This window comes from Phocoena phocoena, chromosome 16 (genome assembly GCF_963924675.1).
Source record: "Phocoena phocoena chromosome 16, mPhoPho1.1, whole genome shotgun sequence".
NCBI lineage: Eukaryota > Metazoa > Chordata > Mammalia > Artiodactyla > Phocoenidae > Phocoena > Phocoena phocoena.
Window position 1 is genome coordinate 30,049,854 of NC_089234.1, and position 52,472 is coordinate 30,102,325.

General features: G+C 50.9%; 3 protein-coding genes across 23 annotated transcripts; 1 reads left to right on the top strand and 2 right to left on the bottom strand.

Moving 5' to 3' along the window:
• The first annotated feature begins 4,946 nt into the window (after nucleotides 1-4,946).
• On the top strand, nucleotides 4,947-10,383 carry SFRP5 (secreted frizzled related protein 5). The gene is made up of 3 exons (XM_065894265.1): nucleotides 4,947-5,542; nucleotides 7,698-7,775; nucleotides 9,325-10,383. The coding sequence occupies exons 1-3, from the start codon at nucleotides 5,020-5,022 to the stop codon at nucleotides 9,669-9,671; spliced, it is 948 nt and encodes a 315-aa protein (XP_065750337.1). The 5' UTR covers nucleotides 4,947-5,019; the 3' UTR covers nucleotides 9,672-10,383.
• A 7,712-nt stretch (nucleotides 10,384-18,095) lies between these two features.
• On the bottom strand, nucleotides 18,096-34,196 carry ZFYVE27 (zinc finger FYVE-type containing 27). Of its 21 annotated transcripts, none has more exons than XM_065894947.1 (12): nucleotides 34,000-34,196; nucleotides 30,422-30,492; nucleotides 28,661-28,811; nucleotides 26,102-26,197; nucleotides 24,519-24,631; nucleotides 23,638-23,783; nucleotides 22,310-22,396; nucleotides 20,461-20,481; nucleotides 20,160-20,304; nucleotides 19,623-19,669; nucleotides 19,205-19,286; nucleotides 18,096-18,160 (listed from the first exon to the last, which is right to left on the bottom strand). In XM_065894947.1, the coding sequence occupies exons 1-12, from the start codon at nucleotides 34,194-34,196 to the stop codon at nucleotides 18,096-18,098; spliced, it is 1,221 nt and encodes a 406-aa protein (XP_065751019.1). The 21 variants fall into 21 exon arrangements, with proteins under 21 accessions (XP_065751019.1, XP_065751016.1, XP_065751014.1 ...); XM_065894944.1 differs by having other exon boundaries at nucleotides 20,160-20,301; nucleotides 22,310-22,381; nucleotides 28,661-28,847; XM_065894942.1 differs by having other exon boundaries at nucleotides 22,310-22,381; nucleotides 28,661-28,847.
• Nucleotides 34,197-48,695: 14,499 nt separating this feature from the next.
• On the bottom strand, nucleotides 48,696-49,217 carry MARVELD1 (MARVEL domain containing 1). Its single transcript, XM_065894902.1, has one exon. It carries the CDS (start codon nucleotides 49,215-49,217, stop codon nucleotides 48,696-48,698), a length of 522 nt encoding a protein of 173 aa, XP_065750974.1.
• Nucleotides 49,218-52,472: the final 3,255 nt, after the last annotated feature.

Genomic DNA, 52,472 nt, shown 5'->3' on the forward strand with positions numbered 1-52,472 from the left:
CTGCCAGGTGCTTCTCTCATCCTTTATCTAGTAAATCTTCACTACCACCTAGTAAATAAACGTTACTAACCACATTTTACAAATGAATAAACGCAGGTCTAAAGTTCAATAGACATGTGTCCAAAGACACACAACTAGGATGTGGTCAGAATTCACCACCAGTCAGGCTGACTCAAAGCCCTGGCTCCTCCCACTACACTTCACTGCCTTTGTGTGTCTGCGTCCTCCACATGGGCTGGGACTGAGACTCTTACTCGTGTATGCCTGGCCCATAGCAGGCATTAGCTAAATGTTAGTTCATGGAATTATTTTTCCCAAGACTAAAGATTAAAAGGAACAAAGAAGGCTATTTCATACAGATAAAAATTACAATCCAAACAGAACATACAATAATCACAAAACTTTATGCTCCAGGGACTTCCCTGGTGGCGCAGTGGTTAAGAATCCGCCTGCCAATGCAGGGGACACGGGTTTGATCTCTGGTCCAAGAAGATCCCACATGCTGCGGAGCAACTAAGTCCGTGCGCCACAACTACTGAAGCCCACACACCTAGAGCCTGTGCTCTGCAACAAGAGAAGCCACCGCAGTGAGAAGCCTGCGCACTGCAACAAAGCGTAGCCAAGTAGCCCCCGCTCACGGCAACTAGAGAAAGCCCGCAAGCAGCAGCGAAGACCCAACGCAGCCAAAAATAAATAAATATTTTTTTTAAAAAAAAAGAAACTTTATGCTCCTAACAACACAGCTTCAAAGTATATAAAGCAAAATTGAATCAAAAGAAAAAAAAAAGAAAAGGAAAAATTAGCAAACCCCACAAAGGTGTATAGATTTTATACACCTCTATCAGAAATGAACAGAGGAAGTAAGCCAGTGGTTCTTAAACTTTTTGGTCTCAGGACCTCTTTACACTCTTAAAAATTATTGAGGTTTTAGATTAAATCAAAGAACTTTTGTTTATATAGATATCTACCATTTATATCAACATCTACAATGGTTAAAATGAAAACAGAAAAAATTTATATATTAATTCATTTCAAATAACCGTAATAATCCCATTATATGTCAACATAAATAAATTTTTGTGAAAAGTAATTACATTTTACAAAACAAAAAAATTTAGTGAGAAGAGTAGCACTGTTTCACTTTTTTTTTTGGCTGCGTTGGATCTTCGTTGCTGGGCAGGCCTTCTCTAGTTGCGGTGCGCGGGCTTCTCACTGCGGTGGCTTCTCTTGTTGTGGAGCACAGGCTCTAGGCGCGTGGGCTTCAGTAGTTGTGGCACACGGGCTCAGTAGTTGTGGCTCACAGGCTCTAGAGTGCAGGCTCAGTAGTTGTGGCGCATGGGCTTAGTTGCTCCGCAGCATGTGGGATCTTCCCGGAGCAGGGCTCGAACCCGTGTCCCCTGCACTGGCAGGTGGATTCTTAACCACTGTGCCACCAGGGAAGCCCTGTCTTACACTTTTGCAATCTCTTTCATGTCTAGTTTAATAGAAGACAGTCAGATTCTTATATCTCCTGCATTCAATCTGTTGTTACATGTTGTTTTGGTTGACATATATGGAGAAAAGTTGGCTTTACAGAGAAATGTAATTGGAAAAGAGTATTTTAATAGCCTTTTTAGATATTATGCCTATCAAATTGATACTACAAAAAAATTGACAGGTGACAATTCCTTAAATGTTGGTTGTAATGTAGAATCTGAATCCACATCAATAAACTTTTCTTACTCAACAGAGTAAAATCCTTAAAATCCATTGGTCTATCTTGCACCTTGAGTGGATCTTCAAATTACGTACAATTTTGACCTTGCGGACTCCCTGAAAGGCACTTGGGGGCCCTCAAGGGAACCCTGACCACAAGGAGAACCACTGAAGTAGGCACTAAAAAAGTAGAAGAATGTAGGATTTGATAACATAATTAGCAATTTTTTCTTTGGCCGCACTGCATGGCTTGCGGGATCTTAGCACGCAGTCCTAACCACTGGACTGCCAGGGAATTCCCCATAAGTAGCAAGTTTAATCTAAGAGTTCTCTATGTAGAACTTTGCTCACAACAAACCATGAATACACATTTTGAACAAGTGGTTCCCTCCATCAGCTGGGGGAAACGTGTGCCTGGACAGACAGCACACGCTCCAAGATGGACAGATGCCCAGCATGCCAGGTGTCCCACCCAGCTGCCTAGGCCCTGGGACAGCCTCATCAGAAAGGGATACGACATCAGAGCGCAGCCTCTTCCTTTCTCTGGCCACAGGGGGAGAGCGTCCTTGAACAGCTACCCCAGGGTGTAGCCCCCCACCTGGGTTCTTTTCCTGTGAAGGGCTTCCCTCCTCAATCTCATCATGGGCCCCATGTCAGGGCGCCTCAGGGGTCCACAAGGCAAAGTTGCCGGGTAAAGCCTACCCATCCTCCTCTTCCAGGAAGTTTCTAGCCTGGCCCCTCTGCTCTTCGGAGCCCCTGGAACTGCCAGGTACAGACTCCCCTGGCTCTCAGACCATGTGTAGTTCTTACATAAGCAGCAGCAGGAACAATGCCTCACTCTGTCCAGACCAGGCACTGGGATGCCAAGAACAGCACAGGAGACCAGCTACACAGGGAGCCAGCACCTTGTACAACCATCTGGGAACTCCAACACCCCCTGCCAGGGACTGAAACCACAGCTCCCCTGGAGTGCAGAAGCCCTGCCAAGCCCAGAGCGGGTGGTGAGGGGTAAGCTGGAGTACAAGGAACAGAACTGCCACTGAGAGTCCCAAACCAGAGCCAGGGCCAAGGTGTCCGAGGGAGCTTTCAGAACACACACATTTCTACCCTAAAGTCACACATCCCTTGGCAATCTAACATTCCTAGGTATCTACTATGTGCTGGCATTGTGCAGGAGGCTTTCTTTCCATGCACCATCTTGTATGCCCCTCACAATAACTGCTGAGGTGGTTCTATTTTACAAACAAAGAAGTGAAGGGTTAGAATGGCTAAGTATTTGCCCAAGGTCACTCAGAGAGCATACACTTGGATTTGAACCTGGCTCTTTCCGTCTGCAGAGTCCAGGCTCTTGCACCATTACTACACTGTCTGGCCCTGCAGACAGTGGTCCTTCACCTTCTAAGTGGTCATCCCCAGAACCTCTTCACGCTGGGGTTGGGAGAGGGAGAAGGGGCAGGAAAGCTTGTTCTCCCCAGACCCAACTAGGTCATCCTGGACATCAAAAGAACATCCTGTCCCACCCTAGGGCTCTGTCTGCTTAATTTTCTTCTGCCTCCTCTGCCCTGCCTTGGGTCTTTTTCTCACAACTGGATCAGATGAAGCAGGGTCTATGCCTTTTGTATTTCTGTAGCCCCATCTGTAGAATACACACCTCGAGCCTTGCACACAGCATGTGTCTGCTGAATATTAAGAGAAGTGATCCTTCACCCCTCTCCACTACCATTGCAAGGATAGATCCATGGGAAGATGGGAGCCTGGAAACATTCAGGAGGATGGGTATGGGGAGGATGTTAGGGCAAGAGTGGAGGCGGCAAGTGCCCCAGAACTCCTGCCCCCACATAGCACCCCAAACCCTCCTACAAGACATCTCCCCAGAGTACCTCCCCACCAAAGGCTAGGGAGTCAGTTCCCCAGCTAGGTTCTCAGGAAGGAGCCCCCCACCACCCCCTCCAAGCATCTTGTCCAAAGCTCCTCCCACAGGAAAGCCAATGGAAGGCAGGGTCCAGACAAGGAAAAGACCCCAGACATGGGGTTCCTGAAAGCTGCCTCCTCTCTGATACCTCCCTGGAGGTATCTCCTCTTCATTTCCTTCCTTCTCTAGGCTCCCAGAGGAGGTACAGTCTCCTCCCTCAGCGTTTCCTACCCTAGGCTGGAATTTATCTTAGGGCAGAGTAGTTAAACCCTGGCCTTTGGAACCCAACACCTGGACTCAAATGATGGCTCCTTCATCTATTAGCAATGTGACCAAGGGCCAGTTACTTCACCTCTCTGAGCACCTCCCACTGCAGTCATTAAGCCTACAGACTCAGAATCCAGACCTCCTGGTCATATCTGGGCTCTGACTCTGGAATCAGACTTCCTGGGTTCAAGTCCTGGCACCAATCTTTACTTAACCTTTTTGTCTCAGTGCCTTTATCTGTAAAGTGAGGATAGTAATAGTATCTGCCCACCTAATAGCATTATTATAAGAACTAAATGAGGTAGTTTATGCAATATGCTCAGAACAGACTTGACACATAGGAAGCACCCAATAAGTGTTAGCTATCATTGGAAATGGTTGATAAGGTTGTGAAGTGCTGTGCAGTGTCTGAAGCACTTAATAAGCGCTCACTAAGTAGTAGGCATGATTATCTTTGCCCCCACTAAGCTGTGATGTCCCGGACGTGGGTTCTGGATCATATCCCTCTCTGATTCCCCAGCACCTCGAGCCTTGCACACAGTCAGCACGCTGCCTGGCACCAAGCAGGAGCTCAATAAATGCGTGAGGACTGGGAGTGAAGAACTTGCCTGCCTGGACCAGGAGGGTGTGGGCAGCCAGGAGCCTCCTGCCGAGAGAAGGGAAAACCGAGGTGTCAGGGAAGAGAAAACAGAGCAGAGTGGTAAGGGCCGAGACGGAGAGATAACCAAGTGAAGTGAGTGAGAAAAGGAACAGGAGAGGCTGTGGCGGAGAGAGATAAGGAGGAAGGATGGAGAAGGCGAGGGGCGAGGAAAAAGCCTAGGGAATTGAGGGATCCCCGGGGAGTGGCGCAAGGCGAGGCTGGGTCAGTGGCAGGGGAGTGGGCGAGCGGGAGAAGGGCGCAGGAGCCGGCGCTGAGCGGGACGCGCAGGCCCCGGGGTCAGGAGGCGCAGGGGGGCGCCACCCTGCCTCCCCGCCTCGGGGCGGGGGCCCGGCGGCCGGAGATTGGCTGGGGCGCGCGGTGAGGCCGGGGCTGGAGCTTCAAGGTGGGAGGCGCCAGGATCACTCTGTGCGCGCGAGCGTGGAACGAGGCTGCCACCCACTTGGGCGACCTCAGCGGCAGGGGAGTATCGGGGGCCTGTGCAGCCATGCGGGCGGCGGCGGGGGGCGCGCGGGCGGCCGCGCTGGCGCTGCTGCTGGGGGCGCTGCACGGGGCGCCGGGGCGCGGCGAAGAGTACGACTACTACGGCTGGCAGACCGAGCCGCTGCACGGGCGCTCGTACTCCAAACCGCCCCAGTGCCTCGACATCCCCGCCGACCTGCCACTCTGCCACACCGTGGGCTACAAGCGCATGCGGCTGCCCAACCTGCTGGAGCACGAGAGCCTGGCCGAGGTGAAGCAGCAGGCGAGCAGCTGGCTGCCGCTGCTGGCCAAGCGCTGCCACTCGGACACGCAGGTCTTCCTCTGCTCGCTCTTCGCGCCCGTCTGCCTCGACCGGCCCATCTACCCTTGCCGCTCGCTGTGCGAGGCCGTGCGCGCCGGCTGCGCGCCGCTCATGGAGGCCTATGGCTTTCCCTGGCCGGAGATGCTGCACTGCCACAAGTTCCCCCTGGACAACGACCTCTGCATCGCTGTGCAGTTCGGGCACTTGCCCGCCACCGCGCCTCCAGGTAGCGCTGCCGCCGCCGCCACCTCCCTACCCCCAGCCCCCAGCGCCCCGCGCTCTCCGACGCGATAGATGCCGCTCCCCCAACCCCTTAGCACAGCTCTTCAAGCCCCCAGAGGTGCCACACACACACACGTCTTTGCTCAGCCCTGCATGTCGCCCGAAGCCTACCAGCCTTCCCACCTGCGGCTGTGGACATTCCCACTGGTTCTCCCCCATTCCAACTCCGTTCCTGAAACCTCCCCCACTTCCCTCACAGCTCCCACCTTCCCAAGCTTCTGGAGTCCCTGGGGGAGCCCAATGCTGTCACTCCATCCTGAGGCCTCCAATAAATGCCTTATCACCTCTCTCAGCCCACAAATGCCCAGGATTGCTAAGCACACTCTGGGCTATGAATTCCACCCTGTCCCCATTTTCTGCACGTGGGAACCCTATATTTTCCCACTCTTTCCCCAGCGCCCCAGGTTGGGAGACCTTTGGGTAAGGCTCAGTGCAGAAGAGTGAGCAGATTGCCAGGCTTGGCCCCTGACAAGGAGCCCTTGGGCAAGTTGCTCAACTTTGAGCCTTAGTTTCCTCAAGGAAGCAATCCCAGGTTCCCAAAATTTATGAGATCCTAAGTGCCACCTCCCACCCACCCACCCCCCAATCCCATTACCCCTAATTCCTCTCTGGTCTCAGCCCCCCCTTCACTGTGCACCCCCTCTGCCAGACTCCTTCCAGGCAGAGTAAGCCCAGGCTGGGCACCAGACAGGAGGATAAACAGTGGCACCAAGTAGGGCATCTTTGCCAGGGTGGCTAATACCCAGAATCTAGGGAGCTCCTGGCTCTGGGACTCTCCCAAGGGGCAGCACCACTCCCCCATTTTCCATTTGACCCGGCCCCCCAGAAACAACTGGACTCCACCACACCCCACCCACCCCTCAAAGCTAACCTCACCCATGCAGTCCCCAGTCCTACACACCCACACAGGATCTGAGAGTTGCAGCTGGGTGGGGGTCCTGTGACCAAAGAGTGTTGAGAGAAGAGAAACCCCCTATTCTCAGGTTAGTAATGGGACCAGGAAGCAGGGGAGAAAGACGCAGTTCAAGCAGAGACAGCATAGTCCCCAGCAGGGATCCTAGGCATGGCTCCTTTATTCTGGTTTTCTTGGAGCCCAAACATTAACATCCTGGAAAGCAGGGAAATCCCAGGCTTGGATTCCCGCCTGGCTTTGCCCTCCCACTCTCACCCGCTTTGGGCCCCTCTCTCCCCCATGTTGGGGCACCCACCAGAAGGCAGAGACACAGAGCGAGGGCAGATGCTGTGTGGTAGGACCAGAGGCAGCCCAAGGTGTCTGTGTGGCCAACAGACAAAACTGAGAATATTTCATACAAAAAGAGTTTTGGCTTCCCTTGAAAAATCGGAAGTTCTGGTAATGCTAAAGTGGGTGCTCCTCAGTTTACCACAGTCCCTGCCCTGCCGGCGTCACTCATTTACCCACCTGTCTGGAGCCTGGGTTCCTAGAAAGACCCCGCAAACATCCCCACCCTAGCACCAGTCTAGGAGTCACAAATCCTGAGTTCTAAGCTCAATTCTCACTAGCTTTGCACACTTGGGTAGCCACTCTGGACCTCGGTTTCCTTTTCTTTAAAAGAGGAATAATGGGGCTTCCCTGGTGGCGCAGTGGTTGAGAGTCTGCCTGCCGATGCAGGGGACATGGGTTCGTACCCCGCTCTGGGAAGATCCCACATGCCACGGAGCAGCTAGGCCCGTGAGCCATGGCCGCTGAGCCTGCGCGTCCGGAGCCTGTGCTCCGCAGTGAGAGAGGCCACAACGGTGAGAGGCCCACGTACCGCAAAAAAAAAAAGAAAAAAGAGGAATAACGATACCTACTTCATAGGCTGAGGACTAAATGAGACAAAATTTAGAAAAAGACAGAGCACATCATGGTCCCAGCTGCCAGGGTCATGGGGCAATCATGCCCACCTGGTCAGTTTTGTCCCTTCACGACCTCTTGAACTTCACAACCACTCAGTGAGCATTATCATTATCATCATCCTGTTTCCTGATGAGGAAGTGGAGGCTTGGCAGGGGGAGGTGGCTGGTCAGTGGGGGAGCCTGAACCCTAAGTGGCTCTATGGACTTTGATCCCCTCTCCCCACCCCTGCTTCTCTCTTCAGTGACCAAGATCTGCGCCCAGTGTGAGATGGAGCACAGCGCTGATGGCCTCATGGAGCAGATGTGTTCCAGCGACTTCGGTGAGTGTAGAGCCCACGTGGCCACTGCCCTCTCCCCAGAGAAATGTACCTCTTTTTTGCATGTCATCCCAGGGACTTCAAAAGCCCCTCGAGGCCATGGTCCATCCCTGGCCAGGGCTCCGGCAGCCCTCCCTTGACACTCTCTACAGAGGGGCCTCCAGGGCTGGATTCTCTTTAGGGGAAGGAGGCTTGGCCCAGAGATGGATGGAGGTAGCAGAGGGGAGAGATGGGCTCCAGGATGGAAGTGCAGCCCCCTCGTCCCTGGGCACCTCTGCCTAGTACCTGATGCACCTCTGGCCAAGGGAGCTGTGGTCACCCGTCCCACAGCTTCATCCTGGAGCCTCCCCATTCCTGGGGCAGTCAGGACTTGGCTCCTGTGCGGACCACGCAGCCCAGCATGTGGTCTTGGCCAGGTCAGCTCCCCTTTTGTGTCTTAGCCTCCTCTATGAAAAAGAGAAAGCAATGAAACCCTTCCTGCAACAGGTCTTTGATGTCGCTAGTCTGTTTGGAAAGAGGACACTACTACTGCAAGGTGTGTGCGTGGCCGAGAGAGAAAGAGGGTGTGGGGGAGAAGGAAAGACATTTTATAACACTGTCCTTTCCTGGGTGGCCAAAGTTATTCTCGGGCTTCTCTCTGGCTGCTCCCAGAGATGGGGACCCAGAGGCCCGCAGAAGGAGGACCCTGGCCTAAGTGATCGCCGCTAACTCCATTAGGCTCTCTGGCCTTCAACCACCTCCTCCACTACCCCACACACTCACACTCCTACACACACCGCAGACATTCTCTCACACACAAAAACACACAGCACCACACTCCACACTCCCACCCACACTACACAGTCGCACACAAATTACAGCAGTGGGTTCGCCCAGCAAGAGCTGGTTGTATGCGGTGCTTCCCAACCCTGCGCTCCGTGACTCAGTGGGTCACGGTGGGAGCACTTACCCATGGAAATCAGCACATGCGACAGAGAAGGGCCCCCCCACCCCCCGCCAGAGCTGGCTGTCTAGCATTTAGAGCCACCACTGCTCCAAACACCACCCCCTACAACACACACACACACACACACGCAGCCAGAAATCCATTTGGAAGCATCCCCAGAGATCATGAAATCCAGCCTTCCTCCATCACAAGGACGCCCCTTCCACCAAACCCTCCCTCCAACTGGTCAGCTCCACCCCCAATATTTCCCTTCCCCAGGGAGCCCACACCCAGCTCCACTCCCCACGGAGAGCTCTCCACCCTGCACCTGGTGTCATGGAGAGGCACAGGCCAGACCTCAGTTCAACCCAGGCTCTAGAATTCAGGCACATCACCACCTCTCCAAACCTCATTTCCCCACCACGCCTCAAGGATGAAACATGATAATGCCCGTGCGAGTCCAGCACATGGTGCGAGCTTCATAAATGTCAGCGTGTACACGCAGAAGCTCCATCTCCCCAAGCCCCAGGCCTGGAGCTTCAGGCAGAGCACCAAGCATGGGGCCACCCGCGTCCTGAGCAAACATGATGGTTCTCAGGCCATCCCTCTGTCCACCCTGACACACAGTGGTCAAAATGCGCATCAGAGAGATCAAGATAGAGAACGCGGACCGGAAGCTGATTGGAGCCCAGAAAAAGAAGAAACTGCTCAAGCCAGGCCCCCTGAAGCGCAAGGACACCAAGAGGCTGGTGCTGCACATGAAGAACGGCGCTGGCTGCCCCTGCCCGCAGCTGGAGAGCCTGGCCGGCAGCTTCCTGGTCATGGGCCGCAAAGTGGACGGACAGCTGCTGCTTACGGCTGTCTACCGCTGGGACAAGAAGAACAAGGAGATGAAGTTCGCGGTCAAGTTCATGTTCTCCTACCCCTGCTCCCTCTACTATCCCTTCTTCTATGGGGCCGCAGAGCCCCACTGAAGGGCACTCCTCCCTGCCCCACCCAGCCAGCTGTGCCTTGTCTCTGTCTCCACCCCTGGGGCGCACTCTCTCCTCCTGCCCACCTGGCCTCCCCCTACTCCCAGGCTGACCCAGCCCCTGCCGGAGGGTGGTTCGTGCAGAGCTGCTACCAGCACAGGCACTAAGGGATGGACATGGAGCCAGGCTGTCCTTGACCGAGGGGTTCTGGGGTCCTTGAAGGTTTCCTCCCATAGGAGCAGAGGTTTCTCAGTTGGGAGAAAGTAGGCAGAGAGAAAAGAGAGCTCTAAGCAGCCTGAGGAGGTGGTTTCCAGGATAGCCGGTGGTGTCAGCTCCCCTCTGTTGGTGGTGGGGCCTCGCCTGGGAGAGGGAAGTCCTGGTATTAGGCTGAGCTACTTGAGAGACAGTTCTTGGCCCCCAGGGCCCCTTCACGTGTCCTCGTTGTAGCCCCCCCCAAAAGGAAAGGGTCACAGTGCCCTCCAGCCACACCTCCCCTCCTTCCCCGTCTCTGCCCGTTTCCCTTCCCGCTGGACCGGAGAGAAGCCCAGCCCGGGCCCGCTCCCAGATGCGCACTCCTCAGCCTCCACATGTCCCTTTTATCCTGATGACCAGTAAATTACTGCTACTGCTGTGAGGCCATAGATACTAGACTGATGCAGGTAGGGTTTGGTTTTCTATTTTTTTTTAAGTTTTTAATTAAATCAAAGAAAACAAACTGGTTTTAACCAGGTGATTTCTTTATCAGCTGGTTCCTCGGTGGGGTGTTCAGAAACGACTTCGCGAAAGAGGCCTTTTTGTAACCCACGGCCTGTCCACACAGACATACTTGGAATGCCTAAAAAGAGTAATTCCCATGTTTTCGCAGGATCCCCCGAGAACACATAGAGAGGGTCACCCTTCTCATCCTCACAACGAGACTAACTGAGTGATGGAGATGACTGTCCTTTTGTCTCAGAGGAAGGACAGAGATGCCAAGTTCCCCAGCCTTCTCCCACCATCAGAAGGCTCCCACAGTCCTGCAGCATCTCCCTGACACGGGCAGTGCCTGCTCTGAGAAGCCCCCAAAAGGCTGGGCCACAGGGAACTACTCTGAAGACCCAGAGGCCTAAACGTGTCACTCCTACCCCTAGAGCTCAAACACCCCTGGGCACTGGACGTGTAGGAGATGATGGTGTGGACAGGTGCTACTCCAAGCTGGTCCCTGGACCACAGCATCAGTATCACCTCAGAGCTGGTGAGAACCACAGAAGCTCAGGCCCCACCCCACACCTGCATTTTAATACATAAACCTTCGTATCATCTAGGGAGCTTTTACAAATTACTGGGCTCTACTCTAAATCAATTAAATCTGAACCTCTGGAGGGTGGTCCAAAATCAGCATTTCTAGATGCCCATTGGGGCGGTGTGCAGCCAGGGCTGAGAACCTCCATCCGGATAAGCCGACAGCTAAGGCAGGAGGGCGAGGGGCTGAGGCTACCTCAGGCTGGAAGGGTCCTGGTCCTGCACGCGGGGAGCGGACCAGCTATAATGCCTCAGGGGGCTTCTTCAGCGAGCTCAGTGCAGATGGAGGCTGCTACCTTGAGCTGGATGGGACAGCGAGGGGAGAAGGCTTGAAACGGAGGTGACAGGCTGCTGTCAGTAACGCATCCAGTACTTGGGAGGGGTGGTGCCCGGAAAGAGTCCTGAGGTGACCGCCAGCAGATGCTGAGGGACAGGGCAGATGTACCCAGAGCAGGGGGCTGGGGACACCCCCAGAAGGCTTTCCTCACCAGCTGGGGTACAGCTGGGATGCCAAGTCCAGCCAAGGCCTGCTGATCCTCCAAAACAATGGAGCCACGTTCTCTTGAGGTGAGGAAAACCCTGGCTTGCTTCCGCAGCTCTCAGAGGAGCGCGCTGCCACAGAGGAACAAGGGGCCAGTGCGGGCTAACAGGTGGTCTGACAGCCTGCCCATAAATCACCTCCCTGGCAGTCAGGTGCCCCACACAGGTCAGGGGCGGCCGCGGCCTGCGTGTTTCTCCTCACCTCTGAGGAAGCCGCTGCCTCCCACCCTCGCCCAAAGCCTGCCCAGCCCACCTGGCTCCCTGAAACCGCCCCTTGTCTTCCAGCCTCCTACCCCGACCAAATATTTACGGGCCCTTCTAGGGTCAACCAGGACCAGGGATTCTTTTTTCACTGAGCACACAGGACTCAGGCTGCTTCTGGCCGGAGCACAATACTGACCTCTGTCAGGTGCTGGCAGCCCATGAGAGGGAGCGGGTGGGGAGGGGCTCCCTTAGCCCATCCTGCGAGGCCCCAGCAAGGCGTTCCTCACCCACCGCCACAAAGGGGTCAGGCCCTGCTCTGCACCTTGGCTCTGTCCCCGGCACCTGCCGTCAGAGCCCCCGGCAGTCTCTTCCCTGGGACCAAAGACCAAGGAGGCCCTGCAAGGCCTGAGCGCTCCCTGCATTCAGTTCAGCCACAGAACACTCCCTCCTGGCCAGCCTGAGACAGGCAGCTGGTGGTGCCCAGCGAGCATCTGCGCGGCGCACCGGTGAATGATGGCATCTGACCGCGTGGAGCAGAACCCTCCAGAAACAGCGGGGCTTCCCCACTCAAGAGATCCGGAGGTGGGAGGTCCGTGTCCCAGGCTCATTCTGCCTTCCTGCTCTGCCAGTGGGTGGTGCCTCCTCCCAACTTCTCAGCCACATTCCAGGGAGCAAGGCGGGAAAGGGCTAAGAGCAGAAGCGGCGCGTCAGCTGCCTCTGGCCCTTTTGATCAGGAAAACAGTAATTTCCCAACAAGTCCCACCTGGTAGATTTCCACTTCTCGCTCACCAGCCAAAACTAAGCTCACCAGCCAAAACTAAGTCACATGGCCAGTCCAAGTTGCAAGGGAGCAGAGGAAGTGTTTCAGCTGGGTGCAAAATGAGAGTTCTGATAGAGAACAGAAGGGTTTTGGGGTAGGCCCATGACACTCAGGATCAGGCGAGAAGAGGCCAGTTCTGGTTTCCAGTGCTGTGACTTAATGACCATGTGACATTGGGGACATTTCCCAGCTGGAAAACGAAGTGATCCTGGCTACTTCACAGGGCGGCTGAGTGTTAAGCAGGGAAATGTATGAAAAATACCTGGCAACAATGCCCAGCATTTAGAAGATGCTCATTAAACGGTAATTAGTATTTTTATTAACCAAAGGCCTTGACCTAGCACAGTGCCTGCACAAAATAAGTGCTTATTAATTCCTAATTGATTTGTTAATCAACTAAGAAATGCTACTGGCAGGAAGGCAAGGAAAAGACAGGAACATCTTATCTAAAGGCCAGAACTGTTACTTCCAGAAGGGGGAGAGAATTCACATTTGTGGTTTTGCATCAGAAAATACATCCCCAGGTAGTATGTAGGGCAATAGAGAAAAGAAGACGTATAATACTATAGTAGCATTCAGTATATATCAAGCCCATTAATATATAAATATTCAAGCACTTGGGCATTTTAATTTAAGCCTCCTGAGGTAGGTACTATTATTATCCCCATTTTAATGGTGAGGAGACTGAGGTTCAGAAAGGTTAATGAACTCATTGAAGGACACACAGCTGTACTTAGTGGTGTGGTTAGGATTTGACCCCATGCTCTTAACCCCTGTACTACTGCCTGCAGGGGGCAAAGCTGAGGACAGGTGGGCAGGATCAGAGTACAAGCAGCCATGCGTCTGTTACCCTGCCTCACAGGAAGATTTCTGGGGACCCTGCTCAGATCTCACTCCAAGCACCCTGAGAGCAGCAGAAGAGCCATCCTTGAACCATGGCTTTTCTCCCGAATCCCAGGGCAGCCCACCCCTTCGCCCCTCCTCCTCTCTCAGCCCCATCAGCATCCAGCCTCTCGGGTCCCACAAAGGAAGCTCACATCCCACAACTGTTTAGTCGACTGTAATCCTGGCTAAAGTTCACTCCTTGGGAAATCCAACGTGGGGGGTGGTTGCTGCTGGAATGTGTGTGGCTGGGACCCAGTGTCCCAGCCCAGACAGCAGGCTCTGCTGGGGCCAGGGGAATCCAGAACCTCCAGCCCCCAGCTGTTCCAGAGAATGGAATGTGCTACTCTAGGGTGGTGCAACAGACCCAGCCAAGGAGATGGGGCAGTGCTGGGAGCTGGGGGAGCTCCTGCCACAAGGCTGCCTCTGTTCCCCTGGAGGCTGAGCCCACTTCACTAGGGCTGGTGGTGGGCAGGCCCTCCTGTTAACTCAATGGCTCAGAACCTCCTGGAGCTAGTGGGAACAAGGCAGAACAGAAGGGAGGTGACAGCCAGGACTGCTATGGTGACCAGTTTCTCTGAGGCATCCACAAGCACCTGTGGCACAGTTCACATTGCGGCTCCATGGCTTACTAGCTGTGTGACCTGGGGCAGGTTACTTAACCTCCCTAGGCCTCCACTTACTCATCGGGGAAATGGAGTTAATGGTAGAACTTAGCTTTGGGGACAGTCACGAGGTTTAAATGAGATGACACACTCAGCATACTGCCCAGTACAAGTGCTCAATAAACGTAGGTATTATGATCTTAGAGCCACCAGCTGCAGGATAGATGCTGGAGCCAGGGCCTCGAAGGTTCCATGGAGACAAAGGGATGAAAATGGCACTTCGTTTGGCTTCAGCTCTGAGAGCCAGGTGACCAGCGACCTCAAATCCCAAAGACCCCACAAACCACGGCCAGTTCAAGGTCTGCCAAGGCTCACTGGAGGCTGCTCCCCACCACTAGCAACCCATGAAAAGATGGCCAAAACCCTCAACCTATGCCAGGCCGTGGGAGCTGGCCATCCATCCAAGTCTGCCCAGCAGGTTCCAGGGCTGTCGCAGACCTGGCTACTGTCCCCTCACTTGGTCCCTGAGAACAAACTGGGAAGCATCTTTTAAACCAGGCATCCAATTCTACAACGGACAATCTGCTTTCCAGGCCATCCCACCTTTGGTCCTCTCCATGCTGTGGACCCCAGGCAGCGGGAAGGCACAATCCACTGCTAGTAAAACCCTCCATGGCTCCATTTTCCCAGTGGCACCTGCACTTTGAAGATGTCCATCACTGGCCTGCTCTGAGGCCCTCACACACACCTCAAGGGGACAAGGAGGTGGCTTTCCTTCTATGAGGCCACTGACCCCAAATGATGAAAACCATGTTTCTCACACTCTGAATCCCATGTCCTGAAAGCTACTTGTGCTATAGTCTGTATTTCACCATTAGACATTGTTTTCATTTTCCCAGCACAAAATATTGACTCTGCTTTTTCAAACTATACTCTGGCCTCATTCTTTCCTGAAAATAATCTATGATTATTCTCTAGTTTAAAAAAAAATTGCTGTTCTAAGCCATGCAGGGTAGAGTTGTTTTGATATTCCTAAAGATGGCCAGAATGAGAGAAATGAGTTAGTGTTTATTGAGCATTTACTATGTGCCAGGCACCTCGCTTCCCACCTGGAGTGGACTATCTCATTTAATCCTCACAGCAGCCACACAAGATAGAGATCACTATCTACCCACTTTACAGATGAGGAAAGCAGCACAAAAAGGCTTGGGGGCAAGGCCCCTGCAGCAACTCCAGTGTGGCTGCAGCCAATGGTAGAACAGGGCCAAGTGTGGAGCCGGTCCATCGCAGCACCCGCCTCTACTGTCACCGGGATGCTCTCTAGCTAGTGCAGGCTGTTCCTGCTCTAAGGGAAGTCCCTTCTGGTTCCATCCTCCAATGCTGCGGGGAACCCGCATCTTCAAATGGGTATGGTGTGGCTTCCACAGTGAGGGGCTGGACTGGATTATCTCTGAGCATCCCTCCAACTGACCTACTGTGACACACGCCCTCCATGAGAAAAACTGCCTTCCTGGGCCTGTGCTACCACTGCTGTCCCCTTTTGCTCAAAAGCCCTACTTTCCACTCCTCCAGCATCTTTACTGTTCCTCTGGACTACCAGGCTACTGAGGTCGCTTTGGTACTTTTTTTTGCCACTTTGGTACTTTTTAAAGTGAACATGCTCTTCTGTAAAAACTGCTAGGACAAGGTTCTGGCTGCTTCCCTGTCTCTTGGGGCCCCCTGCTGGGGCTCCCCCGTACTAGGGGAAGTTCCCAGACCGAGGCCTCAGTGTGCTGCGAGGACCCCTCAGGCACCGCAGTCTGAGTTGTACGTGCATGGGGTCATGAGGATGTGACTGCAACCTGACCTCGACTCCAAGGCAGAGTCTCTCCACCCCCCTTTACTGCCTCAGGCCGAAGGTCTTGAAGACACTGCTTATATCCAGCTGTGGTCTGCAAAGTGCCATGCCAAGCCTCTTGCAGCCACTGCTTAACCTCCCTGGGCCTCAATTTCCTCCCCTGTAAAATGGGAAGAAAAAGTGCCTACCTCTTAGGGCCGTCTTGAGGATTAAATGAAATAATGTGTGTAAAGCACGTATCACAGCGCCTGGCACCCAGTAAACACCCCCAAACCCTAGCTCCCAGGGAACTGCTTCTACTTCCCACCTCACAGCCAATCCTCTTTCCGGCTGGTTCTCAGCCTCCCCCAGGGCTGATCCTTTTCTGCTTTCTCAGAGGGATTAGCTACAATCTTTCCATGCTAAAGCCTGCACTGCTTAGTAGTTACCAAGTTCTGGTCCCCAGCCCAACCCCCAGCCCTCACAATGTGGTCACAAGTCAATCCAACAGGCATCTCGCCGAGGCCCTCCTGCGCAAGGCACAGCTTTCCTCCCCCAACCCCAGCTCACACCCCAACTTCAGCCTCCGCAGCCCCTCCGCCCCGTCTTGCAGACACAGCCCAGGCCTGCAAACTCGGCCAGTGCTGGGGGGGACCTGGCTCTCCAGCCTCAGGGAGAGGGGGCATTCAAGGACCAGGACGAAAACATAGGAAGCTTGAGGCCTTTTTATTGACAATTCTCCATATACACAGACATCCTTTTAGTTCCTCTCCAGTGTAAAAAAAGCACAAGCACTTAACTCTCATATCTCCACAGGAGCCCAAGGAAAGGGGGACCCTTAACTCTCATATCTCCACAGGAGCCCAAGGAAGGCGGTCTACCAAAGCCCACCTGGCTCCCCAGGGACTTGCCCCACTTGGCCTGGAGAAGTCCCCTGGCTCCTAGACTGGCTGGCCTGGAGGGAAAGCTGGCCTAGGATGATCCTTGTCTCCCCAACCTGCCACCTTGTGTCCCTGCTTAGGGTATAGAAACGTCTCCGCCTCCCAGGGTTCTGAGTCCCAGGCAGCCCATGAGTTCAGGGAAGCATCCTAGGGTAGGAGAAGCCCCCGTCCTCTTTATCCCATTCCTTGTGCCACATGTTCCCCGGAACCATGCAATAAATAAATAAATACTTCAAAAAGGCAGGGAAGCTCCTGGGGAAGGAAGGGGTGCCTGAGCCTGCTCATGGCTTAGGGAGAGACACTGTGCCCCTAGAAGCCCAGAGTGAACGTGAAATTGTTGGAGAGGGGACAGGGACCCCAAGTGGCCTTATCCCATAACTGCTGTCCTGCTGGAGAACAGCCCTGGAATCTGAGACCCAGCCCAGCGAGATCCTACACTTCTCAGGCCCCCAAAGGTTGAGGGCTTCAGGACCTCTGCTCTGCTTCCTGGTCTCACACTCCATGGGACAAGGGGCCAGGGAGGGGAATTGTAGCTCTAGGCCAGAGAAGGGGTGCCCAAGGCTCTGAACACAGGAAGCAGGAGTGATCTGAGTGCCCAGCATCTACCGGGCAGAGCTGAAAAGACCAGAATAACATGTGGGCTGAGATTCTGTAAGTCAAGGTCCCTGCAAGGTGGGGCTGAGGCCCTCTGAGCTGCCAGGGTGCCCGTTTTGCTCTGTTTAACACTGAAGGATTCTGCCAGGCCCTCCTAGACACGTCCTCCTCTGGCGGAATTTGGGAACTTCAACCCTGTTTCTAGAAGTACTTTTGGTCTTGATAGCCCTCACCACACCCTCTGGTGGGGAAATGATGAGGTCCTGATGCCTGAAGGGACATTTGAACAGAACTGGGACACGTGCAAGCCCTTCTGCAGGCTCTCAAAGGGCAGGGGCTTGGCCCAATACCCAGCAGGGGAAGAATCTCTTTTCCCAATCTCTGACCTCCAGTCTTCTAGAATTCCCAGGCCTGCAGGGACACCCTGATCCCAGGTGAGACCAGGCCTGGCTCACTGCTGCCCTCTAACTTACATTCCCTGCCCAACCCTGAGTCCACTAACAGCCCAGAGCAGAGCAGGGCAAACACTCCAGTCCTTGTTTGAGAGCAACCACTACTGGCCATCCGTAGGAGTGGAGAACAGCTCCAGAACCCGGCTGGAGTCAGCGAGGGCAGGAAGGGGAAGCCTACCTAGCACTCAGGCCACATTTGCCCAGCACATGCCACATGGGGCTAAGGGTGGGGAGAGCGGGGTCTACTGCTGGCCCCAGGGATAGGCGCCCGCTTGGACCCTGGGCCCTCTTCTCACTTGCTCAAAGTCTGGTTACACGAGGCACACACAAACACAGTCTCTCTCTGGGCTTCAGGGGCTGAAAAGGAGGAAGAACTTGGTGAGATGCTTCCTCGTGCCCTCTGGCTCATGACCCCAAACACCAGAACCTCCTCCCCACTCCCCGAAGCCCCACACAGACCACCCATCGTCCAGCCTACAAGCTCGCTGTCCCAGCTCACCAGCCTGCCCTCAGAGAATTCTCTTTCCACAGGAACTGGGGACTTTGGGGGTGACCATACCAACAGCAGGCCTCACCCAGATGTTCTATGCATTAGAAATTATTTTAGCACCAAAAGAATACCTTTAAAAATGTTTTTTAAATAAAATACCAGAAGAAAATTTTCCAGAATGTTTTAACAGTGGTTATTATCTCTGGGTGGTAAGATTACAAGATTATTTTTCTCTTCCTTCTTCTTCTGTAATTCCCAAATCTTCTAGAATAAGAGTATGTTACTAGCATGACCAGAAGAATGAAAAAAGGACACTCCATTTAACATTGTAACATAGTGCAAAGCAGTATGTAATACATGCTCCCATTTTTTTTTAGAACATGCATATGTATTTATCCCGTGTGTGACGGCATTAATGACCGGGAAGGGTCCACGCCTAACAGTTCTCTCTGGGAGAGATTAGGAATGTTTTCCTTTCTTTGGCTTTTTGTTTTGTTTACAATGAGTAGGTATAGCTTTTATAGAAGGAAAAGAAATTTTTTTTTTTAGTTAAAAGCATTACCAAGGCCATGAGAAAGAATGAAATTCAGGAGGTGGTCTGCCTGGAGGAGGCGGGCCTGGCGCTGGGAGCCTTGGTGGTGCTGCTTGTGCTCTACTTTCTAACTTTACTGAGCGGTGGGAGGTAGTCCTTACTGCGCTTCACGATTCAGGTGCGTTTTATATATATATATACTCCTGTCCGCGCATCAAATGTTTTCGTTTTTCCTTCGTTAAAGGGAGATGGAGGAGATCCCGAGTTCCCTGGACCTCTCACTGACCCCTGGCTCCCTGCCCACACACAGCAGCCCCCAGAGGAGGCGGGAGGCAGGCGCGCCCTCCCGCTGCCCGGACCCCCAGCCTGCACCACTCACCTGTGGCCCCCATGGAGGACCTGGGAACCTTGAAGGAGCAGCACCGAGAGCAGAAGCTGTTTCCACAGTTACTGCAGTTCCGCTGCAGACAAGAGCCAGGGTCAGTCTTGGATCGCCTGCCCCCGGGCACCTGGAGCTCCTTTCCACCAGCTGGCCCCAGCCAGAGAACCTGGGACAACTATGGGAGTGGGGAGGTGCCCGAGCAGGGCAGGACTGAGACCAGATGGGACATCCCAAGAGAAGGCTGGTGAAGGCATGGGCACAGGGCAGGGCTCCGGAGACCCACTCATTTGAGCAAACCTCAGACCAGACCTCAGGCCCAATGTGGCCCAAGCAGTCAGACTTCATCTGTGACCTCGAGCTACTCCCCTACATCTCGTCCCAAGTCCCCAGCAAACACACCCTCGAGAAGACTTACCCTCTTCTTCAGCACTGAGAAGGTGGCCGAGCAGCCCGTACAGCTCCCTGAGAAACAGAGGCAGCAGCTCAGCTTTGACCCAGCCCAGGCCTTGCAACTCTCGTCTTCTCCTGACTCTTCTAAATGGGGACACTCAGGGCACCAGCCCAGCCCAGACTCCTTGGCTGGGAGCAGAGTGCAAAGTCCAGATCCAGAGCCAGAAGGAGGGATTCAAACTAAGAAGGAAAAACCGACTCCACACTCAGTTCCCTGCCATTATGCTCCACTGCCCACCACAGCTCTGCCTGCCTCAAGGACCACACCTCTCTGCAGTCCCAGAGTGGCGCTTCTGGAACTGAATTCCTCATCTTCCCTCAAGATTTAATAAGGACAGAGACACAAGAAGGAACCCACGTTCCCTCCCTCTCAGTCCCTCTGTGCATGTGCTACCTCCCCAGGGTCCTATGGACACAGCTTTACTCCTTGCTCTCCTCGTAACCCAGCACCTCTGGCCCCACGGCCGGGGCGCCCCCCAGCCAGCCCTCCCCTGGGCCGTACCGAAGTTGTTGGTCGGGTACCGCTTGCGGAGCCTCTCCGTGAGCCTCGACACCTTGTTGCGCAGCACCTCGTTCTTGCTCAGGAACCCGTTGTCCTGCAGGGCCAGCTCATCCTCTGCCGGGCACGGGGCCCCCTCGTCATCCTCCTGTGGGAAAAGCTGCTTCCAGTTCTGCCCACCTTGTGGCAGGGCTCCGGGATCTGTGTGCATGGCGGACCCCGAAAGGCGTGGCAACCACCGGCTCGGCCACCCTTCCCCCGCATCCCGCCAGCCCCTGCCCACCTCACCAAGGCAGCTACTTACCAGCACCACCAAGTGGGTCTCCTGCCTCCCAAGGTGCAGGGGAGAAGGAGAGAAAACAGAGAGAAGATAGCAAGAAGGAAGCTGCTGGGAGGGGGGCCCCCAAAGGAAAGGAAGCATGTAAGTGCTATGCTGAGTCTGTCTGAGCACGTCCCAAAGGGTGACGTTAACAGAGGCCCCTGTAAAAGGACCCCAACATCAAATAAGCTTGGGGGAAGCTGTGTATTACTGTTTTTCAAACTGGGTGAAATTAATTTGGTCGTTATCTTAATAGAACAGAATTGAACAGGAAAGAAAATATCCCTTACAATGTATTTTTCAGGAAACTCGTTTTATTTAAGTTTTTCATATTTCACAGACATAAGTGTGAACTGGGTCAAGATGTAAAATGTGTTCCTTACTCTAGGTCATGAACAAACCTGCTTGAAAGCCCCTGCTATATATATTCCCTACCACCACCACCAAGACTCAGAGTCCACAGCCGCTTCAAGTCTTAGAGAAATCTTAGCAGTTGAAAATGTAAATGCCCACATGGACGAGGCTAATATAATAGTTAAGCGGGCTGGGTGTAAATCATAGGCCTGGTGAAAACTCACAAAACCTCCATTTCTTGTATCCCCCACTTTACAAAGAGACATAAAGAGAAGTGATTTCCTACTATAAGAAAAGCCATAGGGCTTCCCTGGTGTCACAGTGGTTGGGAGTCCGCCTGCCAACGCAGGGGACACGGGTTCGAGCCCTGGTCTGGGAGGATCCCACGTGCCGCGGAGCAACTGAGCCCGTGCACCACAACTACTGAGCCTGCGCTCTGGAACCCATGAGACACAACTACTGAGCCCACGTGCCGCAACTGCTGGGGGCCGTGCACCTAGAGGCCATGCTCCGCAACGGGAGAGGCCACCACAGTGAGAGGTCCGTGCACCGCAGTGAGAGGTCCATGCACCGCGGTGAGGAACGGTCCCCACTTGCCTCGGCTGGAGAGGGCCCACGCACAGCGGCGAGGACCCAATACAACCAAAAAAAAAAAAAAAAAGAATAAATAAAATAAAATTTAAAAATATATATTTAAAAAAAAAGAAACGCCATAGTGCAAACGTGACAATAAATGGCAACTGCCACTAGGACTCGGTGACCGGGGACAACAGGAAGTGGTGAGGACTATGTGACTTCTCTAAAGGAGACAGTCACTCCTCGGCTACATTGACTGCTACAGACTCAGGGCTCCCAGAGCTTCTGAAATTTTAGAAAAACTGAAAACCTAGAGTTTCCACCGCCATCTCTCCATTTTTAAATATTGGCTCAAAAAATTATTTTAAAGCTTCTCATGCCAAATAAAACACTTCTGCAAACTATGAGTGTGAACCACTGTCCTAAAACCAGGAAGACTGTCTAACTCTCTGACTTAGCACTTGGCCATGCAACTGCTTTCTCCAATGTCCCATCCTCACCCGTCAAAGGGACATCTTACAGACCTCATCCTTCAGAAGAGCAGGCAGAGACCCCAGCAGTGCCCTCCTCCACATCTGCCTTCCCCACATCTAAGGCACCAAGCCCACAGTCTCCAGCCAAGGCAGTAAATGACCCACCTCCCCCAGCAGTGCATTTTCCAGAGTCTTCCAGAGCCATCCCTGCCCTGGGCACCCAGGACAGATGCCTAGGTCAGCAAAAGGATGGGTGGAGGTTCAGTGGCACCCTTTGAACCAGTGAGTTTTAGCTCAGAGCAAGTTTCAGCTTCTCACTTGGACATAAGAAAACTTTAAAGACCCAGACTTGGAATGTGAGAAGCTACATGGCTCCAGGACCACCCAACTTCTGACCTGGTCAGCTGAGGGTGCCGGGGAAGGCCACCCACCTCAATTGCATCTTTAAACTCCTCGTCAGGCTCGGCCTCCTCAGCCTCCTCCACACTGCCTGGCGTGAGGTCCTGGGGAGAGAGACTCTATTACAGTCAGAGAGATGGCAGCCCTGCCCCAAAGGTAGAGGCCACCTCCCCGGAGCCAGCATCCAGATTTCTCAAAACAATGGTTCAAGGGACTCCCCTGATGGCATACTGGTTAAGAATCCACCTGCCAATGCAGGGCTGCAACTACTGAGCCTGCGCTCTAGAGCCCGCGAGCCACAACTACTGAGCCTGCGCGCCTAGAGCCCATGCTCTGCAACGAGAAGCTACCGCAATGAGAAGCCTGCGCCCCGCAACGAAGAGTAGCCCCCGCTCACCGCAAGTAGAGAAAGCCTGCGCACAGCAACGAAGACCCAACACAGCCAAAAATTTAAAAATAAAAAAAATTATTTAAAAAAAAAAAAAGAAGGACTTCCCTGGTGGGACAGTGGTTAGGAATCCGCCTGCCAATTCAGGGAACACGGGTTCAAGCCCTGGTCCGGGAAGATCCCACATGCCGCAGAGCAACTGAGCCCATGTGCCACAACTGCTGAGCCTGCACTCTAGAGCCCATGCACCATAACTACTGAGCCTGCGTGCCACAACTCCTGCAGCCCGCATGCCTGGAGCCTGTGCTTTGCAAGAAAGAGAAGCCACCGCAATGAGAAGCCCGCGCACCACAACAGAGAGTTGCTCGCCACAACTAGAGAAAGCCTGCGCACAGCAACGAAGACCCAACACAACCAAAAAATTAATTAATTTTTTAAAAAAAGAAAAGAAAAACAACGGTTCACGCCTCAGAGGAAATGGCACAACTGCCAGAAAGGAAGAAGTCAGGGGAAAGAGAGCAGTCTGTAACCTAGCAGGACAGGGAGATGGGACCAAGGCCACAAAAGGACGCACAGTGGCTGGAGAGCACTGTGGTTGAGAGCACAGGCTCTAGAACCACAGGGCATGGATCTGAGACGTGGGCCCACTGCCCCTGGACAACCACTCTGTGCCTCAGCCTTCTCTTCTACAAAGGAGAATAATCTCATTCTCAGAAATAACCTACACCTCCTGGGGTTAACGTCTATAAAGTACTTGGAACAGCAGAGTAAACACTCGATAAAGCACAGCGTAGCTCTTGTTACTAGTTAACTATAGTCATTACCATTAAGCACTTCAGAGGAGATGGGCCTGGGAGGGAGCAGGAACTACAGAGGCCAGCCCAGGAGTTATTTGGTATGAACAAGCTGGTAATAGAGAGGCTGGGCAGCCCGGCCGCAGCAGGCTCTGCCCGGGTGGTTAGGGGCACTCACCTCTGTGGGCGTGGGCGCAGGTGCAGGTGTGCAGTCCGGCAGAGCGCCCTTCCCCCCGGCATCCGACGGTGGCGGGCTCTCAAAGGCACTCTCTTCCTGCTTGGGGTTCATCCGCCGCTGCAGAGATGCCCTATACTCAGACACCACTACCCAGAGCAAGGAGAACAGGGTGGGAGGCAGAATCAGGATGGAATGAGCAGTGCTCTGGGGGTACCCACTACTGCAGCCAGCTGGCCGCCTCCTCCAGCACCCCCTCTCGGCAGCAGGAAACAGTCGCCCTCCTAACTCTGAACAAGTCACCTAACCCAAGCCTCACAAACAAGACAGATGTACCAATACCTACCCCATGAGATTGTTAAAGAGAGATTAAATGTAGTAAGTGCCTGATAAATCATGGCTTCTATAATTAATTTCCAACCACAGGGAGGAAAACAAGTATAGCAATCACCCCAATACATGTACAGGCCCAGGCTTCTACGGCTCAAGGCCTCTCCAGACTGTTTCGGTGCTTTAGAAGCCAGACGGCAGACAGGTACTCTGGGATCACAGAGATGAGGCAGCAATTCCTGGGGGGGCTGCATCCTGGGAGGTGGATGGCAACACTGGGAAAACATCCCTCCCTCATCTCCCAGAAGCCACCATATCATGTGAGCAGTGATTCATCTGTCTGGGGAAGGGAAAGGGACCCCTAGTAGCAGCCTCCCCTGTATCCCACTGAACATCTGAGAGGCAGAGCCCACCACTCTCCAAGGGAGGACCCTAGTGTGGTGCTGCCCCCTTGTGGAAGGCACAGCAAACAGATGATCAGCCGTAGAGATAAAGGGGAATCTAACCAGCCCTCAGAGCCGGGTCCCATCTCTGTCAGGCTCTCCAGGGCTTACCTCGGAAGAACTCCACATTTCCCAGAAAGAGTGTGCTGTTTAAAAGGGCAAGGACCCAGCACAGCGGCAGCAGATACAGTATGCAAACCGTGCCCAGAAGAGCCCCATAGAACCTGGATCAACAGAGAGGAACCACAGGATCAGAAATTCGTAAGATCAGAAGGAAACTGGTTTAGGGCACACCCACATGGGGGTCTGGGCAACAAACAGCTATGGGAACAGTTAATAAGCTGACAAGATCTGCTAAGCAAACAACTGGAAAGTAAAGGGAGGAGGAAGGATTTACAACCACCAACAGGTCACAACTGACACGGGCGGGGCCGCCTAAACTGGTCCAACACACCTCTCTCCTCAGGATCTAGACTCTGAAGTCTAGAATAAGACAGACGTGGATCTGAATCCCGCTCTGCCACTTCTTGCTGTGTGACCTTATGCAAGTCCCTTGGCTCTCTGAGTGTTACTTCCTTCACATGTAAAATGAGGACTAAGTCTTCCCTGGCGGTCCAGTGGTTGAGAATACGTGCTTCAAACGCAGGAGGCGTGGGTTCGATTTCTGGTTGGGAAACTAAGATCCCCCACGTGCAGTGGTGCGGCCCAAAAAAATGAGGACTGAAATAGCACCTTCCTCATAGGGCTACTACCAAGAGTGAGACAGTACCATGGAAAGCCCTGAGCACAGTGCCTGGCACCAGGGGAAGGCTAAACAAGTATTAGTTGTCATTATTATTCATATACAAAGAGCCTTAAAAACATTCATTTCGGGCTTCCCTGGTGGCGCAGTGGTTGGGAGTCCGCCTGCCGATGCAGGGGACACGGGTTCATGCCCCGGTCTGGGAAGATCCCACATGCCGCAGAGCGGCTGGGCCCGTGAGCCATGGCCACTGGGCCTGCGCGTCCAGAGCCTGTGTTCCACCACGGGAGAGGCCACAACAGTGAGAGGCCCGCATACCGCAAAAAAAAAAAAAAAAAAAAAAAAAAAAAAAACAAAAAAACAAAAACATTCATTTCATTTGATTCAATAGTTCCATCCTAGTATTCCAAGAAAAAAAAAATTTCGAAAGATTAAAGCTATACCCATAAAAATGTGCACTACAGGGTTAGTAATAAAAAGTAGAAACTGACTAAACATATCACAGAATGGTTCCATAAATTACAGTATAATCACCATCTATATTAATGTTGTATTACAAGTAATTCCAAAAGCTATGTAGCAACATGGAAAACCAGTTATACGATAACAATAAGTGAAAAAAAAAGGGTTCTCACATACACTATGAGCTATAGAGAGCATTTGCATGTGACAAACTCTACAAGGCAATCCAAACATGAGACTGGCCGCTATATCAGGGTGGGAGATTCCATGGTGAGTTATTTTTCTATTATTAAAATATTATGACCACACCTAAAAGAAGGTGTCTGAACAAAAGCAGCGCATTCAAGCCCACAAGCCTACGTACAGGTCTGCACACAAGAGCCTAGTGGGCTCTTCTCCCCTGAGCTAGGGCAACAGGAGCCCTCTCGAGGCAGCTGGCTTTGCCTGGGGTCCCCAGGGCAGCGGTGGTGGGAGCGGGACGGGCACTCACTGTGAGGACACGGTGGGGTTCTCCCAGTGCAGCACGCGGTAGACGGCTTCACAAGTGTAGCACAGGCGGCTCAGGAAGGCCTCCAGCTGGATCAAGCTGCAGACACCACATAGGGGGCTTGTGCAAGCTATACGCCCTGCCTCACCCAGAGGGATCAGAGAGTGTGGGGAAACTTCGTACACTTCAGCCCCCTTTTTTGAACCCTTGCCAAGGTTCCTGCTTTGGTCTCTTCCTAGATGTTGATGTTGGGCTGGCTACTTAACTTTTCCAAGGATGCAGTTTTCCTCTATAATAGGAGGAGCAGGGTACCCACCTCCCAGATGCACTGGAGCTGTGAGGATAAATGGCAGGATGTAGAGCAATGTGTCTCCACCTGGGAGGTAAGGTAGACTGACATGAAGAGTTTTTTTAAATGGATGCCCCCCAAAAGCAAAGAGCACATGCTTGTGAAATGAGAACCCAGATCTTGGTTTCTGAAGCGCTCTTCGGAGAAATGGCTGATTCTAGAACAGGGCAGGGAATGTGCAAGAGGAATGTGAACATTCTGTTGTACCACAGAATAAGGAAGCACTCAAAAATGATGGGGACACATTGAAAGAACACAGGGGCCAGTTCAAAAGAGCTCCATTGACAAATCTAGGACTGAGATCAAAATTAACAATGACAATAATAAATTATAACCCATTGAATAAAATTTAAAATTCCTACGTTCATATTGATAATAAGGAAAAGCTCTTTCTTATAGAATGTCAGGTAATAATGACAATTAGAAAATCACCTTTGCAACCATTATAGTAATAAATTGATGAAAGTAAGACCTATCAATGGATTTCGATGTAGTGGGTGTATATTTGATGAGGAACAAGATATTTACAAAGTCTCAAAGTATCCCCCCTCAGATTACTAACTCCAGAGGGTAAAATGAATGGTCACTTTACAGTGGAGAAACCTGCACCAAGGTGACCAAAGTTAGTATCTCCCATAACAGACAGCGACATCATGTACCTCTTGATATGATACAATGACAATGTCGCTTGTCACATTCCTGCCAAAAATGCAGAACCTGAATCTAATCATGAGGAACCAAACTACCACAAATGCAGAGAAATTCTACAAAATAATAAACATGTTCTATTTTAAAATGTCAAGTCATGAGAAACAAAGACCAAGGAACTATTCCAGTTCATAGGAGACTAAAGAGACATAAAAACTAAATGTCATGCACGAGTCTGGACTGGAGCCTAGATCAGGAGAAATTTATATAAAAGACCTTATTAATACAAATGGCAAAATTTGATCATGAACAATTATTAGATAATAGTACTAATGCTACTGTTATCAATGTTAAGTTTCCTAATTTTGATTACAGGACTTTGGAAATAGAAGAGAATATCCTTGTTCTTAGAAAATGCATGCTGAAGTATTTGGGGTAAATAGGCAAGATGTTTGTAACTTACTTTCAAATCGTTCAGAAAGAAAAAAAATAATGTCTTAGTGTAGAGAGACAGATGAAGCCAACGTGGCAAAATGTTAATAATTGTTCTATCCGGGTAAAGGGCATGTGGGAGTTCTTTGTACTATTCTTGGAAATCTTCTGTAAGTTTAAAATCATTTCAAAGTGAAAAGGTTTTCTGAAAAACTGCAGATACCCAGGCCCCACTCCAGATAACTGACTCAGGATTTCTGGGGTGGGGCCCAGCCCTCCACTGGTTTATAAGTTTCCTTTGGAGCTCCACAGAGGCCCTTGCTGCCCAGGGAGGGATGAGAACCCCCGCTGTATTTGAAGAGAGCCACTGAAGTTGTTACGGTTAATGTTATCCAACAGTCTTAAGGTGCTTCCTCAGAAGTACCAGCTCTGTCACATTTAGAGAAGTTCCTCCACAGCACAGTGATGATGACTTCCTGGGCACCAGACACTCATTCAATTGTCACAACCGCCTATGAGGTAAGCCTATAATTATCCCATTTAACAGATGAGGAACGTGAGTAACTTGCCCAATGTCACAGCGATTAAATGGCAGAACTGAGATTTGAACCCAGGCAGTGGCTCGTGTGTGTGTGTGTGCGTGTGTGTGTGTGTGTGTGCGCGCGCGCGTTCAGTCAAGACCCTAAACTGTGAAATCAGCTAGATCTGGATTCCCATCCCAGCTTGGTCAATTGCCTTTTTCCTCATCCATAAATGGAGGACAATCATAGTAGCTACCTCCCAGAACTGTTAAAAAGATGAAAGGAGGGGCTTCCCTGGTGGCGCAGTGGTTGAGAGTCCGCCTGCCAATGCAGGGGACACAGGTGCATGCCCCAGTCCAGGAGGATCCCACATGCCACGGAGCTGCTAGGCCCGTGAGCCATGGCGGCTGAGCCTGTGTGTCTGGAGCCTGTGCTCCACAACGGGAGAGGCCACAACAGTGAGAGGCCCATGTGCCGCAAAAAAAAAAAAAAAAAAGATGAAATAACATCCACGGTTTGCCCACTACAATGTCTGGTGCCCAGCAAGCACTCAGTGTGGTGGCAGCTGGTACTGTCACGGCCCCTCACCTCCCTGGCCCCTTCCATACTCACAAGCTCTTCACCTCAGCTACGGCCTCAGGGCGAGACAGGCGAACTCTCTGAAGGTCCTCCTGCCTCACGCTATGATACTTCCTCCGCATCAGCTCAGACTCGGGCAGCCGTGCCCGGCAGACTTCCTGAAGGTAGCCCAGCAGGGCGGGCACTGAAATCATCAGGGCACCCACTGAGTACCATGCACCTATGGGAGCAAAAACACTGCAGATAAGCAGAGAGCAGGACCAGGAGCCTCCGCCCACCCACATGTCCAAGTGCTCGCTCCCTCACCTGCTCCAGGTCTCTGCCCAAAAGACCTCCCCCAACCACCCAGTATGAAACAGAACCCCCGCCCCCCCCACGGCCTCCAGCCCCTTAACCCAGCTTTAGTTTTCCTCATAGAACTTATCACCGCATGGCAGATTACACATACAGTCGTTGGCTCCTCTGTGAATGTAGGCTCCTAAGAGCTGGGACTTTCCCCCATCTGGTCACTGCTGTAGCCCCAGACCCTTTTTTTAAAATATTAAAAATCACTACACTAGCACACAGCACACAGCAGGTGGCTCGTGCCTGGAGTCTGGCCGCTGGGAGCTCCCGATGACTGACAGTCTGATCTTTGGGCCACTAGGGCAGATTGGAAGCCTTCCTTTGGAGTTTAGGATACCACAGACCACTGTGGATCGAGCAATGGTGAGGCTAAAAGAAAATCCAAAGAAGGAACTTCTTCCATGTTAACATGGTACCCTCCAAAGCAAGCTAACAGAGCACTGGGCACTGAGTAAATGCTTGTTAAACATCTGTCATCTGAACTGATTTACTTTGGAAATATATTTAGAAAAATCTAACAGCCTGGGAAGGATATCTGAGTTTCAATCAGACAAAGAAGAGTCCTACTAAGACATAGAAGATGAGGTTTTATGTGAAACGGGTTTATTTTCAACCCATTGAAACCACAGGAGGCAAAGGAGACACTAGAGAAATGTGAATTCAATAGAACAAACGCATGAAGAAAGGACTCAGCTCCTCAGAACGTTCTGCCCCAGGCCCTTCACTCATTTCCCTTGAGGGGTTTGGCTTTTTCTGCAGCCATCTGCCAGTTCCGAATAAAAGGGCTGGGTCCCAGCATACCTTGTCATAAAAGGTCCCCAGGAGACAGCACTATCCAGGACCCCACCAGCTACCCACCCGTCCACACATCAACCTCAAAGGCTTCATGCCACAGACCCCTCACCACTGGTGACTGCCCAGCAGCCCCGGCCAGGCTCACTTGCTGAGCCAGAGAAAATCAACAGATGTGGCAAAAATCCCTGATCAGCTCACCTTCCTAGTACCTTCACCCCATGTCATGTCCCCAAATGACCCCAGAAACCAAAATGGGAAAAGGTTAATACATCAGCATTCAGTCCAGAAGGAAATAATAATAACAGCTATAATGTACTGACTGCTTATTCTGTGTCAGGAACTGTGTTAAGTGTTATACATAGATTACCTCATTCCTCACAACGACCCTCTGAGGAAAGCACTGTTACTATCCTCCCTTCAGAGATGAGGAAAATTAGGCCTTAATGGACAGGTTAAAGAACTTCCAAGGTCACACCAGTGGCCCGGCCAGGATTCTAGCCCAGGGTGGGTCTCTCAGGAGCCTGTGTTCTGATATTGAGCAGACACAGAGGGAGGCCAACTCCATGGCGACACAGGCGGCTCCCTCACATGGGCCGCTTCTCAGAATTCCTCCCCACATTCATTCACAAAAAACCCCTGGCCCCTGGTTCTTACCCTCATTCAAGGTGAGGAACAAGATGTTGAGGCCCAGGCAGGTCAGCAAGGAACACAATGGTGTCTGCCACCTACAACACAGAGAGTCCTGGTCACTGAAGACAGCTGCCCCTCCAGCCAGGAAGGGGAGACGGGCACACAGGCGGGTCTTCAAAACCAGGAGGAAGAGGAGGCCCTGGAGCTCGGAGGATCAGGGAGAAATGAAAAGTGGGTCTCTCACTTGGACAGGCGACCGGGAGAGGAGCTGAGGCCACACCTTAGGCCCTGGGGTGAGAAAGGGCATCCTCTCAGAACCAGAAGACCTGTAGAACCTTTTCCCAGGAGGAGGAAGCATTTATGAAATTATCTGTTAATGTTATAACCCTGTTTAACCTGTGTTTTGTAAGGCTCTATTCTCTTTAAGAGGTTCCGATGACATTCTTCTTTAAGAGTTTTCCTTTATTCTTTGTATTTACTGAGAGCTGATATGTAACGTATTCTTTTTTTTACAGTTTTGTAAGAACACATGCTTCCTGCACAAGACTCATCTAATGTGGAAACTGAGAGAACAAAATGTAAAGGATTTCTTTGACCTTATTTGCGACGTTCTCTTATTTCTGTGATTTTGAGAGTTTGTTTTAAACATACATTAATTCCAAAGGAAAGAAAATAATAAAGGTTTCATTTCAACATATAAAAAATGAAGACAAAACCAGGGTTGGCATTCCCTCAGCAAACACACCCAAAGTGAACTGGAACTTTTAGAAGCAAACACAGACCCAGCTCCCACCACCACCAAATGCCAAGCAGAAGCCCCCAAAGACGGAGGAAAGAAAATCAGAGACAGGTTGCTGAGGACGAGCAACGGTGCTGGCTTAGTCCTTGATAAAGGACATTTAACAGGGTAAAGGGAGCACAGACGTAATCACGAAGCCACTGACACCTATATTCTAAAGAGCAGTGTCAGTGGATATAAGGTGGGCCCTCAGAGGAGAGAGTCAAATAGAAAAATCAACAGGTAAGTTGCAATGTATTCAGAACTTCAATGCATTTTCTTTTGCTCTAACTGGGATATTTCACAGTTACTAAATGAGGTTAACTAATTTATGGGGTGCTTTTTTTTTAAACAAGAGTTATGAGTAAGGGAGTGAAATGACCTCTCTCTGCCTTTGTCTTAAAATTCCATACACTCCAACTACACCACCCTAATTAGGCCTCAGACCCATCTAGTGGCTGCTACCAGGGTAAGCAAATTAAGTCAGGTGTAAGGCCAATCCCATCTCAGAAATAAAAATAGCACACAGCCACTGAGATAGCTTTCATTTTAAAGCGCCTCTCTCTCTCTCTTTTTTTTTAAAGATCTGTTTGTTTATTTTTTGGCCATGCCACGTGGCATGTGGGATCTTAGTTCCCCAACCAGGGATCGAACCTGTGCCTCCTACAGTAGAAGTGCAGAGTCCTAACCACTGGACCGCGAGGGAATTCCCAGCCTCTCCCATTCTATCTGTCTTTACTGACACTTTGGTCATGGAGACCCACCTACCGGAGTAGCTGATCCCAGAAGAGAGAAGTCTTTTAAAAATCTACTGTAGCTCCAGGCTTCAGACCTCATAGAAGCTCAAGATTAGATCCCTCTGCAAAGTCAAATCCTCTTTACTAAGAAAAGAACAACCAAACACACAAACTAATCTGACAGCCACTTTCACAGACCAGCGCTCCATCTCCCAGCGGCTCGGAGACCATAAGCTCCTGGGGGCTTCTGAGTCCCGAGGCTCCTCCTCCATCCAGCTTAGTCAATCCCACCACATCCTCAGATTTCTAATTTCATTAAATGAAAAAATCCTAATACATTAGCGCCAAGAAGCACTAAGAGACCAGTGCTGGAAAAGGAGAAGGGCAGGATATATTTAACTTTTGTGCTTTGCCACGAAAAGGCAAAACACACATACATACATACACACGTATATACATACACACATGTTTGCATGCACAGGTGCATGCGCGCGCGTGTACACACACACACAGTAGAAAACGCCAGAGAGCACAGCCCCGTGCTTTCCAGAGCCCACACACTCCCCTAAGGAAGACCACAATTCATTTCAGCTAGTTGGTCATGGTGGGATTACAAAGCGAGCCCCTCCTTACACCATCTCCCTACTCCTTACACCAACAGTATAGTCATCTAAAAGTAGAGAACATTGCTCTGGAACACTGACCAGCTCATCTCTAGGGATAATGCCATAAATTAAAGGGGTTCTGGGGTGAACAAGAAAAACTCAGGGCATTGGTCAGAGTTAAAAATAAACCTCCCAAAAAATAAAAAAAAAATAAAAATAAACCTCCCACTATTTCCAGAATGAGGTAAGAAAAAATACTCCAGAGCACCCTGAGAGGTTAACCCAACCCGACCCGCCCTTGTCTCCTACCTGCGTCTCTCAGGCATCTGAGACGGTTGAAGGCCTTTAAAAGAATCTGACAAAAACTAGAAGCTTCTCCCTAGAAATACACACATGTGTGCCCACACAACTTTACATGCAGGTTCAGGAGATTCACTGACCCCGAGAGCCCCACCCACAGGCTGTAGATGAAGAACATCTGCTCTTTAGGACAAGCTGGTTTTATGTGACTTCCATTACAATGCAGTATTAGGAACACATAACCTTTGCACAAAAAATAAACAAAAAAATTTTTTTTTTACTCAAATCTAATCCAACCTTTAAATTTAACTTCCAGTCTGCACCAGGAAGAAGCGGCAACCAGACAAAACTAGGTAGGAAATTCTCCAGCAAGTCAGTGTCGTGAAAGAGACCATTTAGTGAAAGAGACCATTTAATTCAGAAAGACCTAAGAGACATAACCACACAGAATGCGTGGTGCTGGATCGGAGCCTGATTTGACCAAAACAATGGTAAATGACATTCTTGGCACAACTGAGAAAATCTGAATATGAACTGGGTATAGGGTGACATCAAGGAATCATTGTTAATTGTGTTAGGTATGATGTTACCTTATTTTTTTAACAAGAGTCATTATTATTTAGAGACAAACTAAATAATGTGTTTAGGGAGCAGAGTGGTATGTATCTATAATTTTAAATACTTTAGCATAAGAAATAAAGTGAGCTGAAAGGAGAAAAAAGAAAATTACCAAGGATGAAAATCAAAGCAGAACAGGAACAAAAACTTTTGAGAGCCATAATCCTAAAGGATTAGTGAAAATAGTGTCTGTTTATTCATAGTTATTTGCATCCTAGTTTTAATATGAATTATGCTAATGTTGGGAGAGAAGGGGAAAAAAGCCTGCTCTGGATATAAAAGGCCCAATGGTCAAGGCTAGCTAGCAGTCCTGAGGTATGAGCTTATTCAGCCACAAAGAAGAAACCCTGGTGAAAGGCCAGATGGTTCCCAGTGCCTGCCTCTCCTGGGTTGGGCCTGAGACACAGGGTCTAGAATAAGCCCAGAGGCCCAAAGGACCTCCCAGAACTGCTCCTCACCAGCGCAGAAAGGATAACCCAGCCACTGCCTGAGTGGCCAGCGCAACTACAAAGCAGGAAGGCAGAAGGCCCAGCAGGTTAGAGCAACCCTAAATAAAATCTGTACCTGAGCAAATACCGGACACCATCACCTGCATCCTTCAGAGGTTCCAGGTAGATCTCCAGCCTCTTGTAGGACAGAACCAAGTTGAAAAGATCAAACGCCGGGGACTTGGCAGGAGCAGTTGGAGACTCCAGGGGAGCCTCGGGGACCATGCTGGGGCTCACCTCTGGCCCACACCCCTCTCGCTCTGAGGTCTGCATCCTGTAACCATAAGAATTCCTGACATTTGCATTGCACTTCCAATGCCCAACACACTTTTACTTGCATTATTTCATGTGGTGCCATAATAAACCTATGAGGTAGGCAGGGCTACAGGTGGAAAGCCTATTTCACAGAGGAAGACACATTCAGCAAGGTGAAGTGAATGACCCAGACAGAGCTGACCCTTGAACAACATGGGTTTGAACTTCACGGTTCCACTTATATGCAGATTTTTTCCAACAGTAAATACTACAGTTCTACACCATCTGCAGTCGGTTGAATCCTCGGATGCCCAACGGCGGATACGGAGGAACCGCGTGGAGGGAGGGCATACTGTAAGTCATACTCCAATGTTTGACTTCACAGAGGGTCAGCGCTCCTAACCCCTGCGTTGTTCAAGGGTCAACTGTATAAAATCCTGCTCTTCTGACTCTCCATCTAATGTTCTTTTCCCCACAGACCCATCAAGAGTATAAACCATAAAGACCAAGCACACATGGTTGCTGGTGAGAGGCAGCCTGGGGTCTCAAGTGAAACGATGTCCTGAAATATTTTTCTCCCACTCTTTACTTACTTAATTTCTACTCATCAGTCAGGTATCGGCTTAAACACCACTCCCTTGCTCTGAGAAGTCTTTGCCAACAACTCCAGTCTGGACTGGGAGATCCTCCCCAATGCTCCCAAAGGATCATGTACTCAGTACCCTAACAGCATTTATCACACCAAAGCAAAACTCCCTTCTTTCTTGCCAGTCTGCCCCTCTTAACTTTGAGTTCCAGCAGGTCAAAGACTACGTCTTCCTTTCACCACTGTTTCCGCACACAATGGCAATGTAATAAATGCTCGCTGAGTGAGTGAATTAATTGCCCACCCTCCAGGACCCCAGAGCTTTCTTCCGCCCTGCTGCATGCTCTAAGCTTTCCCTCTCCCTTCCGTTCCCAACAATCTCCTGAACCATCTCTGCCCATTACCCGCCCCTTTTTCCCCTTGAACCCTACGGGGCAGTCATCACCTTCCATAAAACCCCATTCCCTTTTCTCTTCTCTGATGGGGATAGCCACAGAACTCTCACCGTCTCTCCTAATTTCAAAGTCCGACCCAAACGCTAAGCAGTAAACAAGGAGGTAGACCCTTGGCCCACAGCAACAAAAGCCAGTTCCAGGCAAGGGGCTGCGATCTGGGACGACGGGGGGAGGAGGGTGTTTGAAGGGGAGGGTAACAAAGGGGCCACCAGGAACCCGAGACCCCCTCAGGAGGAGCTAGGACGAAAGGACCCAAGGCGGGCGCGAGGTAAGAGCCCAGGAAAGGGTGAAGCAGGTCTGCGCCGGCAGAGGCCGGTCCATCACCCCTGCAGCCCAGGGAGCCGGACGGGGCCCTGAGACCCAAAGCACATAAGACCACACCCAAGGTCGCTGGGCCAGCAGGTGGCGGCCCCCGCGGCGTTCTGGCGCCCAACTCCGCACAGTCGGCGGACACACCAGAGTGGGGTGGGGGTGGCACCTCACCTAAGCGGTCGCTGCGACGGTGGGGAAGATGCGGGGACGGCCAGGAGGCACTGATAGGGCCACTGGACCCTAGCGTGTTTCCTCAGGCCCGCCCCACCACGACGCGCCTCTTCCCAAGGCCTCTCTGAAGTCGCAGTACTGAGAACCTCCGCCGCCTCCCCCGCCGCCGCTTCCGGGACGCGATAGCTCGGCGTCGGCGTGCCCTTGACGTCATCGCTCCCGCCCCGCCTCCCGCCCGACTCCCGGGTTTAGCTCCGCCCGCTCTAGGACAGGTGAGCGCCCTCGTCCGCACTACGCCTGCGCGCCTTTTCTTCCTCAGCCAGGATCCTGGGCTCAGCTGTAGTCCTACCCGACGGCGGTTCGCTAAACCCTGGGAGTTTAGGGAACCCCACCCCTCGCTGTCCCCGCGTCGTTTTGGATTCCGGCAGGGAACAGTTGGAGAGAAGCTAATCTGAAGAATTTACGTCTGCATCCTCCCCCCACCAAATTTGGCACTTACCTCACCCCCTGGGGACCGTGAGCTTACAAAAGGCAGAAACCATATCCCTGCTTGCCCGATGCCTAGCAGAGAATGCAATTCCGTTCAGCGTTTCCTGAGTAGCTACTGTGTACAGGGTCCTGGGCAAGCTCTTCCCAATTCAACCCACTTCTCACTGTGTTGCCCGGTTAATCGCCCTTAAAGCAGGCATCGGATGCCTTTGCATTAATAATAATAACACTAACATTTATTTACGGAGGGCTTACCAGGCGCCAGGCACTGGACTAAGCTCTCTGTAGGCATTATCTTAGCTAGTCCTCCTCCAACAACGCTATTAGGGTTATCGCCATTTCAACAGATGAGGAATCTGAGATTTGTCAAGGAACTTCGGTGTCTCTCAGCTAGTATGCAACTGTGAGCTGGGATTTTAACCTCTGTGTCATCTGACCCTGGTTCCCCCAACCATACCATCACCACCTTAGTCTGCATTTACTGGCCTCATCCCCTGCTACTTCCCTACAGGAGCCTCTTAACTTCAGCCAACTGAACTCCTCCATTGTTACCTTCAAGTGCCCCTTGCATTCTGGTCTCCTTACACATTGCTTGTGCTGTGAGCTCCGGGAGGAATGCCCTTCTCCCACTTGTGCTTGGGTCCAAATCCAACCCATTCATCTGGGCAGGAGTCAAATGTCTACACTCCTTCCCTGATTGCCCCAGCCAGAAGTAATCACTTCCCCCTCCAAACAGCCAGATGGTAGACAGATACAAATCAGCCACTCACCACTAAACTATATTCAGAAATCCCCTTGCTTTTTAGAGGAATGGGCCTGGCTTTTTGGCTGGGCCAGGCTTGTCTGATGGACTCTGCCTCTCCTTTAAGATGAGGCTAGGAGAAGCAGAGAAAGAAGAATGTTTTTTCTTCATTATAATTACCTGTAATTCCACCTTCAGTAATTTACTCCAAAGGTAGATTTCACTTTCTTTGAAATCCCTCCTTCTTAGGTCTGCCTGGACCATTGGCCTCAGGCTGACTGTAGCTAGTAGTTTTATTGGTTCTCTCTCCTGGCAGCTATAGAATTGAGAGATATTATTCCAGAACTCCTAGACATTATTTGAGGAAAACACTGGAGAATACAAAAAGGCTCTAAAGACCAGAAAAGGACAACAGTCATGGCCCATCAATGAACAAAGACTTCCCCTGGTAACTAGAGACTGGTCAACTGGAGTCTGCTTTCTGGGAACTGACTCTGATTTTTCATAATCAAGTTCTCCTGGTTCCTTCTTTCCCTTCTCCAGCATTCTGAGTCTTCACTTCTTGCCTCAAATCCTGGTGCCACTGATGTTTTCCCCTGGATAGCTGATAGGTGGGAGAGACTAAAGGAGAAAATAAAATAGAAAAAGAGGATAATTAATACCTTAACATGACATTTTTCAGAGGTTAGTCTTTGAATCTATAAGCAAGGGTGTATATGGTCCATATAATTGAATTTCACTGGGGCTCTTGGAGAAATATTAGCAAGAAATGTTAGGTAGAACAAGCTGGAAAAATATGAGCAGGAAGAGAAGGGAATGTCTAAGCACAGCTTTCTCCACCAGATGGCGCTCTCACCCACTCTTACACAGACTTGTTCAGAAGCCTCTCTAAACTTGGGGTTTCTGGCGATGGTCTCTCATGCCACCGTTTCTTGCATACACCAGATCTTCTCATGCTTCTAGCTGCATTAGTTACCTCTTGCTGTGTAACAATTATTTCAAAACTTACTGGCTTATCAAAACCGCAAAAAACCAAAAAACTAAGTGGCTTAAAACAATAATAAATATGTATTATTTGGCTTTTGGGTGGGTTTTGCAGGAAACTGCAAGCAGCTTGGTGGGTGGTTTTGGCCCAGGGGCTTTTGTGAGGTTGTACTCAGATGCTGGCCAGGGCTGCTGTCATCTGAAGGCTTGATGGGGCTGGAGGATTGGCTTCCTCACATAGCAGACCGGTTGGTGCTGGCTCTTGTGCTGACAGGCTGGCAAGGGGTTTCAGTTCCTCTCCACCTGGGACTCTTCAGAAGGCATCACGAGTGTCCTCGTGACATGGAGGCTGACTTCCCCCAGAGCAGGAGATCCAAGAGGGAGCAAAGCAGGAAGCTACAAGGTCTTCTATGCCATATCCTCAAAAGTCACACACTGTCACTTTCACAGTATCCTGTTGGTTTTACGGGTGCGAACTAGTCAACATTCCAATGCATAGTGGGAAGATTATACAACAGCATAACTACCAGGAGGTGAGAATTATCGGGGCCATCCTGGAGGCCATCTTGGAGGCTGGCTGCTATGTGCTGCTCTGTCGGCTTAGATTACCTTTCCTTCCACCTCATCTCCCCCTGCTCACCTTTTAACATCCAGCTTGAATATCAGGTTCTTTGTAAAGACTTCCCCAAATAATTCCTCACTTCCTCCTCTGTGTTTACACAGAACTCTTTCATCTCTATTAAGCACCTATCACCTTGCATTTCTTTTTTCTTTCTTTCTTTCTTTTTTTTGGCCGTGCAGCATGCAGGATCTTAGTTCCCCGACCAGGCGTCAAACCTACGCCCCCCTGCAGTGGACACTCGGAGTCTTAACCACTGGACCGCCAGGGAAGTCCCTCACCTTGCATTTCAATCTTTCTCTTGAACGTGACTATTTCCCTCATTGTGTCCTGAATTCCTGAGAGCAGGGGGACTGTGACTTAACATCTTGCCAGTCCCAGTTTCTGCCAAGTATATAGCACAGCCCTGGGATAGTAGGTGCTCAATGAATGCTTGTTTTAAAATAAATGAGTAAAACAAAAAATAACAAGTGTTGGTGAGGATGTGGAGAAACAAGAACCTTGTGTGCTGTTGGTGGGAACGTAAATGGTGCAGACTCTATGGAAAACAATATGGCAGTTCCTAAAAAAGTTAAACAGAATCACCATATGATCCAGCAATGCCACTTCTGGGCATATACCCAAAAGAACTGAAAGCAGAGTCTCGAAGAGATATTTGTATACCCATGTTCACAGCAGTTTTAATCACAAAAGGTGGAAGCAACCCAAGTGTCCATTAATGGATGAATGGATAAACAAAATGTGGTGTATACATACACAATGGGCTATTTTTACTTAAAAAATAAGGAAATTCTGACACATGCTACAACATGAATGAACCTTGAGGACATTGATGCTGAATGAAGAGCTCAGCCAGTCACAAAGAGACAAATACTGTATGATTACACTTATATGAGGTATCTAGAGCAGTGAAATTCATAGAGACAGAAAGTATTGAATAGTGGTTGTCAGGGGCTAGAGGGAGGGGGAATGGAGATTTATTATTTAATGAGTACAGACTTTCAGTTTTGCAAGATGAGAAGAGTTCTGAAGATGGTTGCCCAACAGCGTGAACATATTTAATACCAATGAACTGTCCATTTAAAAAATGGTTAAGGGGGCTTCTCTGGTGGCGCAGTGGTTGAGAATCTGCCTGCTAATGCAGGGGACACGGGTTCGAGCCCTGGTCTGGGAAGATCCCACATGCCACGGAGCAACTAGGCCCATGAGCCACAACTACTGAGCCTGCGCGTCTGGAGCCTGTGCTCCACAACAAGAGAGACCGCGATAGTGAGAGGCCCGCGCACCGCGATGAAGAGTGGCCCCCGCTTGCCACAACTAGAGAAAGCCCACGCACAGAAACGAAGACCCAACACAGCCAAAAATAAATAAATAAAAACAAATGTGGGGTTTAAAAAAAAAAAGAGGTTAAGATGGGGACTTCCCTGGTGGTGCAGTGGTTAAGAATCTGCCTGCCAATGCAGGGGACACAGGTTTGATCCCTGGTCCAGGAAGATTCCACATGCCGTGGAACAATGAAGCCCATGCGCCACAACTACTGAGCCTGCGCTCTAGAGCCTGCAAGCCACAGCTACTGAGCCCACGAGCCACAACTACCGAAGCCCATGCACCTAGAGCCCGTGCTCCACAAGAGAAGCCACTGCAATGAGAAGCCAGTGCACCGCAACGGAGAGTAGCCTCTGCTCGCCGCAACTAGAGAAAGCCTGTGTGCAGCAACAAAGACCCAACGCAGCCTAAATAAATAAACTTATTTTTTTTTAATGGTTAAGATGGTAAATTTTATGTTATGTGTATTTTGCCACAATTTTTAAAAATTTTAAACGGAGGAATGATGGATAAAGAAAGTGTGATATATTCATTCAGTGGAATATTAATATTTATCATTAAAAGGAATGAAGTATTGATACATGCTACAACATAGATGAACCTTGAAAACATTATGCTATGTAGACACAAAAGACCACATATTGTATGATTCCACTTACACTAAATGTCCAGAGCAGGCGAGTCCATACAGACAGAAAGTAGATTGATTAGTGGCTGCCAAGGACTGGCGGGAAGAAGGAATTGGGAGTGACTAATAGGTACAGCGTTTCTTTTTCGGGCGATGGAAATGTTCTGGAATTGGATAGTGGCGATAGTTGCACAACTTTGTGAATATACTAATTCACTAATTAGAGTGAATTGTACACTTTAAAACGGAGAATTTCTGCGTGAAATTTTATCTTACAGGAACTGTTTCAATTTTTTTAAATGAATGAATAAATGAAAGAAACATTTGACTGATATGTATTTTTAGATTCTCTTTAATATTTGGGTTTACTCTAGTATTTAAACTTAATATCTGGGTATATTTTTGGATTAATAACTCACTGCCATTGCTCTGAAAAGTGTTCAATAAATAACATCTTTATGTTCTTGTACCTGGGAAAGAAGCCCTCATGAGTAATGAGTTTTCCAGCTGTGACACAGTGAGTTGTTGGACAAACACAGCACGGAAATGAATGTCTGCTGTTATACTCTTACTCAACAGCTCTTGGCAGCCATGAAAACAACCATTCATCAAACACAGGGGCAAAAAAAGTCTCGAAGAGCAAGGCAATGAAAACCTCAGCAATAAAACCTGTGGCCTCCCAGCAAAGAAGCAGTTAACTGTCCACCCAAAAGTCCTTTTCCCTCTTCCAGGGTATAGAGTTGCATAGCCGGGCAGCTGTTGCCCCACCATGGACTACACCTTCCAGCCTCCTTGCATATAGGTTATTCGGTCATGTGACTCCCCAAAAGAAGTGAGTGATGAGAGTCACTTCTAGTCCAAGGCATTTAAATGTCGGAAATCTACTCCTCCCGCTTTTCTCCCAAATGCCAGCTCAAAGCAGAGGGGATGGCGGAGCCACAAAGTGGGAGGAGCCTAAGTCCCTGAATCATCACATCCTGGAAACCTCCCACTGACCTGGAATATCCACAATGGACAACTATGTGAGGCAGAAATAGATTTGTATGTGAACAACAAATAGACTTTTGTTACATTAAGCCACTGAAATGTTGAGGTGTGTTTGTTACAGCAGCTAAACACCAATATTCATTCATTCCACCAAATAACTACTTATTATGTGCCTTTCATGGGAATATAGAGAAGAATAGCCTGGAATTCTTCCCTCAAAAAGTTCTCATTCTAAATTGGAGAATTAGATGAGAGAATTAATGGGAGAGACAACTTGAATAAAAATGCCACGAATGGAAAGGCAGTAGGTGAGCCACAAAAAACCCTGCATAGACCAATTACCATCAACGAAACTGAGAGAATTAACCAAAAAACTTCCTAAAAGGGAGTTCCCTTGTGGCCTAGTGGTTAGGACTCCAGGCTTTCACTTCCATGGCCCCAGTTCAATCCCTCATCGGGGAACTGAGATCCCACAAGCCGCACAGCTTGGCTAAAAACAAATAAATAAAACAAAAAAAGCTTCCTAAAAGGCATCAGGACCAGGTTATTTTGTAGACAATTTTATTAAACCCATCAGTAAAATGATATGGTTAAATTATTCCAGAGAACAGAACAAGATGGAAAACTTCCCAATTTATTCTGCGTCCGGAATTACCATCCATGATACAAATGTCAGGCAAGAGCACACACACAAATAAACAAGCTTCATCTGGAGCATAGGTAATAAAAATAGCAAAAGAGGGCTTCCCTGGTGGCACAGTGCTTGAGAGTCCGCCTGCCGATGCAGGGGACACGGGTTCATGCCCCGGTCCGGGAAGATCCCACATGCCGTGGAGCGGCTGGGCCCGTGAGCCATGGCCGCTGAGCCTGTGCTCCGCAACGGGAGGGGTCACAACAGTGAGAGGCCCCGCTTACCGCAAAAAAAAAAAAAAAAAAAAAAAGAATCCACCTGCCAATGCAGGGGACAAGGGTTCGATCCCTGGTCCGGGAAGATCCCACATGCCGTGGAGAAACTAAGCCCGTGCGCCACAACTAACAACTACTGAAGCCCACATGCCTAAAGCCTGTGCTCAAACAAGAGAACAAGAGAAGCCACCGCAGTGAGAAGCTCGTGCACCGCAACGAAGAGAAGAGTAGTACCTGCTCTCTGCAACTAGAGAAAGCCCACGAGCAGCAGCAAAGACCCAACGCAGCCAAAAATAAATAAATTACATAAATTTTAAAAAAAGAATAAAATAAAATAAAAATTCCCACTGTGGTAGTGGAACTCTTTCTCCAAAAAAATAATAATTAAATTAAAAGGACTAGAGCTATATTATTATATTATAGAACATTAGAAAGTGTTTAGAACTATATTATTGCTAAATTTTAAAAGCAAGTTGTAGAAAAGCCTGAATGTATATGTGTGTATTTGGGTGAGCATCCAGATATTTCGTTAGTTATAAAAATTAAGGAAGAAGGCTTAATAGTGAACAATGGCTTATTGCTCAGGTGTGAGGTTAGGATGATCGAATGACTTCTCTTTTTACTTTGTACACTTCTGTACAGGTAAAAAAATTTAATGGGTATATATTATTATTTTATTCTACAAATAACAATTGTAACAAACAATAAAAATATAAATAGTGCTAACGAGACCTTTCTCCCATATCCCTGCCCTTTCCTTTCTATGCCTGAAATGGAATTCTTAATTCTCCTTCCTCACCATTGACCATCCCACTCCCATCCCTAGAAAAGCAGGAAAAGTAATAGATAGAAATGAACAAACCCCTCGGATTCCCCAGACCCAAATGGGCTCAGTTATGTCCCCAAGGAGCAGTGTCTTATTTCAAAGTGCCCCCAGCATTAAACAGGAAATGTCAGATTAGACCATTCCTGAACACCTGGTCTCTAGGAGGGAAAACCAAACTCCACCTCTACCTCAGAGCCTGCCCAGAGGCCCACAGGGCTTAGCAACTGGCTGCTGAGGATAGTAAGAGAACATCTTCTTTCCAGGCCCAGTCCTGCCACTTGCCAGCTATGTGACCATAGATAAGGCCTTCTCCTCTCTGGGGCTCTATTTCTTCTATTGAATGGGGGTGACAATGCCAACCTCTAAGATGGGTGACAAGATCAAATAAGGTAATGCAACATTTTCAATTGCAAATATTCCACCGAGCTAAAGTAGAGCAGGTGGCTTACCAGCCTTTGCATAAAGGCCACTTTTTATTTCGTGTGATATTCACTAATTGACACAGAGGGAAGAGGAGAGAAAGGGAGGATCTTGGGCAGCTGGTGGCATTCTCCTCCAACCTGGAAATGCAAACCATGAAGAGGAGGATGAGAGAGAGAGAGAGAGAGTTTGTGCTGTATTTTGTTTGTTTGTTTGTTTTTGGGTTTTTTTGCAGTACGCGGGCCTCTCACTGTTGTGGTCTCTCCCGTTGCGGAGCACAGGCTCCGGACGTGCAGGCTCAGCGGCCATGGCTCACGGGCCCAGCCGCTCTGCGGCACGTGGGATCTTCCTGGACTGGGGCACGAACCCGTGTCCCCTGCATCGGCAGGAGGACTCTTAACCACTGAGCCACCAGGGAAGCCCTGTGCTGTATTTTGAGGAGGGTGCTTTGAAGAGAGTGGGTGTGGAGCACACACAGCATCAGATCCCTGCCTGGAGCTGTTCTAGGTGTGCTTTGAGATCTGCCAGCAGAACTCTATGTCCCGGCTGTGGACATCAGGCCCAGGTCACAGGAGGGAGGAGCCGACAAGAAGCCTGTTAACTGCCCTCCAGCCCTTTCCAGGGAACCTCAGTCAGCAGGCTGAGGCTGGAAGGCAGAGAGAGGGGACCAGATTGGGTGTGTCTAGAAGGCAACACCAGAACGATAATCTGCAGGAAAGAACCAGAACCTGGGCTCCAGGAGACCCCACTCTGGCCCCAGTCAGCTCTGTGACATTAAGCAAGTTGCCACTCCACCCTGGGGTTCATCTCCCCTTCTGTAATATGATGGGCTTGGACCAGAACAGGACCCTCTGGTTCCGTGACCATAGTCATTCTGTGCCTGCCTATCAGGCAGTGGAACTTCCCAAACAGAGGGCCCATTGAGAGCAGGGGTGGGAGCTTCTGGAATTCCCTTCAGCCTCAGTCAGGGATAGACACAGGGAGTTTTCTTCCTGATTCCTGTGCCCTGCCTTAACTGTACTGGAAATCTATGACCTCATTTTTCTTTCCCTCCCAGAAAGAAGGCGAAGCCAGGGAGGCAGACAAATGTGGCAAAATGAGAAGATGGAGGGAGGCTAGGGGACCTGACACAGAGGGTTACTGCAGGGGGCAGGAGAGAAGACACATACACCCAGATCAGACAAACAAACTTTATTCAGAAAAGCACATTAGTAAGCACCACTAAACTACTGAATGAAGCACATCGGTCCCCTCTTCTCCCTACCCTCCCTCACCCTCCCACGCACACCCTCTCTTTGGCCTTTGTAGAATACTGGAGAAAGCCTCTCCTGGGCCCACAAGTGGTCCCAGACTTTTGGGCTGGGGGCAGCCCACAGCAGTGTCAGGTTGGATCGAGTCCTGGAGTCCAAAGAGGGAGGCCAAGGAGACTGCCTCCAGTATCCAAAAGTTCCGGGCCGGCTCAGGTAGTCATTCCCATGGCACAGGGCCCCGAGGGGAAGGAGAGGATGGGTGTGGGAGCTGTCTTCATGTCCTTCTCACATCTGGAGAAGCCGCGGGAGGCCAAGTGGGAAGGCACATCTAGACGAGCCAGTGAGCTCCGGAATGTTTCAGGCACACGTGGCTGTATAAGGTACCATGAAGGCCAAGGAGACGTCTGCTCCTGAGTAAGGTCAGCTAACCACAGACAAAGCACTATGGGCTGCGGGCTACGAAGAGGTCCTCAGAGGGCTGGATCTGAGCTGAGGGGGCAGCTTATGTGATGATCTAAAAAAGAGAAAAGAACACATGCTGGAGCTCAAAAGCCATTGTTTAGGGTTCAGGGGTGCACGGCTCAGTTCCAGGTATCTGGAAGCTTGTGCCCAAGTCATAACGCAAGCAGAATAGGAATTTCTCTACGTCAAGGCAAAATGAACCTTCACCATCTTGACTCTTCCACCGAATGATGTGGAAAGGGAGCTGCTGGGCAAAGATTATTCCCTCTCCCCACCTCCTTATATGGCCAGTGAAAACACTGAAACCCTCTGCTGGCCCAGGGAAGAGGGGACCCTGGGAGAGGTCAGAATGACTGGCTCTGGGAGTCTCCATGGCCTCAGCAACATGGAAATCTGCAACAGAAGAACCAAAGTTGCCGGGCTTCCAAGACACCTCCAGTATCCCAGCAAAGGTCACCCCCAGGTTCTGGCTGGCACCAGCAGTGGGCACTAAGGAAACAGGTACCCTGCCTGGAGCATGGCAGCAGGACCCCAGCCTAACTGAGATGCTGAAGGGCTCAGTGTTCTGGGATTTCCCGGAGGACAGAAAACAACAGCAACAACAATAACACAAATAACCACAATTTTAATGGTTACAGAGTTTCAGTTTTGCAAGATGAAAAAGTTCTGGAGATGGATGGTGCTGATGGCTGCACGGCACTGAGAATGTGTTTAATGTCACTGAACTGTACGCTTTAAAGACAGTTTCGATGGTCAAGTGTATGTTATGAATATTTTACCACAATTAAAAAAATTTTTTTTTCCCAAAGATAACCATGGGGATTCCCCGGCGGTCCAGGGGTTAGGACTCCGCGCTTTCACTGCCGAGGGTGCAGGTTCGATCCCTGGTCTGGGAACTAAGATCCCACAAGCCACGTGGTGTGGCCAAAAATATTAAAATAAATAAATAAAGATAACCATGTTAACAGCATCTAACATGTATTGACCCCCTACTGTATACAGCACAGCCTGGTTCTGAAGAGGACAGACTGCCAGAGTTCAAATCCGAACTCACCAGCTGGGAGACTCTAGGTAAGTCACTTAACCTCTCTGTGACTCATTTTCCTCATACAGAATATGGAAATAATACTAGAACCCAGCTCAGTAGGGTTGTTGAGAGAATGAAATGAATACATAAGTGCTTTGAGCAGTGCCGGGCACAAAGATGTAAAGATGGTGACTATGTAAAACTCACAAAAGCACTCCACATCCCCACCCAGATCTTCACCACTACAACAGAGAAACCTAAGACTTTTCTTCCTAAACTCTACAAACACGCTCACAAAAAAGCATTCTGGCTTCCCCTGTTCTAGTTTCTAATCCAGAGAGGGTTGAACTTTTTCAAAGAGCAGACGTTTGAAGGATTTAGCAAAAAGGTTGAATTGTTGTCATAACCCTTTGGACATTGTGGTTATTACTGTCACCGCTTCAACTTGCTCCTGAATAAAAACACTTTAACTTTTTTTTTTTTTTTTTGCGGTACGTGGGCCTCTCACTGTTGTGGTCTCTCCCGTTGCGGAGCACAGGCTCCGGACGCGCAGGCTCAGCGGCCATGGCTCACGGGCCCAGCCGCTCCGCGGCATGTGGGATCCTCCCGGACCGGGGCACGAACCCGTGTCCCGAACCCGTGTCCCCTGCATCAGCAGGCGGACTCCCAACCACTGCGCCACCAGAGAAGCCCAAACCCTTTATCTTTTAGAAAAGGAGCGGGCTCTGGGTTTTTTTATTCAAAGGCCTATGAGCTCGCCAGAAAGCCAAGAGGCATCTTACCTTACCGAGGCTGGGCCAGCTGTTCATCCCAGATCCCGAGTTTTCTTCTCTGTTTGGTGTGACCCAACCCTGCCAGTTGCTTATGGTCAATGCCAGCATCTCTTACAGGTGATGTTCCTTTTGACTGGGAAACCAGGAAACCATCTGGACAACCTTGGCTTCATTTCCCAAACAATGTAAAGGAATGTTCAATCCACAGTTTCCCCAGGCTCTCGCTGGCCTGGCAGGGCCGGCTATCTTCTCTTTAATGGAGGGGGTGCGGGGCCTCCCTCTGCTATAGAAATTCCCTGGGAAAGAGAAGGAGTGCCCCTTGTCTTCAAACAGACCACAGCCAATGGGTCGGGACCCTTGGTGATAAATGAGAGCCAGGACAACGCACGGCTGCTTGGAACCTTAGGTGGAAAAAGCTGGTCCAGGTCCAGAGGCAGTTAACACTGTAAACTAAGTTACTTGGGCTTCTTTTAGAGCAGGACTTCTCAAAGCCTTTCATATGCTAATGAGCACTGTGAATCTTCAAGACGGGGAGGAAGCACCTTAGACAAACCCTTTGGGCCTTGAAACCCTCTATTAGAGGGTAGCTCCAGAGTCCCGATTCCTGGGAACAACCAATGCTTTAAAGTAAACAACGCTAGACTGAGAGTCCGAAGACCGGGTTCTAATCTTTATCTGGTTGTTCGCAAGAGCAAGCTCTGAGTCTCCATCTGCAAAAGGAAGGGGGTGGGGCTCGCCTAACATTCCTTGACGTTGGTGTGGTATCCCTAATGCAAAAAAGATATTGGGAGGTGGGGACGGAACAGAAACCTGTGAGAGGAAGGCTGGGAAGGTGAGGCCAGGGAAGCTAGTGGGCGTTAGGAACTGGCCTCCGTGAACCGCGAGGACAAAGACGGAACAGGAGGAGAAAGAAGACTCCAAAGGTGCAAGGGTACAGCCCCCTTATCCATCCTCACCTTTGCAGATGGGCCCCAGCGCAAGACATCAAAGCACCGAGGGATGGCCCGGAAGGAATGCGCAGGATGCCCGCACAATCCCAAACTAAAACCACACCCGTCGCTCATCCCAGGACCAGTGGAGGCCCGTCCCCAGCTCCGCCCGCGGCGTCATGCCTGCCTTTTTCAGCACTCGGGGCTGGAAGAGGGGCCAGGGCAAGGGGGTGCTCTTCCGAACGCTGAGCGAGAGGGAGGGGGCAGTGGCGCCGCCAGTAGACTGGTTCCAATTTGGGAGCCTCCCCCGGATCTACGCGGCGCCTGTCCACGTCTCGCTCTCGGCCGGGAAGGGGATGAGGAACCGCGAGGCTTCGCCTCGGGGCGGCCCGACTGAAAGAGTGCGTCCGCCCCTCGGATGCGGCTCTGCCCTGGTCCCAGGAGACGGCGCAGCTGTCCGGACTCTGGACTGCGGCGAAGCCGTCGGACGGGAACTGCGATCCGGGCGCCGGGGCGCGGGCGGCGGCAGGAACGCAGGGCGAGGCGCGGGGAGGGAGCCGGGGCGCACGGGCGCGGGGCGGTGGCGGCAGGAAGGACGGGTCCCCCGCCCCGCGGCGCAGCGACCTCACGCCACCTCCTGCTCGCCCTGGTAGTGGCGGCAGCAGCCGTAGAGCGCTGAGAGCAGGTAGAGGCCGAGGCAGAGGCCGCCGCAGACGGCGGCCGCCAGGAAGGCGTGGTAGGCGCAGGACATCTGGTAATCCTTGAGGTTGCAGTAGCTGTGGCTCTGCGTCTGGCTGATCATGATGCCCATCGCGGCGCCGTAGAGCGCGGCCGCCAGCAGGTCGTGTGCCACGTTGACCACCAGCCAGCGCGAGCCCAGCACGGGCACCAGCTCGTGCTTGCCCAGCAGCGTGAGGAAGTAGAGGCCCAGGGTCAGCAGCCAGAAGAGCACGGACACGAAGAGCGCGAAGTGCACCGGGCCCTGGTACCTGCTTGTGGCGATGGTGATCCAGAAGGCGGCGCCGGCCAGCAGCTGCAGCAGCCGCAGCACGCCCAGCGGGCCGCGCAGAAAAGCCCGCTGCAGGCTCACCGCGCCGCGGGCCGCCCGCGCCTGGGGCGGCGGCTGGCGCGGGGGCGGCGGGAGCATGGCCCCCGGGCGCGGTGGCGGCGGCGGCGGCGCCCCGAGCAGCGGAATGGCGACGTGTGGCTCGCGGAGGTGGCCCGGGCGACGTGCCCCTGAGCCCGCCGCGGCCTCCTCGCTCCCCTCCGAGTCCTCTTCTCTTCCTCTCCCCTTCTCCCCACTCTACCTCCCCTCTCTCCTCCCCTCTCTCCTCCCCGCAGCCCTCCTCTCTTTCTCCGTTTCTCTCTCTCTCCACCCCTCCTGCCCGCCCTTTCCCTTCCTCTCCTCCTTCTCCACCCCCACTCGCTGCTCCGGGCTTCCTGCCTTCTCTCTTTGGGCCTCGCCCACCACCCTGGTGCCCCCCTTCCCGTCGGCGCCAAACTCCCAGCTCGGATTCCTTCCTCCTTGGAGCAGGGCGGAGGGCACCCCAGCTGGCCGTGGGTCTTCCGCTCCGTCCGACTGGGCCGAGTTTGCCACAACTGCTCACCCTGCCTGCCCTGGCTCCCTGGCTCCGGTCCAGCCTCGAAGCTGAGAGTCGTCTTCTGGAGGTGGAGCGTCCCCTCAGTGTTAGGCTGGGCCTTTTTCTTTCTTCTCCCTCCTGTCCTAATAGTTCACTGAGGCCTCCCGGCCCTTCCTTGGCGCTGGAGGAGAGCAGTGCCAGGCTTAAGCTGCCATCTCTTCTCACCTGGACATCCGAATATCATATCCTGCCAGTGCCCACCCCAAACTTATTCTGTCCAAAGCTGGGCTCAGACTTTGTCTCAGCCATCCGAGTTCTCATGTCAGTGAAAGGGACCATCACCTGCTCCAGGCCGCACTGCCCCTCCCGTGCCACAAAGCAAAGTCCTATTAGTCCAATCTCTTTTTTCCAACCTTCTTTGCCATCGAGCATATTAAAAATAGGCTTCCCAGCATGACCAGGACACAAACCCAGCTCTAAGAGACAGCAAAGCCCAACAATGCTTTACATTATTGCTATTACTGTGATTTGCAGGAATTCTCATTTAAGCCTCAAAGAACCCCCGAGATACATACAATTATTTTCCTCATCTTGTGGAGGAGAAAAACGGAACCTACAGAGGTTAAGACCACGAAACTGGTAACTGCTGCTGGTCTCTCTTCCCTCCCCTTCTGATCCAACCTTTGTGCACTGTGGCATCTTTCTAAAACACAGACCTGGTTGTATATACACTGCTTCCCCTACTGACCACAGAATAGGGTTCTATCTCTTCTATGGGGATGTTTCACAATCTGGCCCCAACCGACTTACAATTTCCTGGTTTTCCACTTCCTTTTCTTACCCATGCTTGCACCCAGCATGCCAACCCCACCAAACCTCTTAAGGTTCCCAAATAGTCTCAGAATGTCCTTCATTCCCAGACCCCATTTGTCTGGCAAATTCCTACGTATCCTTCAATGCCCAGTTTAAATGTTCCTCCCCTTGGTTTAGCCTCCCAGGCTGTTGATTGCTGGCTCTTCTAGGCCCCCCTTGGATGTTCCCTCTGTAGTAGTTGAGTCAGCTACATCATAACCATTGGTTATCAAGTCTTATTCATCTTTTCCTGTGCCTGGCACGTAAGAGACTCAGTAAATGTCTGTGGAGTGGAAGACTGGGTGGCTGCAGGAACAGCAGTGGAAGTGAGAGGACCCCTCTTGTCCTGGGGACTGTACATGCATCAGACCCCCAGCTTATCCTACCCTACAGAGCTCGTTTCTCGTCTCTTGGTAATGGGATGAGGCAGCTGGCCTCTGGCTCCCCTTGAGGGAGAAAAACTACGTGGCTTCTCAGGGAGCTAATGCCTCCCACTGCCAACTCAGCCCCACCTACGGGTACCTGAATGCATATTTTAAGTGAACAAATGGTGGCGTATACCACCCGCATTTTTTGGTAAGACAGCATGGCATAAAGGCTCAGGGTGTAAACCCTGGAGACAGACTGCCTGGCTACTTCTCACTGCTTCACCACTCCCTGGTGCTGGGACCTGGGGGGGTCTGTACCTCAGTTTCTTCATCTGTGAAATCTTTTCATTCAGCAAATAGATATTAAGCACCTAGTAAGTGCTAGGCACCATTTGAGGGGCTAGGGATACATAATATATATGTGATTATTATGAATTGAATGCTTACTATACACTTTATATAAAGTGAGCACTTTATTGTTCTGCCTAATCCTTATACCAGCTCTTTAAAATAACTGGTATTAACTCTGATTCACTGATGGGGAAACCAAGGCTTAGAGAGGTAAGGAAGTGGACCATGTTCACAGAGCTGATGAGTGACAGTTTAAATAGGAGCCTGGGTGTGGCTGACTACAGGTCCACATTCAATATGCTTTTATATACTTTTGCATATTTAATTCTCAGCTACTGCCACAGGGACCCAGAAAGGTTACATGACTTGCCCAAAGAAACACAGCTACTAAGTGTCAGTGTGGGGACTCAGACCTAGGTCTTCCGATCCCAATTTCAGGGCTGTTCCTTCAGCAGCCCTGAGCAACATCTTCAATGTCTTCAGGGTGCCAGTCTTGAGTGTGGTTGGGGCTTGGATGCGCAGCTGGGCACTGAATCTGGGTGCTGCACTGATGACAGGGAATTATGACAACCACACAAACTGCCTCTGTAAGTGGGGGACCTAAGCCAACAAACATTTAGAGGCAGACAAGAGAATCCTTGCCTCTTCTAAAAAGGCATCTGGGGCTTCCCTGGTGGCACAGTGGTTAAGAATCTGCCTGCCAACACAGGGGATACGGGTTCGAGCCCTGATCCGGGAAGATCCCACATGCCACGAGCAACTAAGCCTGTGCGCCACAACTACTGAGCCTGCGCTCTAGAGCCCACGAGTCACAACTACTGAGCCCATGCACCACAACTACTGAAGCCCGCACGCCTAGAGCCCGTGCTCTGCAGCAAAAGAAACCACCGCAATGAGAAGCCCACACACCTCAACAAAGGGTAGCGCCCGCTTGCCGCAAGTAGAGAAAGCCCGTGCAGCAACGAAAGCCCAACGCAGCCAAAAATAAATAAAAAAAGAATAAATAAATAAATAATTAAAAAGGCATCAGGAGAGTTGGGGTGGGGCGCCACCTGGTGGACACAAACTTTTGGCTTCACAAGGCAAATCCTACTCCTTATAAGGAAGCGCCCTTGGCGGCTTTGAGGAGATATTTTTGGCCTCTGGAATCCTGAAGACATTCCAAAAGAAGGTCCACAGACTCCGCAAAAGCATGACCGTGCACAAAGATCTTGATACCTCCAACTCAACAAGTATGGTCTAAGCACCTGC

Coding starts and splice junctions, on each gene's coding strand:
- MARVELD1 (XM_065894902.1), bottom strand. CDS start 49,217: ATGCTCCCGCCGCCCCCGCGCCAGCCGCCGCCCCAGGCGCGGGCGGCC.
- ZFYVE27 (XM_065894941.1), bottom strand. CDS start 34,196: ATGCAGACCTCAGAGCGAGAGGGGTGTGGGCCAGAGGTGAGCCCCAGC. Junction 23,784..24,518: donor AAATGTGGAGTTCTTCCGAG/GTAAGCCCTGGA, acceptor TGCTCTGGGTAG/TGGTGTCTGAGTATAGGGCA. Junction 20,482..22,309: donor AGTTTAAAGATGCAATTGAG/GTGGGTGGCCTT, acceptor CTTGGGAGGCAG/GAGACCCACTTGGTGGTGCT.
- SFRP5 (XM_065894265.1), top strand. CDS start 5,020: ATGCGGGCGGCGGCGGGGGGCGCGCGGGCGGCCGCGCTGGCGCTGCTG. Junction 5,543..7,697: donor GCCCGCCACCGCGCCTCCAG/GTAGCGCTGCCG, acceptor TTCTCTCTTCAG/TGACCAAGATCTGCGCCCAG. Junction 7,776..9,324: donor GATGTGTTCCAGCGACTTCG/GTGAGTGTAGAG, acceptor CCTGACACACAG/TGGTCAAAATGCGCATCAGA.